General features: G+C 42.8%; 2 protein-coding genes across 2 annotated transcripts; one reads left to right on the forward strand and one right to left on the reverse strand.

The window, feature by feature from the left end:
* Nucleotides 1-8147: 8147 nt before the first annotated feature.
* On the reverse strand, nt 8148-31642 carry KCTD9 (potassium channel tetramerization domain containing 9). The gene is made up of 12 exons (XM_015427789.1): nt 31554-31642; nt 21875-21996; nt 20268-20311; nt 20078-20174; nt 17321-17379; nt 15993-16121; nt 14129-14196; nt 13927-14022; nt 12645-12794; nt 11744-11849; nt 10753-10886; nt 8148-8838 (listed from the first exon to the last, which is right to left on the reverse strand). Exons 1-12 carry the CDS (start codon nt 31599-31601, stop codon nt 8722-8724), a joined length of 1170 nt encoding a protein of 389 aa, XP_015283275.1. The 5' UTR covers nt 31602-31642; the 3' UTR covers nt 8148-8721.
* Nucleotides 31643-35758: 4116 nt separating this feature from the next.
* On the forward strand, nt 35759-49524 carry CDCA2 (cell division cycle associated 2). The gene is made up of 13 exons (XM_015427786.1): nt 35759-35914; nt 36860-36993; nt 39427-39538; nt 40040-40176; nt 41335-41425; nt 42757-42986; nt 44218-44296; nt 44443-44645; nt 45626-45692; nt 46383-46450; nt 46730-46870; nt 47503-47683; nt 48608-49524. The coding sequence occupies exons 1-13, from the start codon at nt 35827-35829 to the stop codon at nt 49522-49524; spliced, it is 2448 nt and encodes an 815-aa protein (XP_015283272.1). The 5' UTR covers nt 35759-35826.
* Nucleotides 49525-59539: the final 10015 nt, after the last annotated feature.

The following is a 59539-nucleotide window of genomic DNA, read 5'->3' on the forward strand; positions in this document are numbered from 1 at the left end:
CTTCTTCTCCTCCGTGGTGATGTCGTTCGCTTCGAGGTGGAACCCGAACCTCAGCAGGTAGGCGTCCCAGTCCTCGGTCGCTGGTTCGAATGCCTCGAACTTCGGGCTATTGGCCATAGCTGCGATTGCTGCCACCGGTGCTGGTGGTGCCTGTCGCTGCTCTGCCACGGCGAGCTGCTGCTCTTGGTTGTCCGTCGTTGGGTCGGGACCAGCGGGGCTGCCTACCCGCTCCTGGATCCCATCCTCATCGCCAATTGTTAAGTCCGTGCTTAACAAAGTAGTCAGAGAGTGATTCAGCAAAACTCAAGTTTATTCAGCTCGATAATCAACTTCTTCTGACACGGTACAACTCCTCATAGCCCGAACAGCTTGTCCATTTCAGCTGCTCGGTATTTAAACACTTTGGCTAATGTAGCCACACCTACTGTACATAAGACCAACCTATCAGGTTGTTCGCATGAACGACCAATCATAAGCGGTCCCGCTTACATACATTCAAATGTGATTGGCCACAATACTTTTCGGCGCGAATCCCTGCCGAAGCTTGAAGCTTTGCATGGCTTCTCTATGGGAGGATTCACATACCTCCTAATATATTCAGGGCAGCATCTGAATACATTACGGATAGATAGATAGATAGATAGATAGATAGATAGATAGATAGATAGATAGATAGATGTATATATACTGCTTCTCCAGAGACCTGTTCTAGGTGGCTTACAGCTAATAAAGCCTTTAAAACACATTATAGCATTAAAAATCCACAGGCTAAGGCCATCGAAACACAAACTGTCATTAAAAGAAATCAGGGCATCCTTCTCCAAGGATGGGTCATTTTTGCACTGAGCATTCTGTACTTTCCTAGCTGTTTGGGGGGGTAGCTTGTGTTCAAGAAGTCCAAATTCTTCCCACTGAAATTTAAAAGAACGTGGGAAACTGTTTCACCTCATTTTAGTTGACTAAAACATGCCCATTTTGTGCCTTTTTAATGCCTGTAATTTTTTAGCATTCAGGACTCCTCACATGTAAGTCACTTTCAGTAAAATTCGCTGCTAATGACACATTCATCCTGAAAGAGAAACCAGCATTGGTATCTCTGTTTTCTATAGAAGCTTTCTGAAAGCCAGATGGCTACAGACATGTATGGCAGCCGCAATTTTATCTTTCAGCTTAAACTTACCCATTCAAATCATCAAAGTCTGAATCAAGCCTGCAAATGCAAGAAATTATTTTTCACCCTTAGTTAGTTTTCTTTCATGCCTTCACTGTTGCTGGAGGGTCTGCAGCCTCCTCTTTTCTGTTGCTGTTTAGCAGGGTAGCACATTCTGTCATTTTAAGACTGCAATAGCAGCCCCTCAAGGTCTTTACCATCATTTCTTGAAAACATCTTATTTTCTCTTCTTGACTCCTTTTTGCTCTCTGAACTGAGCGTTTAGCCCAGTGAAGATTTCTACAGAACTCAAAACCTTGCTTGCTGTTTTGCAATATTTTGGTTGGATTTCTCCCACCATCACAGGGAGGGGCCGTGGCTCAGTGGTAGAGCAGATGGTCCAAGGTTCAATCCCCTGTCTTTCTAGTTAAAGGATCTGGCAGTAGGTGATATGAAAAACCCCTGCCCAAGCCGCTGGACCAAGGGTTGCCAGCCTCCAGGTGGGGCCTAGAGATCTCCCACTTTTACACCTGATCTCCAGCTAACACAGATCAGCTCCCCTGGGAAAAAATGGCTGCTTTGAATGGTGGACTCTATGGCATTGTACCATACTGAGGCCCCTCCCCAAACCCCGCCCTCTCTCAGATGCACCCCCAAAGTCTCCAGGTATTTTCCAACCCAGACCTGGCAACCCTAGGTCTGATTCCTTAAAAAGCAGCTTCATATATGCATGATGACATTTCATAACTTTGGGGGAATGGGGGAGAATTTGTCTGTTGATATTAACAGAGGCCTCCCAAAGTCTGCCTTCCCCAGGCAAAGCTCCCAAATCACCTGGAATTTTCCAAACTGGAGATGGCAACCTTAGACCAGTACCCAGCCAATCATAAGGAATGTTAAGCTTTCTTAAGAGGGGACAATAATTTCTGTCGATTACCCCTGTCCACTGCAGCCCTGAAATTTCATTCCTGGTGGTCCATAGACCCTCAGGAAAAGCTAGGGAGGTAGAGGAGAATCAGCCACTGGTGTGGGGTTGGGTTGCCAGATCCAGGTTGGGAAACTCCTGGAGATTTGGGGGTGGAGCCATCCTCCAAAGCATCTGTTATGTACTGACAGAACAATGAATCACCTCATTGAACGCCCATGTTAAGCTTCAAGCCAGCAGAGGATTCAGTAGTACTGAGAAACTATTGGTCGCTTCAAAACAGCGACCAATCACAGATGAACTGTTCCCCGAGCGGGAAGAACGCTGATTTGTCATTATCCCTGCAATCTAATTGGTTGTTATTGTATATAATGGGAGGGGCTATATTAGCCCGGTATGTTTAAATAGGAGCCTAGCTCCAATGTTGTTTGTTCTGGTTTTTCTACATGCGTTTAAGTGTTTGTTCGCTACTTCCAATAAAGCTGAAATCACTTGCTGAATCACTGTCCGAGTCTTCGTTAGCGCAATCTAACAGCATCTGTATTCTCTGTGGGGAGCTCATCTCTGTAGTCTGGAGATATAACTGTAATTCTGGGGGATCCCCGGGTCCCACTTGGAGGCTGGCATCCCTTAGGAACTGTGCAGTTGGATACAGGCCAGTGTACTTTAGGATGACATATATTTAGGACAGCATGCTTTCTTGAAAATGTGTTGCTAATTTGCTATAGTGGTTTTTTTTAAATATAGTGTATGTTTTAAACTGTTCTACCTTGTAAGCAGCCTTAAGCAATTTGGAGATGAGGAATAAAAACTGAATGAATATGGAGGCAATAGACTGAGAATGGCAAACATAATTGTAACATGGGGAAAGCCTAATGCTGTCCAAGGGCAAGGGAACCGAACCACCTTCCATTCACTTACTGCCAGCCTCTGGTTATGGCTTGGTTCAGACATATTGTGCACCCCCCCCCCCACTAATATGTCATATGTGAATTTATATCGTTCTCTTCCCATTTGTTAATTTCCCTTTTCCTGTTGTCTTCCTCCTTGATGGATGATGGTAATGTACTAAAGATTAAGACACTTTAAGGAGATTTAAGCAATTTTACCAAAGGTTAATGCTTTTTTTGTCTGGTGGAACATCCTTACAGGAAATCTTCTAACGAAAGACTCCCGCAGAGATGGCAAGAAATCTAGCTGTGAAAACAGTTTAGTGGCACAGTCCTTAGAAATGCTTGAGAAGCCTGGGTGATGTCCCAAGGCAGCTGAGATTACCTCAAATTAAGTACCACTGGGAATCCAGAGAGGCCTTGTCAAGGAAGCGGCAGGAGTGAGAAGTCTCAGAAGCACAAGCAGTGTGTATGTGTGGAGGCAACGTACTGTGGAGGGGTTAGAGCAGGGGTGGCCAAACTTGCTTAATGTAAGAGCCACATAGAATAAATGTCAGGTGTTTGAGAGCTGCAAGATATGAACAAATATTACACATGTTTTTAATTGAAAATATTCAAATTTGCTTTTTATTAATATTAAATGAGACTGGAAGGGAGGGAGAGAGAAAGAAAAGAAAGAAAGAAAGAAAGAAAGCAAATAGATGAAAGTGGGGGAGGAAGGAAGATCAAATGACTGTTGAAATTAGAAGAGGTGACTCTTAAACTCTGCAGCTGGCAGACTGGGGATAAAACCAGGCCTGCTGAAGGCAGTGCTTGCTGCTGGCACAACTTGAAGGAACAGGAAAGCTGTTTCAAATAATCTTGGGAGGACATTGGTAAGTCCCTCTTTGAGCAATGTTGGGGACTAGATCATTTCCCTTCCCAGTTCAGTTGCCAATCAGTCTTCTAATGTGTGTCTTTAAGAGCAGGCTGCTAAGCCAGCCATAAGAGTGATGATCCAAGCCACAGCACCTTCAGACAGAGGACTTGCAATCCTCCTCAGCATAGCAAGTAGAGTTGCCAACTGCGTGAAGGGGGAAATAATATCCTGCCCCTTTAATAGATTAATGTGAAGCAATGGGCAGCAGAAACTTGTGTTGGCAGGGAGGTAAATAACATCACCTAGTGAATAACATCCCATTAAGCTTCTATTAAAGGAAGAAGGCATTTCCCCCCCATTAATGTGACAACCCAAAGTCCTCCAGAGCATTACACTGGAATGGTCTGCTTTCCTCAATATTTGGATACTTGGTTTAGTCTTATGGGTGGATTCCCTGCTTAGTTACTTCTGTTTGTTAGCTATAAGTGTAAACTGCATTAGCTCCCTGCCCTGAAACCAGTTGCTCTTATTCCTGTATTTCCCCGTTAATAAGCAGACTTGTTTTAAGCACACCCATTTTTGATATATGAACCGGAGTGCTGGAAGCTGAGTAACCTAATCCTGATTTAGAAGGAAAAGGAACATTACAGATCAGCTATTCCCAATCCTTTCATGAAGGCCATTCCACAGATTTGGGGCCACAAGAAAGGCCAGAGTTGCCACAGGGCTCTCATCTGGTTGAGTTATATGCCCTTTTGTTCTTGCTTGATGTTTGTAGCAGGAACAGGAATCCAAACTGTGGTGGGCTTTTCTGTGTTGGCCTCTTAGCATGTAATTATACATTGCCAGGGAGTGGGATTTGTAAGTATATGGAATAGTGGTGCACCTAAGGACAGAGCATTTCGTGGTCAGTGCTAGGCCTCATCCCTGGTCCCCAACCATTGTCAGATATATGCATTTTAAGAGCTAGCGACTCTCATAAAGGCCCAGAATGGTGGAGTGGCAGTTCTTACAGATCTGCAGGGACAATACGAAGGAACTGTCCAGAGGATCAGAAGTGCCACAGATTCACATAAAGAGAGTCGGTTCTTTAAGCATCTGTTGCCCAGGTTGTGAAGGCCCTCAAAGGTAAGAACAAACAACTTAAATTGAAACCTGAAACAAATAGGCAACCAAACTAAATGCCTTAAGATAGGAGTCAAATGAAGAAAGCAGTTAACGACAAAGTGGCCACATTTTGGACTACTTGATGTTCCAGGTTCTCAAGGACAGCCCCATGTACCGTGGGCTACCATGGCATAGAACAGCTGAGTCTTAAGAGGAGAAGTTGCTTCTCAGCTGGATGCGGTTGGAAAGAAGTCCCCTTTGCTCTTGTGCTGACTTCGTCTTTCTGACAGTAAAGCAGAGACTTCCAAGCTAGCTTTTTAATCAAGTTGGTAAAAGACTCTCCCCAGCAATGGTGGGTCACATGGAACATCAGCCTTGCCAACTATATCATGTCTAGATTTCCTTTGAACAGCAATCCCCCCGGTCACAATGGTTTGCTACACAGAATGAAGGGCTGAGAAATGCAAACTCAATGCCACCCTGAGCCATGTGCATGTCACTTCTCTGTGCACTCATGCAAAAACATCATCCTGCTAGAATTTCTAAGAGGATGATACAGAATTGCTCCCAAACTCTATGGGGCGGTCTATGCCACTTCCACCTGCCCCAGCCTGTATGTCCCCTTAGCTAAGTGATCAAGCTCTTTGACATCACTACTGCTGGTGTTCTTTATCTCATTCAAAGGCAAGACTTCCAGGTAAACATTGGATTTTCTTTTTTATTATTACTGATGTGGTTGTATAACAGCGTGTGATCTGTCCTCTGACCAGGCCTACTGGGCCCATCCTCTCCTTTGAGCAAGTCGACAACGTTGTGATCACACAAGAGGGCATCACCCCAGCAAAACAGCTTCTTTACATATAAATAATACACACACACAGCTTAAGAAAATAGAATTCTCTGATACAATATGTAACTCCTATCTGCTACAAAAATAAGACAAAGAAAAATAGACATACTGGTTTCTTGAGATGCGGGAGCCCTTAGGCACGGCTGTAGAAGTACCCTGAACACCACAGCAACAGTAATGCAGCATCTTTTCTCCTTCCTCCCCTCCCTGTAACATAGTTGAAGTTGCAGTGTTTCAGTGCTCCTGCTGCAAGGATAAAGTGGAGTGCTTCGATTTTCAAGCGGGATTGCCTTGTATCACTGAACTAAATGCACATCTCTATCGGATTGGCGAACGGCACAGCATGACTTTCGGCAAGGAAATGGATGCCAACATTTTGCACATCGGAGTTTCTCATGAAATCACAAGCTCCCGATTTTGAGGAGGAAAACAGAACCCAACCCCACCTCCAGTGTAAGAGCTGAAACTAGAGAGTCACATCTTTGCAGACTATTTGCCGATAAGAGAGCAGTTCCAAATATGTCAAAATTCAGTGCAGCTTGATCAGGTGTGGATTTCTTAGCAGGATACGATCCACTTCCATGTAAAAGAACTGCAAAGATCTGGTCACACGCAAACAGTGTGGGGGGGGGGGGCTGGATTTGCTGCATCTTCCCAATGCGCGTGGTAAGATATGGGGGCACTTAAGATTCATCCCATTCATTTCATGCTGTCATCTTCACATAAAATAGCTGATCTGGCTAAAGTAGATGCAGCAGTTCTAGACTTATCATCCTCTAAGCCCAAGCTGGCATCCAACCAAGGTCAGTGATCACCCCCTTATTTGGAAGCATTCACGTCTTTATTTTAATGTGGATTTCTCTCAGAGTGGCGTGAGAGGCAGCAGTTGAGGTAATGGTTTTTGCCTGCACCCAGTTTTATTTGGTATCAAAACTTCCTACCTGTGCTTGTATTGATTGTACACACGGAAGGACACACAGAGGGGCGAGGAAAAGAAGTTTGGCGCTGGCACTACAGCAGGATTGTCACCTGGTGGGAAGAAGGGCTCAGCCCTCCTCTGGGTCTTAGCTGCCAAGCCCATTCAAACCACAGCTAGCCTAGTTATCCTAGGAGGAGGAGCAACTAACTCCCTTCCCCTTTTTGGCAACTCAGCAAGATATCTGCATAGATGATGGGCTGTGTCTTTGCTGCTTGCTGGTCTGCAGTAGAAAGCAGCAGGACAATGACAAGAATACATAGAGAAGCAGGACAGCGGCTTTTGGTGCCTTGTTCCAGAGGCTAATGAACAGTTCACATATCTAGACACCACATGAACATGTATTTTAGGGGTGGTCTATACAGGTGGCAGAATGTACTATACCACTTCAGGCTGCAGGCAAGAAATTGCATGATTTAAAGCTCCCTCACATAGTCCCCTGTAAGGAGAAACCTAAGCCAGAGCTTGGCTCCCTGTGTGCTGTTTTGTTTTTGTTTGTTTTTTTAATGTGCAGGGTATTTTTGCATGAGGAGTAAAATAGTGAAAAAGATGATAGCTCCATCCCTGTCTAAAGTGGTACAGCCTACTTTTCTACCCTTTATTCTTCTGCATCTGTCGGGCAGCTTGGATTTTAACTGGTGTAGGTGTGGGGTTTGGTCTCCTAGGTATGGGCATATGAAAAAGGAGATGGGGCAGGGGGGGTGTTTTTAAGCAGCAGCTGGACAAACACTTGTCAGGGATGCTCTAGGCTGATCCTGCATTGAGCAGGGGGTTGGACTAGATGGCCTGCATGGCCCCTTCCAACTCTTGAGATTCTATGTAAATAGTTGAAAAATGACTCTGGGCAAGAGGCCTTAATATCTTGCATTGGGGAAAAGTTAACTGCAGTATGCAGTTTCTTCTGCATTTTCTAAACTCATCCAGAGATCTTGTCCACTGGCCAAATTACCCAGCCCTTGCTCTCTAGCATTTTTTGCCAACACTCCCACTTAAGGACTGTGGGAGATGGCAGATCACTTAGTTTGCCTGAGTGGTGTCAAGCTGCACAAATAAAAGGTAGGAAGTAAAACAATCCTTGCCTGTAAGAAAGTGCGGAACAGATCCAGCCTGTTACAACTGTCAGGGCACAGCTAGCTCTAGTACAGGGTTATATGACCAGTTTCATGAGTGGAAGCATAGAAAGTGCCTGGCAGCAGTGTTCCCTCTAAGCTAACTTATTGTGAGCTAGCTCACAGTTTCATAGCGTCTGACTCACACATTTTTGTCTCAGCTCAGGAAGGATGGCTCCCGAGCAAACTAATTTATGCAGTAGCTAAACTGCTCACTCACAACTTTAATGCCAGCAGCTCACAAGACTCCACAGCTTAGAGGGAGCATTGCCTGGCAGGACGTTTGGAAGCCAGCAGCATGCCCGTTTCCACTGTGAAAAGGTGAAGTGCCCAGCTGTTGTTAAGGAGGCACAGCACATGTGTTCCACTGCCATCCTCACCCCACAAACACACCCGTGTCCTTTAATAGGCCAAAGTGAACAAAACAGTATGTAGATGTCTGCTGTGAACTTGAATTTTTGCTACTGTATAGGGGCTTACCCATCTCAAGAGGTCTGTACTGCCAATACAGGTTTAATAAATATAAATTGCATATATTGTGCTTTTATAAATTAAAAATCCCAAGACGCATTCAGAAGTGAGGTGATGCAGAGCTGCCGATGCACACCAAGTGCACAGCTACTGCACTGCTTTGGAAGCCAACCTGCTTTTGCAACTTCATCCGAGAAGGTTGCGGCAGCTCCTGTACCTACAGAAAGGGACGTGTCCACAGCTATGTGATCAGAGGCAGTTCCTGAGGCACTGCTGAGAAACTCAAGTTGCGTAGGAAAGGTCACTCACTCCTACTTTAAGGAGAAAAGGTGGAGAAAAAGAAGGAGGAAAGGCTGCAGCGATGTTCCCAGACGGCTTGGTAGCTTATCTGACGCTCTGAGACATGTGCAAAGGTGTCAGCATCTCTTCAAAGATGGCCCCTTTCACGTTGGAGCCTCTCAGGTTGGCTTCTTGTAGATCACAGCCCGACAGGTCACAGTTCTGAATGGCAGAAAGCAGCTGTTAGTTAAGCCTGACTCTCCCACCACATAAATGCCCTTGCTATCTGCTTCTGGCTTATAAATTAGAATACACGGGAGGGGGGTTATCTGCTAGGAACAGGTGGGATTCCTCAAAGTGACCAACACATCCCTTTCCTCATCACCCCCCAAATACTCATGCAGGACACTATAAATTTAAGAGCTCCAACAGATGGTCTTACGCTCATCTGATCCCCCCCCCCCCCCAGAATCTGACTTTAGCATTGAAGACAGTGACTGTGCTTGGTTCTTTTCTGCTTTCTTTACAAAACTGAAAGTTTCCCACAGAGTTGGGGAGTCCCCTCAAGCACACAGAAGCATACTGTGTCTCAGTGGGGGCCTCTCATTCTGCTTCCCTATCAATAAGCACTTGACCATGAAGAGGACTGAGCAGAACCTTTTTTGCATAAACTTTTAGTCGTTTTATAGGCCATAAAATTAGCAATTTGTTGCTAGCTCTGGCAGTAGAAAGTAAGACGGAAGAATTTTTTTTAGTAGATTGATTATATTAAGTTTTCATAACTTTGCCCATGAAGGTAGCCGTGCAGTAAAAATGCTGTTTTGGGATGCAAGGGATCTGTCAAAGCAAAAGTAGATACTAATATCTGTACAGGAGAGGAGGAGGAAAGGCCATAAAATTAGCAATTTGTTGCTAGCTCTGGCAGTAGAAAGTAAGACTGAAGAATTTTTTTTAGTAGATTGATTATGATTTAAGTTTTCATAACTTTGCCCATGAAGGTAGCCGTGCAGTAAAAATGCTGTTTTGGGATGCAAGGGATCTGTCAAAGCAAAAGTAGATACTAATATCTGTACAGGAGAGGAGGAGGAGGAATGTGTCTCATAACAGCTGCCATCTGCAGTTTTTATATGCAGCCATCAGGGCACCTTTTGAGCCAAAGGTTTTCACTCTATTCATCTAGCTTAGGAGTCCCCAAACCTTTTCACCCTGCAGCCACCTTTGACACTCTAACATAGGGTGTTGGGCACAAGCACAAAATGGCTGCCATGGGCGGTGAAACCAGCCACAAAACATCAGAGAGTGAGGTTATAACTCTAATAGTAGGTCTTCAGGATTTCAGGTAGAAACTATGTGATGGGATGCCTTTTAAAATTAATGGTGTTTTAAAATATTATCTTGCATGAACACAAAATAAGTGTACATATTGAGCTAGCTGAGGAACTCCTCAAGTGGCAGCCATCTGTCTTCATTTTGCAGGCATCTAATGCACTCTCTGAAAAGGAGAAAGTGCCTCTTCTCACTATCCCTTCACACGAATCCAGCCATTTTTAACCCACACTATAACTAGTAACAATGACAGCTAATGCTGTATGGCTGGTGAGAGCTCCTTGTACATGTGTACAGTGACAGAGAGATTCTGGCCAGATTCTGATAGGAACATAAATGATTTTTGAAAAGTGAGTAAAATTTTATGTGCTTTAAGCACCTTAACCATGCTGCCCAATAGTATTTACTCAGAATCAAGTCTCTCAGTATTTTTAGAGTGTCACTCTGCTGTATGGACAGGTAAAGTACTCTGCATAAAACCACTGTATGCATTATACCATCAAATCAAAAAATTCTCAAATTCCACCTAGCTTTGCTCACTTTTTAAAAACACTAGGCAGGTGCCAAGAAAGGTAACAGCAGGTGCCCCGTGTGCCTGATCTAGCCGATTAAGCCCTGCAGCCCCATCTGAAGACATCCAGAGTAGGCACTTCCAAACGTAGCTAACAAAGAGATGCAGCCAGAAGGGTCAGAGGCTGCCCTGAGAAGCAGCTGAAGAAAAGGCCAGCTGAAGTCTGCAAAAGCTTTCTAAACCCTATTCCGCCTTTTGTTTAAAGCCACCTGCTGATTGGAAGCGGACTTGCAACTCACCTCTAAGTCCGTTCCTGCCAGAGTTGCTCCTCTAAGGTTGCAGTTTTTTAACTTCGCGTTTTTCAAAGTTGCAACACGCAGGTTAATCCCAGTCATTTGGCTCCCTTCCATATCAACGCCTTTCAAGTTAGCACCTGCGGCAAGCGTAGAATTGAAGGTTCATTTTGGGAGACTGATCTGGGGGTTTTGTCTGCCTCAAGTAATGGGATCCCAGGAATACAAAGACAACCCCACACACACACACCTGCTTCAAAGGCAGAAAGAAAACTGGAGCTCTTTGGAAAGACAGCACTGTGTACTTGTAGATCTCTCCCACACACCGCCCTCACACCCACCCACCCAATGCACTCCTCACCTTTTGCATCCTAGGCCACTATCCCAGCTACCAATTTCCCAGTGAGAAAGGGAGACTATAGATAACAGAAATAAAATTCAAAGCTGCCTTTCCACCGGTGAGCTTGAGGCAGTCCCCCACCCCTGCTTATTTATCACCAGCCTAGGCCACTCCAATAGGAGCCACGCAACAAAAGAAATTTGCATAGCCTATCGAGCGAGCAGAGGCGTGACCTAACCAGGTCCTGGATGACTTCCTCCCACTGAAGGAGAATCTGAACCCAAATTTTCCCAGTCATACTCAAACCCAGCCACCATTTTCCTACAAAGCACAGATGCATGAATACAGATGAAACCACTGCCTAGATAAACTAATTAGCAATTGCGTATAATTCAGAAGATGCTTAGATGAGCCAGGGGTGATGCTTAATCATGGCAAAATGAGCCAGCAGTATTGGTTATATTTATTAAACCTATATACTTATGGAACAACTGTCTTCAACATTATGCTTAAGCATTTGGAAAGTCTGTACATTAAACTGTAAAGAACTCCTCCCCTTGGCTTTAGGTAACCATTCTTCCAAGATGTGTCTGAACTTTCTTTTCTCTGGGGTCTACAAAGAAATAGGTCTACAAAGAAATGGAATCTGGTCCTTACCTTCCAGGTTAGCTTTAAGGCCAGAGGGGTCTTCAAAATTGCATCCTTTTAATGATGCTCCCTCTGCATTAGAACAAAGCATCTTAACTCCTTGAAGGTTGGCACACTGCCGAAAACAGAGGAAATCAGAATCAAATTTTGTAGGGATGCAATGAATGCCAACAGGGCTACACGGGAAACAGTTAAACATGGACATACCCACTGGCGGCTCTTTTGCAGGGTGCAGCAGCTACTAAACACCTACTTTTGCATTATGGCATTTGCCTATCTTGAGGCAAAAGCAGGCAGGAATTTCCTGGTTTGTAGGTAACACATACCCACCTTCTTTAAATATGCATGTATCTCAGAAGTGATACAAACACAAAAGGTTTGTTCACTGAGGTGGTATAGCTCTGTGTGGCCTGTACAAAGAACCATTTGATCATGTGAGCCTCAGCTACAAAGAACTCCTTGCACTCAGACAACTAGCATGCTAGGGAAAGAGGATGTTTTTACTGGCATGATAGCTCAGACTAGCCCGATCCCATCAGATCTCGGAAGCTAAGCAGGGTCAGCCTTGGCTAGTATTTGGAAGGTTGACCCCCAAGGAATACCAGGGCTCGATACAGAGGCAGGCAATGGCAAACCACCTCTGAAATGTCTCTTGCCTTAAAAACAAGTCTAGCTCACCACCTAGTAGTGCATAATGCTAAAAGAGTGAGAACTTCTGGCTGCCAGACAACCTTCTGGCTATTCTACACACAATGGCATATGGCAACTATTATTATTATTACTACTGACACGACAGTTTCTGTGTGAAAAGCATGACATCATGCAGGCCTCCACATGAAGACAGAAGCAATGCAGTCAAGATGCAGGCTGATTATCTCGTGATAGTTAAGGACGACTCAAAATGACTCACATCGAGCACTGATCCGGATAGGTCTGCTCGTTCCAGATTAGCAAAGCACAGGTTAGCATGGGCTAGGTTGCACCGGCTCAAGTTGGCCATCTTGAAGTTTATGTATCTGAGGTCTAAACGCGAGAGATCTGCTCCGCTGAAATTTAATCCCTAAAAAAAAGGCGAGAGGAAACAATTAGCACAGAGGATCAGCGTAGCGGTCTGAAAACTCTGAAGTGCTTCATGCAAAGAGGCACAAAAATCCTTACATGGCCACCCGGATAGCATCTGGACAGCACCCCCCCCAACTGCGGATAAAGTCTGTCAATAATGGATTGAAGGGGGGGGTAGCTGAGAGAGACACTGCACACGTGTTTCAAAATAGTCAGTTACCAGAATTGAATCAGCTATGTCTAAATGCCACTGTTCTGAGCAACACAGTATAGCCATTTACATGCATTGCTCTATCTATAAAATCGGGTGGTATTGTTCCATTACTAGATCACTTTTAAAAAAAAGGGAATACTAACGATAGCCATAGGACTAGTTCCAGGTATTTTGCTGCCCCAAGCAAGGTACTGCCATAGGGCGGGGTAAAGAAGGGTGCGGGGCTTCACCACGTGACCGCCCCGCCCCCTAGAGGTTCTCTTCCGGAGCTCCGTACCTGAGAGCTCCCCCCCGACTAGAGCCCTGGGTACTGCCATCCTGGGTCCACACTACTGGCTTGGCCCAAACCAAAACCTGACTTTCTTAAGACCTGCCTGGCAGTACTATGAGCCTTGGAAGGGATACCAGTAGGAAGTCCAGCTCCTGCAGTGCTTTGGCACCCTCTTCATTGTGTCACCCCAGCAGTCGCTTGGGTATCTTTACTGGAGAACTGGCCCTGGGTAGCCATACCCCCAGAATGGCAGCTAAGGCTTGGTCTGTGCATGCAACAGAATGTGGTGAAAGAGCAGATGGGGGTGGGGTGGGGAGGATGCTGGGTTTTTTGCACGCTGTCTCAAATAAAACTTAAAACTTTGCAAGTCAAAAAGATGTTCTAGCCCAGCTTCCTCCCTGTTATGCTACATTTCTGTTTGTGGAGAGCCTCACACACGGAATCGTAAGTATGATCCACCAGGTGCAGTCAGAAATACAGTTCCGGTCTCTCCACAGGCATACGGCTAGCTTAAGAGAATGTCTACACAGATTTGATAGGAATAAGGTAGTAGAATTCTGAACTGGATCCCCTCAGACTGGAGGGATTGGGGGGTGGATAATTTTTGAATGCCCCTCAACTTGAAAAGCTGTTTTATTTTAATACCTGACAGCGAAGCTCAGATTTGGTTGAGGTCGCAAGTAGGAATCTGACAAATTCCTTTCGGGAGATTGGAGAATGATCTTCTGCTGGCTGTGAATTCTACAGAAGCAAAAATGAAGGGTTTTTACAGAAGCGGTAAGAAAAAACCCCAATGTCCTCCTTTGATCATGTGAAGAAATAAAACTGACACAAAAGTGTCCATTACCTTAATAGCTACTTCTAGATGTTCAATTAGTGAGTCGATCCCAAAGAATCGGGCTTCCTCCAGAACTCCTGGCAAAAGAGCAGAGAGACTTCGAGGACAAGAATAAAACCCTGCTGTTCCCGCTTGCTGGAATATCGAAAAGGAGAAGCCTTCTCATGTGTGCTCTGTGTCTTGCCATAGAGGCAGGATGCTCCAGAACAGCAGAAGCAGGCTGAAGGACTGTGTGATCCCCCCCACAGGGTTTGCTATTACATTACCCAGATTCAAATATAGGATTTAAAGCTGATTTTAAAAACTATGCTTAGTAGTCAACCGTGATAACCATTAACGCATTCAGACATCACTGTTAACCAACATGTGGATGAACCTGGCCTGCTGCTGGGCTCATGTATTTTGTTCCTCCCTTCTTGCACGGAGAATTGTAGGTATTTGGAACTAACTCTGGTTGCCAGTGATATATAAATGAAGGTACATTGGTTTAGTTCCCCCTCCCCAAGCCCTGATGAAACTCTAACAGAGAATCTTGATCCATTGGGAGGAAAACTTACTGGGTGATAGGCCTGTCACTCACTTTCAACCTAACCTACCTGTCAGAATTATTGAGCGGGTAAAAATAGAGGGGGGGAGAACAATGAATGCCACCCTGGACCCGTTGGAGACGGAGCAGATAGAGACTAAGCGGAGAATGTGCATTTGGGCATTACAGCAAACTACAGTTTAGACAAAAGGCTTTCCAAAGCAGGAACTCACTGTGCTCACGGGGTGGGGAAAGGTGAAGGAAACAAAGAACACAGAATTCTGGCAATAAACCAGGTTTGTACTAGTCACAGTAACTCCAGCCTACTATTAATTTTTTATTTATTTAAGATCTTGAGCAGGTCTGTTAAATACAGAAATTCCACCTGTTTCCATTTTATACCTGTCTGTATAACTTTTGCTTGGGAAGGTGAGTAAATTGTCCCCAGGTTGTTGTTGTTTTTTAACATTCCCATATGACCTGCATACTCCAATAAAAACAGTTGGTTGCACATGGCTTATATTGGAAATAATTTGGGATGGAGGAAAGGAGGTTTAACTCACAGCTGAAAGGCCCCACAAATCCCCCAGATTTTGGATTGGTCTTTTTCCAATGCAAAAACGACACACTTTTCCCATAAGGGAAGTGAAGAGTTGGATAAAAATTACAGTACAGGATACAAGCCTCCCCAATCAGCATTACACTCTGGGCCCTAATAAACGTCATACTAAGAAATCATTCCTGCCTCTTAACAAACTGAACAGTCATTAATACATCTGAGGCAAAATACTGGTGTGGGGATCCAGGACAAGCCCCCCTCCCCTTCCCCTGCCACCATTTTGTCAAAGCCCTCAGAGACCCCAGTGGAGAAGGGCAGCCCAGCTGTAAAGCAGGAAGGAAGCCTCCTCATGGATAAACTACTTATGAAGGCCTACACAATTTAGCTGGAAAACCGAGGCCAAAGATGAGGTGGGAGTTTGGTGGCTCTCTTTAGCTGGTGCGGGAACCACACAGGTCCAGGAGTCCAAAGAAGTGAATGCAGGGATCCTCCTCTGCTCTAGCTATCAAAGGGTTCCATGGTTTGCCCTGCTCCTTCTCACAACTGTATTTATTTTAATTCAGTGAAGGTTTCAACATAGGATTCACTGGTGCCAGATCCACAGATATACATTTCTCTCACTTATTCACTCATAAATACGGTCAAGCAAGACCAGCAATTCAGAATGCCCAAAACACTTAGCTGTACACAGGCAAGATCCATCAGCCTTGTTGGGCTTGTAATGGGGACATGAGCTTGGCTCCAGCATAGAACAGTGAGTTAAAGACCCTCCTTCCGATAATACATACCCAGCAAATTAATGCCGTCATTCACAATGAGCTGTCCGTGACGCAAATAGTTCAAAATTGGCTCGAAGTATTCAGGGCTACGGTCAATCAGGAAGGCCCCCCTGTGATCTCTTTTGTTCCCCCAGGCATCTGTTTTCAGGAGAAACGTCACAGAAAAAAATTCCATCCGTTAACAATTTCTTTCATAAATCAGATTCCTATTGCTGTAAGCCTTGCTATTTGAGAACTGTTCATTAAGGTACTGAACTCAAGGCATATAGCATTGCATCATGCGAAAGATTACAAAATAAAAAACAAACTCCTCGAAAAGTGAATAGTAAGACTATTTAAGAATACTCTGTCCATTGAGTAGAGAATCAAGAAGATTGGTAACACGATATGGACCTTCCATCTAGGAGACTGGGGTTCAAATTCTGGTTAAGTCTCAGACAACTCTCTCAGTCTCCTCTCAGTAAAATAGATTCCCCCCCCCCTTACAGAGATGGCCTAAAGAACGATGAAACAAAACTTTTTGCATCTTAGAATCAGCAACAGCCAGGAAAATTCAGATTTGGCAAATTTTATCTTGTACATAGATTCAGGTGGGGTAGCCGTGTTGGTCTGAAGCAGCAGAACAAACTTTGAATCCAGTGGCGCCTTTACGATGAACAAAGTTTTATTTAAGGTATGAGCTTTCATGTGTAAGCACACCTCTTCAGACACCTGAAGTATTAACTGGACTCAAACTTTATTAATCTTGTACAGTTTTACAAAGAAAGGGGGGGGGAAGAGATGGCTAAACATTCTTTCCTTGCTAAACAACACTGAAGACACAGGACCTCTGCTTCATACTGAATCTGGCAATCTTGCCATGAAGATGTTTACAGTTAGAATCTCCCCCTTCCACACAACCCCCCCCACCCCATCTCTCATGTTAAACCTAGACGACAATAAGTCAGTAGGCAAGAGCGATCAGGAAGTGGACTAAGCTTGCAGGGTTACAAGGATAAAACTGGAGGTGGTGAAACGATGTGTACACCATTCTGAGCTCCCTGGAGAATTGGCAGGCTGAAAACAAAACTAAGTAATTTGTTGAGAAGCAGCAGCAATATTGTTCTGTGAGCACGAGGAACAGAAACTTGTTCTTCAGAACTGGAAGCACAGATTGTCTCACCAGAGTTTGCTAAGTGTACCTCTCCCATCTGCTACAACTGCTGAACACCCGCTTGTGGGAATGGAGAGCCAATGATGTATATACCACCTTGACAAATGCCTTTCCTAGCTTTCGAGAAAAGTTTCCACCATAAGCACAAAAAAAGAAGAAGAGAAGAACTGAAACCCATACTGACCTTTGTCTTTAAACATACGAGCCAGCATGCTATCGGGTTCTTTGCTGACTAACGTGCTCCTAGGAAAGAAGAGCATGAGCATTAATGAGCCAGTTCAAGACTTTTGTCTTTAGATGATCATTTGGATTGGGAACAGCATTACTGATATGCTTGTTTTATTGGGCTCTTTTTGTAGCAGGTACTCATTTGCATATTAAGCGACACACCCCTAAGGTAGCCAATCCTCCAAGAGCTTACACAGTAGCTCCTGTAAGAAGAGCTCTGTAAGCTCTTGGAGGATTGGCTGAATTAGGGGTGTGTGGCCTAATATGCAAAGGAGTTCCTGCTACAAAAAGAGTCCTTCTTCTATATGCGTTATAGTTTTATTTGATACTTTTATTGCAAGCAGGCAAATTATTTTTTAAAGCCCCAAAAACAAATACAGGTGGGGGAGGGTTTGGAACTGTGTGCTTGTGCTGCGGAAGGAAGGCATCGCCTCCTAGAATCTTGATATTGATGTGTGACCATTGTATGGAAATGTTCACTGGAATTCTTTGTATGCTTGTGCCAGCTCTAATGCTATTCTTCAGTCTGTGCTAATTAGGGGTTGATGGAGAGCCAGCATGGTGCGATTGTTAGAATGTCAGACTAGAATCTGGGAGATTCCAGTTCAGGGGGATCCTGGGCCAGTCACATACCCTCAAGCCTAACCTACCTCACAGGATTGTTGTGAGGATAAAATGGAGGTGAACAATGCAAGCTGTCCCCAACAGGGAGAAAGGTGGAGTATACGTGAACTAAACAAACAGGGGCAGTCAACTGGCCGGCCAAATATGGTCAACTGACTGCCTATTAATTAATAACTATTTATCCTGTCAATTGCATAGTATCATGGAAGCATATCCAACCCAGAAGAATTGGCTTGCAGCGTACTGAGCATAACTGCCTTTAAAAGATGATATACTTTGGTTTCTTCCTTTAATTTTTTTGAAAGAATGTAGACTGATCTCAGCAGTTAGGAAACAGTCAAAGAGAAGAACTGCCTGGACCTGGAAACACTGTTAAAAGTTCTGATAATTCCTTCCTATTTTATATAAAAGTTAACTTTATCACTTCTACCATAAGAGTGATCTAATTTGTTTTTACAATTAGCATTAATATTAGGTAAAGGTAAAGGTTCCCTTGCTCGAAAGCCAGTCGAATCCGACTCTAGGGTTGCGGTGCTCATCTCCGTTTCAAAGCCGAAGAGCCAGCGCTGTCCGAAGACGTTTCCGTGGTTATGTGGCCGGCATGACTAAACACCAAGGCGCACAGAATGCTGTTACCTTCCCACCGAAGTGGTACCTATTTATCTACTTGCAATTTCTTGCTTTCGAACTGCTAGGTTGGCAGGAGCTGGAACTAGAGATGGGAGCTCACTCCATCATGCGGCACACTCGGGTCTCGAACTGCTGAACTACTGACCTTCCACAGCCTGCAGTTCAGCGTCTTAACCACTGGAGCCACCGCAGCTCCACAGCATTAATATTAGTCATTGGGTAAAGTATCTTTTTGGCTATGGTAACAAAGTTAATGCTTTTACAAATACTTCACCAGTATTCACCTGACCAACCATATATCTTGTGTCAAATAGGCTTGCCAAGCCCCCGCTGGGGGTGGGTAAATTCCCGCCCGGGAGGCCCGTCCCTGCCGCTGGCGGATCGGGCCCCCGGGGGGAACTTCACCCCCTGCCGGAGGGCGTCCCCAGCATGATGATGTCACCCGGAGGTGACATCATCACGCTCGCCACGTTGTGGGGGGGGGACACTCTGTGAATCGAGGGAAAACTATGGTTTTCCCTTGAGTCACGGTGCCCCACCCCCAATGTGGGTGACACGATGACGTCACTTCCGGTGACGTCATCGTGGCATGCACGGGGAGACTCCCGACTGAGCCAGGAATTCCCCCACTTTGCACGTAAGTCGACTTGGCAACCCTAGTGTCAAATGACCAACCACTGTAGTTGCTTGCCCGTGGGAGACATGAATATCCATCATGCTTGGCTAGAGCTTATAAGTTTAATGAATACAGACATGTTGGTAACTTTTTTTTCTTGCTAGCCCAGTATGGAATGACTCCAAGCTGAGCAGACATTGCTCAGAGTTTCATTTTAGTTTTCACTAGTTTCATCTTTAAATACAATCAAGCGCCACTTCTGCAGATGCTGGTCTGAGGGAAGGGCAAGCAGGGAAAGGCCGATGAACTCTTAATTTTGTAGGAAATTATATGAAAAGCAGCCCCTGGAAAAGAGGTGATTTCCAGAGGAAAACAACGGCCAGAGGGGACAGATTAAGCCCCCTCTCACCTGCCCTTCCTCCACTCATACTGGTAACCCGCAGGGGCAGTTTTTTGTTACGTACATACACTCACACACATGAAGAAAAGCTGTATTGAACTCTGTGTACCATCCAGCTTAGCTGCAGGTATGCAGTAAAGAAAACATTGTTTGATTCATAATATATACATTGGAATGAATGTAAAAGGTTTGTATGTTGAAGAGTTCCTGGAACAACTGGTTTCATACTGCATTCTGGATTGCCAGGTCAACATGTTAAGAATAAAGAGACATCCGTTATATCTTGCAGGTCTGAAAATACAGCCATCCCTTTAAAAGAACATGAGCCTACACATTTAATAAATAAGACTGCCATACTATCAGCGCACAAGGAGTTTTGTAAAATTAGTAGTTTGAATTCACCAAATGGGCAAACACTTTTGAACAAGGCGGTAGGTTCCTACCGAGTCGTTGTGAAGCATCGTCCTCCAACGTTGAGTGTTATCCAGTCTGAATGCGATCCTGTTAATGCTTCGGGAGGGTTTACATCTGTCTGGGGATCTACAGGCATGGAACGCACACAAACATTTCTAGTGCCTTTTGCAAACTGCTCATTTCTAAAGGCAAAGGGCAACTGAGCAAAACTACACTTACCAATAAATGGCTCCCCTTCACATACAAACAGAACATCATCATCCCTGGGGGAAAAGGCAGAAAGAGAAACAACTTTTTCCATGAACAAATTTGAGGTCCAGAACTGATTGTAGCTAATAACCAATTTAACATTTTAATTTATAAATGGGGGTCCTAAACTATTTTAGGAAGAGTCGGACTCAACTATGCGACTGAACAACAACAAACTATTTTAGATAATAAATGATTTAATTTTTGACTCCAAGCTTTTTTTTATTCTAACCTAGGCTCACAAAGAAAAAAAAGGTTCACTGGATCCGTGCAGAGATAAGAGATGGCTGGGCTCAACACACCCCATGCCACTTTCATTCGAACCTTGTGAGCTAAAGTTTCAAAACTCAGAACTTCAATTTATCCTCCCACTATTAACACAGGATTTTGAGGGATGTTGGTAAAAATAACCTCCAAGTCCTGTTAATGCAATAGAGTTCAGCATCAGTTTGTACTCTGAAAACTTCTTGTTTCAGCGAAAGCCTTCAAACATCACCCTCCATCAAATTAGGATCAATTCAAAATTTCACAAGCAAAGTCAATGCTCTGCTTCAGATTCATTGCACCCTCAAATGTTTCTGATGGAATCTGTAGGCGACGTCAAATATTGAACATGGTGGGGGAAAAAAGGATAAAAACCTTGGAAATAAACAAACAATAAATATTAGCAAGAGCTACTGGTGAGATGGACACAGTGGAAAATTAGACTACTAGTTCTCCCTCAACATACAACGGAATATAAATACTTTTGTTACCAATTCACAGTAGCTAAGTCATAGTCCAACAGTCAGGAACATGTCTTGAGGTTCTGCACCCCCTCCCTCTTCCCACTGTGCATGTGCCGATTTCTTCATCCACTTCCTGCTTCATGGTAACTGTACTTTATCTAATTGGGACATCATGGCAAACAACAGCAACTTAATGATTTCTGATACCAGCAGTTTGAAGAGAAATGTTTTTCATAGGAACCAAAATTTTCCTGATTTGGGTGGTGTGCAGGGCTGCCAAGTGGGGGCGGGGAAACCCCCGCTTTGGAGGCCCGATTTCCGTCGCGGCGGAATTGGGCCCTGGGAGGAACTCCATCCCCCAAAGCCACGTCGCTCACGTTGGGGGCGTGGCCCAGATCGTCAGGGGGAAACCATATGGGCCACGCCCCCAACGTGAGTAACGTTGCACGTCACTTCCGTTGATGTGCTGGCGGCGCGCGCACACGCGCATCAGGAACCAGCAGAGCCTCCCCCGCTGGTGAGTATAAAGGGACTTGGCAACCCTAGTGGTGTGGCAAAGCATGGTTACCATGGATATGGAAACGGAAGAGAGGATTGGCATGGGCAAGTGGACCATGGAGGGGAAGGAAACATTGAAAGATGCTGCAGGTTTACAATGGCCAAACCAGTTATCTCCACAACTACCCAATTCTCAATTCCAAGCTGGAGTGTATTGCTATCTGTCAGTACCACAAGTCTGACATAGCCCAATCCACAGTTCCATAGCCCCTTGTTACAAAGTGCTCTATGATCCCTTTTGCTCATACATTTGCTCATAATTAACAAATGCTCAGTTCCGGCTCATCTTACCTGATCAAAGCAATGTCATCAATAAGGCCTCCTTTCCCATTGTATACACTGGTTGCTTTTATCCCGAGCTTACTGCTAGCCACAGAGAGCAAGTCGGATAGCGTCCCATAAACAGCAACAACCTATATAAAAAAAGGCAAGTGTTTTAGCTCTTCTGGGATATTTGTTCCCTAATTTCTTTACAGCATTTTATAAGCTTCATAATTTACTCCATTTGTACCCCATGTTTCTTCCAAGACAGAATTCAGGCATGGGAATGGGCACGAACAGAGGAAATCAAAAAGGTTCTGTTTAAACAGCTTTTGTAGGTGTGCGCCCAGAAGTGAATGTATGCGTGGGGTGGGTGGGAGTAATGCTGACGGTCAGCTAGTGTACATGTTAGAGTACCCTACAGAACCCCATTCTTCTCCTGGCACACAGATTAAAAAAAATAATTTAACAATTACAAAATCTGAGGGGAAAAAGAAGGGGAAGTGAAGTGAAAGTTGTAAAATTTCATAGAAGCCGTAAGGGATGCTGGTAGAACCTAGGAGTTTCACAGAACTTTGGTTTAAAGGTTCTGCCCTAGGATATAGTTTTGCTGGGAGATTTGGATCTGAGGTTACAACAGCCGCTCAGATTCTAGTGTTATTTGAGAAAAAGAAAATTACCAAACCACTGAGATCCAACTTCTCCAGTTATTCCTGTATATGTGAAAGGCTGCTTGAACAACCCAATCCTATGCAAGTCCACTCAGAAGAAATTACATGTTCTCCTTCCTCTTCTGTTTCAGGTTTTTAATTACACTGATCAGGGACAAACAGTTCAACCCAACAGATGCTTACTCAGAAGCAACTTCCACAATCCAGTAAGAATCACTCCTCCATACGTTACCCAAGCACAGTATATTTTAGAGATTTTTTAAGGCTATAAAACAGTGATGTAGTAAGTCCCAGTGTTTCCAATGGTGTTTATTCCCATATAAGTGGCAACCTAAATTCCTTACAAGAACATAATGAAGAAAATAGTTAATCATAAATGGTATAAAAAGGGAAGGGGGAAAGTACAGCCTTTCTAAACATCAACATACCATGAAGACATAAAAATAAATGGTAAACAAATCCCAGAGCAGAAGTTTGAGTCCAGTGGCACCTTTAAGACCAATATAGTTTCATTCAGGGTATAAGCTTTCATGTGCAACCTTGCCTATAACATGTTGGTCTTAAAGGTGCCAATGGACTCAAACTTTGTTCTGCTGCTTGAGACTAACACGGCTACCCACCTAAATCTAAAATTCCACAGCAAACATTCAGGAAGATACCTTCTACCCCAAGATGGGACATTCTACAATTGCATTATGATTTATTAAGGGTTCCAACTTCTGGTTGTGGACACAGCTCCTTTCAAAACAAATCAAAGATCAAGATGATCCCACAACAGCAAAACATGTTGTGGAGTACATTACGGCATAAAGATGGGTGAAATGAGCTGACACCTGTTGGCCCATTATCATGCAATGACATACTCTTAAAACAATTTTGCTGCCATGGGATCACCTTGGGAGTATAAACGTTTTCAGAAAAAGGCATTTGGGCCTGCTGTTTGGGGACAGTCCCCAAAGTAACCAACCAATTAGTCAACGTGTTCTAATGGTCATTTAGAAGAAGCCAATGGATTCTAGCAGCCATTCCTTGCCATTTGTGTTGGTATGTCCTGACAGTGCGACTTCGGACAGTTTCTAGTCTATTTGTTGGCACAACTCCTCTGCAATTACTGAATCTTCCTTGTCTTTGGACCTTTATAGTTTTATTATGTATGAACAGTAGGAGTTACCACTAGTGATCTGTATATTACCGTCTTTAATACATGCTGCAATATATTAATATGGATTGGGGGGGGACTTGGTGTTCTTTCTCATCACAAAAGCAGACGCTGATGGAAAAAGAGCCAGACATCCTGGCAAACATTCAAAGAATGGTTCATTAAAACAGAGCCATTCTACAGGTTCTGTTTCCAATCAAGATCTCCCCCCAGTTAAAGCACTGGTTCACTACAGGCAGAGATTCATAAGTCAAAAGGGGTCCTTAGAGCCAGCAGTTTTCACAAAAGACAGGTGGCCCTACAGGTGTATGTTCTATGCTTGGGAAAAAATACATGAACAGGTGGCTACTCCCCCCCCCCCATACACAAACTATTATTCATGATTTCCACACTCGCTTCTAATCACAGCCCTAGAGGCTGAGACAAAAAAAACGCACACACTAAAATATAGAAAATATCATAATTTAATTATACATTCAGAAGTGCTAAAATATTGTTTTAAAACCACAGTCCCACGGTTCTGCATATAAGTACCTATTCCGAATATAAAGACAAATGTCCAATCATATAAATACAGATTAAAAGGTACAAATTATATCCATCTACAAGAATAAATACCAAATGCGTTTCGGGTAAAAAGCCTTCCTCAGCTATAAAACTCAAACTGAGCACTCCATAAATTTAACAAAAATATACATAAAACTAATCATATACAGAATGGACCTACAATGGAAGGGGTGGAGGAGAAAAAAAATTATCTAGATGCATGTTAAGCAAATTTTTAATTTTTTTTTTTTTAAAAAAAATATGGAACTGGGATAACTATCTTACACTGAGATGTTCATTCGTGGAATAAGTGGTGATATGCAACATGGGCAGTTCATAGAGATGTACAATATTTCATATGCCCATGGATCTAAAATACACATAAAGCTTATGACTAAACAACTGCAAATTAAAAAGTCTCCTAAATTTTTAGAAAAAAGGTATGTAGCTAACTGCAAAAAAACTAAACGGTGCACTATTTACCTTTTAAGGCCCAATCTGCAATGCTCAAAGCTCCAATGGAGTGCTCAGGTACAACTAGAAAATAAGAGCATCTGCTAAACCAAACCTCAGTCTACCATTTTCTATCCCATTCCCATAAACTTAGTAAAAAAAATGTGAAAATCATGCCAAATGTGACAGTATAACTTGCAAACTGGGCTGTGAGGAATCACAATGGAAGGTTTTTTTGTGTTTTTTTTTAATAATGGCAAAGTCTTCTTCCAGCACAAGTTTTTCTCTCTCTAGGATACTATAGGCTCTTATAGGATTGAACAGACCAATTTCCCCATATTCCATTCTGTTTTTCCTTAATGGACTCTCAGATGTTCACAATTTGGCCAGGGCTATAAGCATGCTAAGATCTCATGAAGCCCCCCCCCCCTAATTTAAAAGGCAATAGTTTTCTGCATACCAGAGGAGTCTCCCAAGTATGTCGAAACCCTGATGTTGCCTGGTCTACCAGAGCCTTTGTGACTGGCACTGTGAAGTTTGCTGTGGGAAGGAACATACAAGCAAGGGGCTGGGAAGAAACCTCAGGGGAGGGGCAATTTTGAAATGGCATTCCCTACCCTTCAATAACCTCTCCTTCAGGTTTCTCTATGTTCTCAGGGGTTTAAGTGCGGTAATTTATCCTCCCTCCACCATTCCCCTTTAGCCAGCTCCCAACTGAGTCCAAGAGTCAATCCTTGTAACCCTGCTAATTCCCCCCCCCCACTCATTAGTTAAATATTTACTGCATACCTGGGAAACTCTCCTTACCTGGGTGGGTGGGTGAATCTGGATTTGCTGCTTTTGGCATAACAGTAACCAGCCACTTTTGTTTTAGACATAGGGGCAGGCTGGGGACCTGTGATAGACCTCATCTGACTTTCCTCCACCTTTTGCTAAGAATCACAAGTTCCCAAAGCTAGCCCACACAGCTATACCTTAAGCTTCCAGAAGATGCTCAGGAGTGGATTTTGAGCCTGTAGCAGGAGGGAGATGCAAAGATCTGGAGCACAGGGAAAGTTTTCTCTTTCAAGCCCTCGCTCCCCTTGCTCTCAGTAGTGCACAGGTGGTATCCCGGGTGGATCTCAGAGAAGCCACATGAAGAAGCAGACCCTAAACACAGCATCAGTAGCTTAGGCCCAATATATCACTTCGTTTGTATTCCCTCAGCAACAGCCTCCATGGAGAAGGGGTTTTTCAGAGATCAATACAGACAACTTTCCATTTCCAGCGTTTGATTGAGTCATATCTACCAGTTTCAAAGACAGCTGTTTGAAACAACAATTTTCCTGTGTGCATGAATCAACTGTTCCATTCCTGGTCTCTCTTGGGGTTGTTGAAATTACAATGAATCCCATTCTGGAATTGCCAGCAATATAAAAATAGATATCAAGGGACCCTGAATTGTTTAGGAAATTCTGAAAGATCATCTGATCCTTTTAATGGCTATGTGACCCTTCAGAGCCCCCCATCGCCCAAAACTGAGTACATTTTAATCATGTTACAGAGAAAAGTTGAACTATGTTCCTAAAGGCAGACTGCTGCTTGTCTTTGTCAAATCCATGGTACATGAGGTTGTGTTGGGGGTAAAACACTTTTTTAAAATTATTTTTACAGAGTTGGGCGAACAGAAAAAGAACTGGCAAACCAAGTTCCCGTTCAAGCAGTAATTGATTGCCATATATGAAATAATTTTCCCCACACAAAGAACCTTGAATGCCAGGAGAATTATTGGTAAAACGTATGCCCACCAATAAACGTATTAGTCTAACAAGTCCCAAGACTACTTCTTGACCTTACTGCAAGAGAGTAACAGGGCTAACTATGTAGAAGGTTTATGCACTTTCTCCTATAGCCCCTGAAACATATACTTTTGACCTAAATTTTCTAATTTTTGCTTTATTGAACCTACTTTATGCCTTAAAGGCACTGCTTTACTATGTCTTGCTTGTTTGCCATGCTATTAAAAATGGACCACGTGGGTTGATCCCTTAGGGATTATTCTGCAACACAGAAGCCTCCATTTCTATACAAGAAATACAACAGGGATCAAATGCAACAATGTTTACCAAGAGCACAAAATGTATAACATATGTACTTTGCATTTCTTACACCAATCCTGTGAAACACACCAGCATTATTACCACCACATGATAGATGGGGAAGTTTCATGTGACTTTGAACTAAGAAGGGAAACAAACTTAACCCTGAAAACTAGGATCAAGAACCTGAAAAGGTAAGTCAAACTAAGAGTCAACAATGAATACTTAATGTATAAATAACATATATTTGTAAAGGATTAAAAAATATATATATGGGCCCAATCACACCTCATGTAAAAATTCCAAAGTCATGTATACCCAGGGGCCAATGGACTTGACCTGACACGCTTTGGCTTGTTAGGGCCTTCTTCAGAGGTCAAACACAATGAGGAACAAATTGTCTTATACCACAAAACAATACAATTATACAGCAAAGATACAAAGTGGACCAGACTGAAATCTTACAAAAATCCACATGAGTACCTAACCATGCACAGCTATACATGTCTTTGAACTGAGCTTTGGGAAGTCTGTGAGGCTCAAAATAGGCCCATAAGCATGCTGCAGTCATTAATTTACGTCAGCCACCGTGTCCAGGAAAGAACACTGCAGGGGTTGCATTTTAAGAAAGGGAAGGTGACTTTGTACCTGCACTGAAGTGAGAGTGGATCAAGGATTCACAACACCAAGTCATGCCTCCCTCTTCCATTATGCTTCCAAGCGCCACTGAAAGGGCAACCGTGCACACACAGCTGTCTCATACCATCAGAGCACTGGTCTGGTATGTCTCCTCTGAAAAGCAAAGATTCTCCAAGGTTTCAGGCAAGGGACACTTTCCTAGCCTTAACACACACACCCTTTCTTTTTAAACTGGAGGCATGAAGGCTCAAATCTGGGATTTTCTACATGCTGAGCACATGCACCACTGAGCCATAGGCTGTCTCTGAAAAGAAAGGCTCCCTTTAAAAACAGAAGTTCTGGCTGTCAAGGAGAAGCCAACTGAGTCTTAACTTCTGACTGCGTATACATACAGGAGAGGGGCTGTGTGCTCAGTGGAACTGCACATGCTTTTGCATAAACAACATCTCAGGTTCAATTGTTTATTTATTTATTCAACATATTCCACCCTCCCTGCAAGCAGGCTCAGGGTGGATTACACCAGCAATTCCACAACAACAATTAAAACAGGTATAACAAATAGTTAAAACAGTTTAAAAACAACAGTAAATTACAAATACAATGTTCTTTTACCAGTTAAAATAACCAGTTAAAGATCTGGTGTAGCAAAAACCATTTCTCCACCAGAGACCCAAGAAGCTACTGGCAGCCAAAGCAGATGATAGTGAACCATTTGGTCCAATGGTCTGACTCTTGCATCTTCATATGCCCTGAGCCTACGTAAGCGGGGAGGGAAGGGTATAAATTGGAAGATAAATAAATAAAATACAGGAGAAACAAAGCTTGGCCAAAGGTATGTTTGCATTGTCTGGTGCTTTGCTAGAAGCAGAAAGTGGCCTCAAGCAGTGCGAATGTGCAATTGTATGCATATTTACACAGAATAAAGCTGGATTCACTTCTATATAAGCTTCAATGAGACTTACCCCTAAATAAATCTGCATAAGATTGCAGCCAAAACTCAAAGACCAAGTTCCCACTCAATAATCCCCACAATCAACCCATGACTTATAGCATGCCTACAGCCATATTAGATACTATGAAAAATTGTTTTTTTATAAATATATATGGAGGGCACAGTGAGAGAGTGCAAGTGGGCACACACACATACACTTAAAATCTTAACATTAAACAAAAAAAAAATTAAACAAAGAAAAAATCAGGAGAGAAGAGAAAAATGCTGAATTAATTTGTATATTTCACCAACCTCCTCAACACAAGCTGGCTCCCAAGCCACATACCGTACTGCTCAGAACCAGAAGAACATAAGAAAACCCAATGTTGGATCAGGCCAATGGCCCTTCCAGTCCAACACTCTGTCACACAATGGCCAAAAATACCAGGTGTCATCAGGAGGTCCAGCAGTGGGGCCAGGACACTAGAAGCCCTCCCACTGTTGTCCCCCCAAGCACCAAGAATACAGAGCATCCCTTGCCCCAGACTGAGAGTTCCTATCTATACCTTGTGGCTAATAGCCACTGATGGATTTCTGCTCCATATGTTTATCTAACTCCCTCTTGAAGTTGCCATGCTTGTAGCCACCACCATCTCCAGTGGCAGTGAATTCCACATGTGAATCACTCTTTAGGTAAAGAAGTACTTCCTTTTATCTGTTCTAACCCGACTGCTCAGCAATTTCATTGAGTGCCCACAAGTTCTTGTATTGTGAGAAAGGGAGAAAAGTACTTTCTCTACCTGCTCTATCCCATGCATAATCTTATAAACCTCGATCATGTTACTTCTCAGCCATCATTTCTCCAAGCTAAAGAGCCCCAAGCGCTTTAACTTTTCTTCACAGGGAAAGTGGTCCAACCCTTTTATCATCCAATTGCCCTTTTTTGCACTTTTTCCAATGCTATCATAACATTTTTGAGGTGTGGTGACCAGAACTGTATTCCAAATGAGACTGCACCATTGATTTATACAGGGGCATTATGATACTGGCTGATTTGTTTTCAATTCCCTTCCTAATAATTCCCAGCATAGTATTGGTCTTCTTTTATTGCGGCTGCACACCGTCTCAACATTTTCAGTGAGTTATCTACTACAACTCCAAGATCTCTCTCTTGGTCAGTCTGCACCAGTTCGGACCCCATCAACATGTATTTATAGTTAGGGTTACTGTGGTATAAAGCCCTCAGTTTTATCTTGTTTTTATTTTTTTGTAACACTATGCTATGCCAGTAAAGGTTGATAATGATGATAGTTAGGATTTTTGGCTCTAATCTGCATCACTTTGCACTTGGCCACATTGAACCCCATTTGCCATGCTGATGTCCACTCGCCCATCCTTGACAGACCCCCTTTATCTCACACACCTTTAGACATTCCCTGCACAAGAACATCAATAGGGTGCTGCCACAGCTGTACTGAACTGGATTTGCCAGTGGGCTTTCAGGCACCAACGCAGTGGTGAATCCACTCCCTCCTGCTCTCTCAACTCACCATACACCTAAGATGTATGACATACACATCACTGGATTCTCTGATTGGAGTTAAATTGCCTTGTTGCATCAAACCAAAGGGCCATGGGATTCAGTATGTTATTCCAGCAGTGCCCAGCTAGGGGGAGGAAGGCAGTGTCCTTCCTCTTCTGTTAGTTTACAGCACCTGAGTCTTAGAAGTACATTCCTTCTGTGTAGGCAGGTTCCATTTAGCTATCAGAGATATGTTCACCATGAATTTGTCTAAAAGGAAGGCACCCCTGATGGACATGAGTGAGCTTTCCCCATCATGTTAGGTATTGTGTAGAAACTCCTAAGACTGTGATTAGTTGGGGAAAACCACACGTGTTTAATTTATTTCCTTACAACATTTCTGTCCCACCATCCTGCCCAATCTGAGCCACTAAGGAATGACAACAATTAAAACAGCAGCATAAAACACATTATAAAACCAATTAAAAATAGGGCTAAAATACATAACATAAAACCAGGGGAAGGAAGGATGGATCATGGAGGCAATGCCAGATGAAATAAAAAAGTCTTCACCTATTGGGGGAAAGACTGATATAAGGGGACAAACAAAAATCCCTGGGGGGTAGTTCTGTAATTTTAGTGGCATGATCAAGAAGGTTTAGAACATGGTAGTTATTTCTCCCATTTATTTTACTACTACTCATTTTTCAGTAGTTTAGTAGTCCATCAGTCTTATAACAAGCCTGTAAGGTAGGCTAGTACTATTATCCTCTTTCTGCAGATAGCCACAGTTCTTAGCTTTAGCCTGCATTTTCTTAAGAACACCCAGTGAGTCCATAGAGGAGGCATAAACTGACCAGCAGTCATCTCACCCCCTGCCGGTTCTGACACACAATCCCAAACTTTGGCATTCCAAGCCAATATTTTGGCTATTACATTTTTTTTATCCCACCCTTCCTCCAAGGAACCCAGGGTGGCATGCGTCGTTTCCCTCTACCCCATTTTATGTTCTCAACAACCCTATGAAGTAGGTTAGACTGAGAGAGAATGACTGCCTGAGATGACCACCTCAACTCTGAAATGTGCAACAATTGCTGTATCAACTGATTTCCCAGTGTGTGGATGAGAAAAGTAGCAGACACTGGAGGAGATCTCTACACAGGGAGCTCCACAAGTACCCAGAGAAAACTATGCCTTTGTAAATTAATACCCCTTCCCAAAGCCTAGTGAGGGCTGAATATCTTCCATGAAACAGAGAATACTAAGAACCAGCTAAGGGAAATGGTGGAAACATAATCAGCCTAAAACCCCCAAGAACATTATAGAAAGCTTGAAAGAGAAAATTGGGTGTGGGTCTATGTAGGGACTTTCAATTTGTTTCACTCCCTTAAGAGCCCTCAGCTTGTAAGACTGAAATACTAAACAGCATGCAATGATTAGAATAATAGACTAAAAAAACTGGGTTCAAATCCTCTCTCAGACCTGAAGTAAACTGGATGACCGCTGACCAAGCTTTCTCTTTCTTAGTTTTGCCTAACCCATGGGGTTGTTGCGAGGATAAAATGTAGGACGAGACAATCACATATACTACTGTACAAGACCTGGGAGCACCGATGGGATCTGGAAAAAGAGAGAGAAACGCCTATAGCTCTCATCCCTCTTGAGAAAGCTCTGAAGCTTCGCCCCCCGACCCAATTCCCACAAACTCACCTTCCCATTCCTGGGGCTTCCATTAACAAAGAGGGTGACTCTCCTCATGTCCCCCTCCTCAAAGTTATTGATGCTCTTGTGACTTCTTGCCAGCCTGGCTACAAACACGGAAGCCGGAGCTTTTTGATCACCGGCCAATCCCGGGCTGACTCTCCTCTTGCTTTCCTCCAATAGGAATCAAAGTAGAGGTGATGGACAGGTCTCCCCCGTCTTGAGACGACTTAACTGGGAGCTTTTGCTTCTCCGAGCAAGAAGAGGAGTGGCTTGAGAGGCAAGAGCCTATCGAGACGCGATTAAGAAAACGACGCTCGAACGGGACGGCTATAGTAACCCCGCCCTTCTTTTACCATAGATAAGGTTAATAGTTGGTTTTGATTGGTCGAGAGAGTGTCACGTGGCCTGACTGTAGTCTTTTCAAATCAAACACGCAAATATTATCCATCCGCCGTCCCGGAACTTGTTACTGGGGGAAGCTCTAGTCAGTACCGGTGTTGTGTAGGAGGCTCGGTCGGATTTATTACCAGTCGCCGGTAAAGTAGCCCTGATACTCGCGTCAGAAGAGAGCGAAAGGTATGTTGGGTGGAAAGGAGAGCGATGGTGGTAGCGGAGGGATATTGGGTTCTGGTTGCCATTTTGAATGGAGCGCGGGAGAAGGAAGCAAGTAAGTGGCGGCCGTTGCTGGGTAGTGGTTATGGCGAAGTAGTGTTGCTCCGTGTTTAGGAGTACAGACTGGTTTGCTGAGAGCGTGGTTTTCCTGTTCTTGACTTTCCACACGGGCAAGTCGTCGTTATTTTGCATCTGATTCTCAATATGACCTGAGACGTAGATAAATCTGCGGAGTAGGACGACGGCTAAAGAAGGCAAATCTTTCTTCAGAGTTGAGGGGGGACCCCAAGTTTTCGGGGAAAATCCGAACTTTTGAAAGCAAAACGGTGTTGTTGTTGTTGTTGTTTTAAAAAAGAATTTTCCAAAATGAAGAATGGTTGCCTGTCTGAGTGTAGGAGACGCGTGTCCCATCCCCATGGGCTCACCAATGCCCTGGAGCACCGGGTCGCCCACCCTCCTCGTGGGTACATTTTGGTGCATAAGGCTCATTGTCTCTGATATGAAGTCCGTTGATTATTCATAAGAGATTGTGGTACAACATCTGTGTTCTAATTCGTTTTGTAAAATTGCGGGTACTGTGGCTCAAGCCACAATGGTTGAAAAAGTTATAATATACTTTCTTAGACTTTATGGGTAATCAATTGGTTTTATACATAGTTTTTGTTGGATTGCATCTCACACTGTGTACCACCCTTTAATTTTTTCTTTATTTTTAACATTTTTACCCCGCCCTCCCCGCGAACGGGCTCAGGCACCATAGGGGGTGGTGGCTCAGGGCGGCCCTACCTGAGGCAGGCTGGGGAAGGGGCGAGGATTGGATCCTCCCCCTGAAGGTCTCGTGGGTCTCCAGCGTCTTATACCTGATTCCGAATGTTGCCCTAGATGCGGATTCTGGCACGTTATTAGGGTTGAGCTTGGTTTGTCTTGGGGGTGCCGTTGGACTCTAGCTTTATTCTCTTTGGTAGCTCTTGCATTTACGTGCTAATTTGCTGCCATTCATTGATCTTACCGGCCACCTTATCCAATTTCAGCTCTACTTATGCATCTTGGCTTTGAGTGGCCCTTCCTGACGGCTGCCCCCTACCCTCTCTTTTCCTGTAAATAGGGCTTGAGGAGTTTTTATTCCATTGTATTTGAAGAAGTGTGCGTGCCCATGAATGTTTATACTTTGAATAAGACTTTGTTGGCCTTAAAGGTGCCACTGGACTCAAACTTTGTTCTGCTGCTTCAGACCAACACTGGCAGTGTTTGTTTAGGGTGGGAGGGAGCCCGGGTCGCTACAGGTTCCCTTGCAGCCCAAACGCTGCCAGCATTCAACTGCTCTCAGTCTCTATGGAAGGGGGAGGTGGGTGCTGGTGGTGTTTGATGGTAGTCATTGTTGCAGAAAAGGACAGCACGGCAGGGTGCTGCTTTCTTTTTCCCCCTGCCCCCCCAGGGAGAGAAGCTGGTAAGCAGCTCCAGCCAGGCAGAGGCACTGCCCTTATTTCCATTATTCCCTATACCCACTTAGAAGGAAAGTTGTGTAAGGGGGGTAATTCTTTCCCTGTCCTTCCTTCCCCACCAGGTCCCAACCCCAAGGAAAGAAGGCAGGCAAGCGGAGGCAGTCCTGGGGATCCTATGACAGTGGCTTTCCTATGCCCTGCAACTTTCTCATGGGTCTCAGCTTGTTATAGGTAATTTGGAACGTGACTGTAGATGCTGATTGTTAAATCTGTAGATTAGGAATCATATCCAGTGAATCAATGTTTTCTACAAACCTGGGACAATGTCCAGATTTGCAAAAAAATCCAAACATCAAAAAGTTTAATTTTTTTTACTGTTTGTGTGTGTGTGGGGGGGGAGAGGATGTAGAGATGTCATGATGCTGTATCACAGATCTCAGCCACCAGTTGAAGGAAGACACCATTCCAGGGAGAGCCAGGATGAGGAGTCACTACTCATTGGTGAGGGAAGGAGGGTGACTATTCATTCTGCTACTTTGGCCATCTCTTCCTAAAAGAAGGCTCTTCAGGGACTACACAATGGTTCAGCAAGCACTGCTAGGAGACCCAGATGGTAGGCATTAAACACAATGCCCAAGTAAATCAGTTAAGGAAACACACAGAAAAAGTGCTCATTGAAAAATCAGTTGTTTCGTAATTATTAGGTAACCTGTCTTAATTTACTGCTCAATTAAATAAATATGGAATGGCAAACTGTGAACTTAAACTAACTATGGCTGCGGTCACACAGAACATTAGCCACGCTACAGAGACGGAAGATAGGCGGATTTTCTGGGCACGATCACACCACCACATCTGGGAAGCGTAGAGCTCCCGTGCCGAACCCGAGGCTTCCCGCCAAAGATGCGGGGTAAAAAACTAGTACCTCCGAGGTATTAGTTTCCGGGAACCGCAGGGCAAGGGCGGGCGCCTGATTGCGTTTCTGGTGGAATCCCGTGGCATCCAGCGCCCGCCCATGTCCCGTCGCGAACAGGTTTTTCCCCTCAAGTCTCCACAAGATGTGCACAAGCGCCTAACGGCGCATGCGCACAAAGAGGCCCCCTCCCAGTGCAGCCAGGCTTGCCGCCTCTGGAGGGTCGCTATGGCCACTGTCACGCAGGCGGTTAGAGTGGCTGTGACGAGGGGGCCCACCTCCTTCTCCATTGCCTATGCCTCGGAGCTCTGTTGGGGTCCGGAAGCGTCTGTTGCCCTCTCCGGTAAGCCCACCACCCGCCTTCGGATGTGCAGATACAATTGCTTGGTCATGCGTACGCACAAACTTCAGTTAAAAAAAAAAATCCCGTTTGCCACGGAAGCGGCGCCTAGCGATTGCTGGTGTGATCATGCCGCGCAGCTTCTTTGTCGTGCTGCAGGATGGTCGTGTGATCGGCACCTCCCCCCTAAACACGGGACCTCGACGGGATGTCTGATCGTGCAACTGCACGTTATTTTGCTCCGGAGCAAATAGCCACGCTCCCTCCCCCCCCCCCCCCCCTTTCCTCCCCCCGGGGGCGGGGGTTATATGCCTTGGAAATAAGATCATGGAAATTAGTAGTCTTCAGAAATTTACTTTCCTTCATATTTATATATATTTTATTTGTGGTCTAAAGAAGACCCAACTTTTGTAAAGATTTCTTTAATGCTTTGTAATGCCCATTAATTTTTTTATTTTATTTATTTGCATTTTTACCCCGCCCTTCCCGCGAATGGGCTAATAAGACTATCTTCCAGTTTTGAACAATACAAAGTTGTATTGTTCTTTGCTAATATTTTCACGTTTTCTCTCAAAAGCAGAGCAGCTACAGCTTTGCACCATCTTGGTGTAGACAATCAGGACTGCTGGTGACTGAGCTGATACTCTTCAAGAAATGATTAGTACTGCTGATGGATCAAAAGCAACAAAGACTTTCCCAATGGAAAACTTAAGTAATAAGAAGGTGCTTTCAGAATGCAACCAATACTTGGGACGTGGAGTCTGCTTCAACAGTGCAAAACAAAAAGACTGTCACTCTTCAAACCACTCATCAAACTTTGCAAAAGGAAATGTACCAACAAATGCATTTACATTCTCTATGACAATGAGCAGCTTGGGAAGCCCTCCTCCTGTAGATAAACCAAATTTGGGGGGAAATTCAAACTCTGTAACTTCTGATAAGGGTGAAGGAGAAAGAAAAACAAACACTGAAATGATCAGCCAGGCGACACCTATAGACTATTCTGTTCTGACAGCAGCTGATTTTGGAATTACACCAGAATCTTTTACAAAACATCAAGGTAAGAGCTGTGGATGTCAGAAATAGATTCATAAGGCGTCTTTTGTGCAGATGGCATTCTGCATAATTTATGTAGGAATTAACAGTAGCTGTGAATTGTTGAGTATTTGGGATATATTGAGCAGTAGTAACTTCTAAACTATGTAAACAAAACAATCCAGAACAGCACTGGAAGCCTTCAGCCAAAGAATAGGCTGGTTAGTTCAGACCTGTATGTCAAATTCAGTAGTCCATAACTTCTCTGCCCTCACTGACTCCTTAAAATTACTTGGTTATAATGTGGTAATGGTAAAAGTAAAAGCAGCCAGAATTCTCCCTTCCATATAACTCTTAAAGGCACAGAAGCCCCTCAGAATCTGGCATCCTGACCTTCCCAACCCCTTTTCTCCAGATATGTTTTGCACACCTGCCATTCACTTAAGTTCCCATAGCTCATTAGACTGCTCCTTTCCTTCAGTGATCCTCCCTTGTGTCCTTTCAGATCTCTGCCTTCTTGTACATCTTTCCTTCTGTCTCATACAGCTCCTTTCCACAGATCTTACAAACCAGCTGAACAATCTTTTACAGAAACTAGGCTGAGACCGTTTTGTAATTGACAGCTTTGGTATGCTTTCACTGCTGTTTAATTTTCTTCGAAATTGGTGTGAGAGGGATGGGTTTTGAATTAGCCTACTGTCTATATGAAACACACAATAGCTCACTGTGCATGGACTGCAAGCGTTTAAAAATTTCCCTTCACTTTTATCTAAGTTCTGGGGTTGTGCAGTTGTAACACATTGGTTGGGTGGTATGGTGTTTTCTTTCCTTTAGTGAAGGCAGACTTTCAAATATGAAACTGCTGCTGAAATGCAAAACAAGTGTATTAGCTTTGTTGCTTTATTACCAGGAGGTCTACCATTCTTTTCAGCTTCACTGAATGTTCACAATAGACTGTCTTTTCTTTCAGGGAGGGACAAAAGCATATTAAACAAATTAAGGCGGCAATCTACAATTGGAGTACGGGGTTCTCCGGAAAATAATGCTCTTATCAGATATATTGCTCACCGAAAAAGAATGAGGACTGAAGATTCTCCTTCACAGGTAAGAATATGATATCCCTGGGATGGGAATGGAGTGGCTTGCTTGAAGATGTTTGAAAATGGATGTTATTTGATTCTTGGTGAAGCCTAGCTTGAATGCTGAAAGGGTGTGAAGTATGTAATCCCCCTGGGCAAAAACACAGACTGCTGGCCTTTTTAAAGTATGAGATGGTATACAGCAATCTTTGAGACCATGAGCAAGGGTTTTCATGTTTTTGCTGATGAAAATCTGACTTTACCATTAGTCCTGCCCATTTCCCAAAAGTGATGTGAGAGATTGTCTGAAAAAGGTACCATATAAATTGTGTTACCAGTGGTGTTAGCAGAATGAAAGCTTATGTGGAGGCAGTCTCTTGCAAAAACTATGGCAAGAATGCAGCCTGTTACACCAATCCTCTATCCTGTGGAACTGCTATCAACAAAGTCTATGCCTTTTATTGACAATGGGCTTTATGGCAATTTTGCCATCACAGCAATGGTAACCCAAAGTCTGTTGCTTTGCTGTTTCCCTGTTTGTTATACTGAAGGACATAAGAGGGTGTACTTGGGGACCTTTAAAATAGAGTAATTAAAATTTAAAGTAACAGTACCATATCTTGATTGAAATACAGTGTGCTAAATTCAAACGGGGGTGGGTGGTGGGAAGGATAGGTAAAAAGGAAAACTGGGCTTAAAATTAGTTTTCCAGAACTGCTGTAAATTTGGCTTTTCCCATCCTACAACTGAATAACAAATTCTTACAGTCTGTGCCTTATTTATGTCTTCTATAAACCTAAAAAAAATGCTAATAAGACAATATATATACCAAGTTCTAGTACGCAATAGCATGATAATGGTAAAGCTAAACATTTGAAGTATAATGGAATGGGGGAAGTAGCAAGTTAGAGGGTATGGTAGAGTGCTTTAGAAATAACTTTTCCTTTGTATATGGTATAACTGGTATTGTATATGGTATTGGTTAGAGCAGGGGTCAAACTTAAGGACTGTGGGCTGGAAGTGGCCCGCCCATGGCTTCAATCAGGCAGTGGCTCTTTTCTTCCCCTCTCCTCCCTCTCCTGTCCTCCCTATTTGAAGCTTCCTCTTGTTTTTGCCTGCTTCGGCAGAAAGCTCTTCTGGGCTTGCAAAGTTACAAAGGAAATACAGAATGTATTTTTCCATTAAGGTCTCTGCACCCAGATAGACTACTCTGGGATTGTTTCCAGCAATATAAACAATGCTCTGGGACTGGAATGACAGGGTGCAGAGTGGAATGACAGCTCCTGGGAGCAGCAGCAGCATTCTGGAAATGGAATTCCACTCTGGGGGCCCTCATTCCAATACCAGAATGCTTCTGCTACTCCCAGTTACTGTCATTTCACTCTGGTGGCTGTCATTCAAGTCCCAGAGTAGTCTATCTGGGTCCAGAGACCTTAATAGGAAATCCATTCCACATTTTCTTTGCAACTTTGTCTGTGCTGCAATGTATTTCAGTGGAGTGGAGCTCAAGAAGTTTCATTCTCCAGTGTTTGTGTAGTTGAAGCTGTTGCTTGCTGGAGTTGTCTCCTTGCAAATACAGGGTTGATGTTTTGAGCCAGCTTGTCTGCTGAATGGACTTGAGAATGGGTGCCTGAGTGAGTACTCTAACCTGGGAACCCACAGCCAAAGGGGGACATTACACTGCAGAGTCACTGCCACTCTGAGTAGACCTGAGGGGGAGAGGAGAAGCTTGCCATGCCCAACCATTTTATGTTTCTAGGCTCAGAGCATTTTATATTGTTTATATTTTTAGTTTCTGCTGTGATCCTTGTGCTTTTTCTTGATGTTTTATTTTCAGAATTGCATTGCCAAACCCCACTATTCCCCCACCTTTCCATTTTATGCAGGTATCTTATGGGAGGGAGGTTTGGGAGATGTCAGTTAACAGATTGTTAAATAAACAAATATTGCAAGACTTTTAAGCATGTTTCACTTAAAATACAAAGTGAAAAATAATATCTTGTGTTTTATAAAGTTTATATCTCTGCTTCCTAGCACTACATTTTATGACACACATGGCCTGGCCCCACAAAGTCCCATTTATGTCAGATCCGGCCCTCATAACAAATGAGTTCAACACCCCTGGGTTAGAGTGCTGGATCTGGACTGGGGGGGGGACATAGGTTTGAACCCTTAGTCACCATGATGACCCTTATGAGAGTGGAAAAGTAGGGTGTAAATTTTGTAAAATAAGACGTGACTTGGTGAGTCACATTCACTCTACCTGACCCCTCTCATTTGGTTATTGTGAAAATGAAGTACGATAACCTCCCATGTATATTCCCTGAGCTCCTTGGAAGGTGTGAGGATTAATAATGTAACTATCAAACCAAGGCCGTTCTGCAACAAAATCTTTTGCTTTTATTAGGTTTGTAATGTTTGGTTCAGAAATCTCCTTATTATGCTTTTTTTTAAATAGGCCAGTCCTTTTCAACGAAATCTTTTATTGAAAGATAAAATAGCTGCCTTCCAGTCATCCTTTCAGGCATTTGAAGAAGCTGCGGAAGAAATGATCCATACACCCTACACCTGTAAGTAAGGAAATCTTAACCTAAAATATGTTTGGTGTTTGCCATTTACAAAATTTGCCATACTTGGAACTTAACAGTACAATCCTAAGAAGAGTTACCTTTTTAAGTCCGTTGAACTTAATGGGTTTAGAAAGGTTTAGTTCTGCTTAGGATTGTAACTTTTACTGAGTACCTGATTACAGTAGGATTTTTTGATATAGCTTATTGAGTACCTTGGTCATGGCTTTGCATGTTGCCTATCTTAATAATTTAGTGATATAAGGAAAGTTTGAAGCACTTGGCATGCCAGTATCCTGCTTTGCGAGTGGCAAGTCTACAGTTCAAGCCCTGGCCCCAGATGTCAGATAACTCCTGGGAAGAGTTTTCTTTGCCTAAGACTCTGGAAAGCCACAGTCAGTCTGATAGAAAATATTTAGTAAAATGGACAGATTACGTGACTTGTCATAAGGCAACTTCATGTGTTTATAGTAATGTACATGTTTTAAAATATCTTAAATGTAGCAAAGAAAGCTGGCAAAAGATCACATGAACAGTCGCAACTGGACCAAGTGGGACCATCAGAATATAAGGCAGTTGTTCTTGAGGAAAGTCTAAACTGTAAATCCACCAATGGAGAAAAGAATTCAGCTGATACTCAGGTACACGAGTACAGACAGTAGAATCTGTATTTTTTTCTAAGCATTTAAAAGCTTTTGTCAAGGATGTTCTTTCCCTTTCTAGTGTGCTCCTGAAGTTCCTTTGCAATAAAACAGCTACTTTGAGGTCACCCATTAAATGTCCTGGAAGGCTGAAGTGTTCTCCTGCAGGTTTCTCAGTCCTATGGTTCTTGATGTCAGATTTGTGTCCATTTATCCTTTGGCGTAGGGTTTTACTGCAGGCTGTGGAAGGTCAGTAGTTCAGCAGTTCGAGACCCGAGTGTGCCGCATGATGGAGTCAGTGAGCTCCCATCTCTAGTTCCAGCTCCTGCCAACCTAGCAGTTTGAAAGCAAGAAATTGCAAGTAGATAAATAGGTACCACTTTGGTGGGAAGGTAACAGCGTTCCGTGCGCCTTGGTGTTTAGTCATGCTGGCCACATGACCACGGAAACGTCTTCGGACAGCGCTGGCTCTTCGGCTTTGAAACGGAGATGAGCACCGCAACCCTAGAGTCGGATTCGGCTGGCTTTCGAGCAAGGGAACCTTTACCTTTTACCTGTCTAGAAAACCGAAGGGTGTTGTTGGCATTTAATGACATATACAATGTTAGAAGATGAGTGTGTGAATAATTAATGTTGTTAGGTCTAGTGATTGTGTTGTCTGAGTGTATGTGGCAGCAAAGTTGGCATCTGGGTTTATTGCAAGCTCTGGTACCGGTGTCCATGTTCAAATGAGATGTTGTAGTATTGTGGGTGAGGAGTTGTTTGAGATCGGAGGACTGTCTGTGCAAGAAAAGGTTTGGGGGTATGTTAGAGAGGACAAACCTCTTTCACTGCAGTGGGAACCACCTCCACTTTCCTATTATCTTGTAGAAACTAAAGAAGGACTTGTTTATTCTCAGGAGGAGGTCCAGCAGTTGTAGAGCAGATGGTGCTTTCCTTGGCTTCTTGTTCTTACATTCTTTCAGCCTTGAAAAGTACATCTAGTGGATTGTCTGATGCAATGGAAGATCCTCCATGGAAGTGTCACTTAACCAGCTCCCTGACCCATTTCCCCCACCCCCATGTGTTTCTATTCTGTTTCTGTTGTGTGGTCAGTATTTCAGTCATGTAAACTAAAATGTTACATCAAGTCTGAATAGTCTTAATTGCTACTCCTAGGAAATTCCAGTCCTGCACCCAAATACTGTAGAATCTCGATGTTTACTGTTGGAAGCTACTCCAGCTGCAGGCATCTCAAATACAGCACGTGGTAAGAATTAACTGCTACATTTTTACAGACTTATCTAAACAGCACTCCTCCTGGAAGTAATTTGTTACAAAAGCTGAATCTCACATAAATGTCACTTTGTTGGGCTGGGCCATTTGTGCCATAAAATGTAATGTGGGGTACCAGTGATATAAACTTTATAAAAGATATAAGCATACCCAATTAATGGTATCATTTTTTTTTACTCAAAATACAAGCATACTTAAAACATTAACACCCGTACAGTATTTCTTATACTTAACAGTCTTTGATAACTGACACGCCTCGCTCTGAATTATTGCATCAAAATCTGGAGTCAACATCTGTGCTGTGGCAATCTTGAGTGTGCTGTTTAGGTGTGTATCTGTAAGCTGAGACCATACCTCTGATTAATTGACACTTATTACAGAGAAGAACTGTTCACATACGTTGTCCCAAATAGAGACATAATTTTAGAAGCAAAAGCCTTAAGTTGGGGGTAATTTAGACCCCAAAACTGGTAAAATTTGCTAATGCCAACTTCAGAAAGCTTATCCTTCAGTACAGCATCATTCTGCTCCCCCACCTAACTGCGATTTTTGGTATCCTTTCATTGGTACATAGGGAGCGGTGTGAATGTCCCATTTTATTGACCGTACTGACTCAATATGTGTAATCTACCTTGAGTATGCCTCCCACCTTAGAGAAACTTCCTGTGTATCCCCCATCCCCACCACAAGTAATCCCCGGGGTCCTCTTCCCTTTCTGAAAATACACTTCCCCACTACACTAGATCAGCAGCTTTTTTCTCTGCAACCCTGTAAGCATTTTTGTGTGTGAAGCAGGGTTTCTTCCTCCCTGAGAGAGGTTCACCCCAAAATGTACACATATAATTTAAACTCTCCAAGGAACTGGAGCAGCTGCCCTCAACACTTGCTCAATCCACCACAAAAGTTATGAACCCTCCACAGATTCAGCAACTACCTGTCAATGACCAGAACTCCTCAGTCAGCCCTTTTCTCCCACCACTTAGCTCCTTCTAAGCCACCAGAAAGTACTGAATTGTGTCAGAATGAGAGCCATAGCATCTCTCCAAAATGAGCTATTGTGCTCATGTGCCGTTTTCATCAAGGCAGGGGACCACCAGTTATAAACAGTAGCATAAAAATTCCAGTGCTATGTGATCTTAGCTTCTTGGGCAACCCTACAAGAAAATGCTACCCCATTTCCCCTATACCTAAAAGTCACTGGATTGTTTTGGTACTGTATTTGTAAGAATTTGCCTGTATAGTACTAATAGGAGAAACAGAACTAAGTAAACACACCAACTTGCTGGCTAACTTTTTGTTCTAAAGGTATTCGATCTCAAAACACTAATGAAGAATTAAGTACCTGTACTATATCACAACAAAGCTGTAAGAAGGTCAGATTTGCAGAGAAACAGAGCCTGGAAATATTTGATGAAACCAAGCCACCTATTACCCCACTGCAGAAAGGACAGTTTCTGTCCACGTACCGTGATAGCTCCTGTCTTCGTTCTGTTCTGAAGAAAACACCAGTAGGGATGTTAGCTGAAGATATGAAGGTGAGTGTGCTTAGGTATGTAGCATTCTGCTTTCCAAATACCTATGGTAGTTAGCGAAAATGCTTCCGCTTCAGTTTAAGTTTAGAGTCCATTTGGCCGGCTCAGTCTCTGTACTGTACCAGTCACTTTCAGCAGTACTAATGGAATTTCCAGTCTCTTCCAGGCCTCAAGCACTAGAAATGTGCATTCAGTGACTGGAAAATTCTGCACTGATTGCCTTTTAAAATACAGATTAATATATTTTCTACAGATAATTATGTTCTCCCTTTTTTTGGTCAACGCTGAGCAGGATGCCCAATAGGAGCCATCTGGGGCAAGTTGGGCCCTGTTAATTCTTTGTGTTACATGCAAGGTCACTCATCTCATCCAGAGTCAGATCATGGATGATAAGTGATGTTCACCATTGACTCTGTACCTGTTGTTATCAGGCATGATTGCTCTCCATCCTGAACCCGTAGCTCAAAAGGGAAGGGGAGGGAGAGAAAACTGTGAACTTTGGGGCATGCCCTGTTAATCCGCCCCTATGTCCTTGCTGAATTCGCTTTCCATTGTCCCTTAAAAGCTCCATTGCCGGAACTTGTAATGCCCTTGACCAGTTCACATAATATCTCAAGGCACATTATCCACATAGCCTCCTGTGATCCCACAAATTATAAATATGGAGTGTTAACAGCAGCATTTTTTTCAGGATAAACCACAGACTTGTGAAATTATTGCTAGGCAGCAGTACGCTTTGAATGCATATGTGGTGGTGGCTGTTCTAGATTTCACGATCATCTGTGATAGTAATTGTGTGGTTTGAAGTATGGATGGGGGGCAGCTACATTTTTTCCTCCACTTTTCTATATTGTGACCTAGCTATGTGCTTAAAAAGAGTTCTGAGGACTGATTCTGTGTAGGGTATTTTGAAACTGGGCCTTTTCATAATTAAATTATTTACGTTGTTGAAGTTTGCGATTTTTAATGGCCAGAAATAGCTTTTACAATGAAATAACTGAGTATAATAGTACTATGTGGTCTGTTGTAGATTAACTTTTAGATCACAAGCCAAAGCTTTTATTCTGATCATTGGTGCATGAATCGATGCATATACTTCCCCATGTATACCCATCTGTTATCAGGTTTTACATAATCAGTTAGGAGTTACCTATTGGCTAGATCCAATAGGAAGAGACAATATATAAAAGCATTCTTAGAAATAATAATGATATTACTGCTTACTGTTTTATAGGGACATCTTGATTATACCAATACGAGAAAAGGAAGTGAAGAGCTGTCAGTCTTCCAAAGCCGTGATCCAGTGCAAACAGGTTCAAAATCCCCCTCCCAGCCCCCAACCAGAACTGTTTCTGAATACTGTCCTACTGAAGTTTCATTGACTCAAGTAGAAATGCCGAACATAAAATGGTCAAAGTCTTTGTCAACAGAACTTTAACATGCAAATAATATGTTACAGAAAGAAGTACCAGACCAATTGACAAAATGGAGGCACACAACAAAGAGGTAGATGTGAAAGTATTTGACGCATTTCAACCTGTAGATACACCAGTACATAGTGGAGAAGCATCATTCAGTCCATCTGCAACAAGAAATGACAGCTCTTTTAACACAACTCCCATCAAAACAACCTTGTCCCAACCAAATTTTGACAGTGATGATGTAAGTCATGTAGCTCCCAAAAATCTTCAAAGTAGTTCTGTACTGTTTTTGATGCTTGGAATCTTTCCCCTCCCCACTTTCTCTTTGATAAGCTTAGATAGCAAGTTCTGATGTGAGCAGCATTTTTTTCCATGCATGTATTCACTAGAAGTTCTGTTTTTTACATCTTGTGCCTTTTAATACCGGAATGCTTGCATGGTCTTCCTGAGTCGGGTTTAGCGCTGGCACAAGCACGGCTTGTGAAGCCTAACTGTGAGCTTTGCATGATAGTTTGAATTAACCAACCATGGGTTTTGATTGACGGGCAAAGCAGCAATCATGATATAAAAACAGGTTGCCAGCCATGGTTTGGTGTGAAATGGCCGAATTGGAGATGTGTGTACTGAGTAGGCAGAAAACAGACAAGCAGCTCTGGCTTCCAAAGTTGGTAAATTAGGTGCTCAGATTGTGACTTGGTTCTAAACAATGGTACTTGCAAGCTGTGGCTTGATGCCAACTGTTGTTTGGTGTGATGGTTGAACTGAACCACTGCCTCAGAATGTTGTGCAGTGTCAATAACTGCTGTATCTGCCTGTTCAGATTTTGAAACTGAATTGGTCAGGTATACTAAAGTTGTAGATCATTGTACTGGCCCATGTAAATTCCAGAATAAAAAACATGTAATGAGTTTTGTTAGGGCCAACCAAATAACACAAAACATTTCGCTGGCTTTTGAGCTCACCAAACCATATTTTACAAACATAAAAAGCATTTTTAAAAGAAGGAAATAAGCAGATTTTTAAAATAAAAAATGTTGAGACCTAAAGACCGAGGCTTGTGAGCATTTGATGTTAGATGCTGACAGGCTTGTGATTTTAATGCTATGGAGTTAGATTGCTGTACTTAGATTACAATACATTAGCCCTTCCCTCAGTATTTTGTACCATGTATATTTGTGTTTTGTTCAAACTGCGTGTTTGAATTTGCTGCTTTTATTACAGGGTCTTCAAGAGACATCAGAGGTAGTTTCCACCATTGAATCTGTTGTGAACTCAGGTGATATGGAAGGTAAAGGGGTGTGTTTTATTATCACAAGGTAGATACAGAGGTGGTGCATTCACACGTTACTTTGGGGAGGTAATAGCTGCTTCAGTATGCCTCAGACCCATGTTAGGTCAGTCGTATCAATACATGAGTGGATGGGCCAACGGAAACTGGTTACTTATGCCCATTTGGCTGGCAAGGGGCACAGTATGGTTTCTGTTTACAGATGTTCCAGTGTGATGTGGAGCAGAACCTTGCTGAAATGGTTTTCATGCCACAGTAGTAACTTATTAATTGGCTGTCGATGCTGTTTTCTGCCCAACATCAACTGTGAACAGCTCTTCTTTATGCTTTACGTATGTACTAAGTGTGGTTTATAATTTGTGAATCTAAATGCTAAACTGTAACTGCCATATAGTAGTAGTTCTGGCCTACCAAGGTAAATTCATGACGTTTACTAAATGCGTATTGCTGTAGGCATAGATTGAGGATCACATATTTTTCTTTCATTGCAAAGCAAGAATTGTCCTCCATATCTGCACTGAAGTATCGGCATGGATATTGGAATGTTTCTACCAAAAAAATGCAATCTTTTAGGTAAAGGCATTGTCAGAAGCCCATTGCATGTTATGCCGTGAACTAAACATATGCAAACATGTCTGGGATGCAGTATCAACATATGGATGTAATCTGAGTTTTTATTCTCTATTTTAGAAACAAAAGTAAGTTCTCCTGATCTCCATGCTGCATGCATTAGAGCCACTCGGTCCTCTGCTAGAAAGGTGAGTAAAATTGTCTTTCAGTGTTTACGTTATGGTCATAACTTACAATTAGTAATAAACGGAGACAGGAAATGTATTACTTTTTTAAAAACTAGTAAAAATTATAAGAAAACAGGGATTTTAATGTTCCCTTCTCTCAGTTCTAGCTGTGGGTAATGGCGCTTATAAACATATTTCCTTTTGTATATATTATGTACAATCGACACTAAAAAGTAATCTTTATAATGTAGTAGCCTGTAGACTTACTGCTTGACTTCTTTAATGGATGGTTCCTACTAGCAGGTCAACAAAGTAGAAGAAACGAGTGTCAGCCTTACAAGACAAATGCGAACCAAGAAGACTCGTACTACCAGTGAAGTCCCAAACCCTAGAAAATTCCAAAATGAAAACTCTGTAACAAAGTCTTCTAAAAAAACACCTGTACGTACATTTAAATTGCAGATGTGAGAGTTCTGTTCTGCCTGTGGGCTTTTTGTGCAATTTAATTTGCTTGGAATTAGTACTGGATTTGCAAAATATATTCAGAATATCAATCTTTTGAATGAAGGTTGTCTTGATTAGAGAATCCTGCTCAGACAGCTGTTCTTAAATTTGCCATTTGTTAGTATATTAAACTTGTGAAATGCAGTATTGGAAGGATATTAGGCTAATAGCTGGGTTAATTTCTTGATATTTGATCCTATATTTCTTTTAGTGTATCCTGTTATTTTGTGTGTGTGCTGTTCTCCAAATATCTTACTATATATTGAACATCTCTAAGAATATGAGAGGTGCCCTGCTGGATCAACCTAGTGATCTAGCACGTTCTGGTTCGCATAGCCTTCCAAGGCTACTGGTTGGCCACTAACAGAGTTTTAGAGGCCAGGTTGCTTTGTAGCACTAGTACAGAGGTTTAGTGCCTCCAGATGTGGTGGGTCCCTTCGTCACCATTAATGGGCCTATCCTTCATGAATCTGTCTAATCCCCTTGTAAAGCTGTCTATGCTAGTGGCCATCACTACATCCAGTGCCACTGAAATACACCCTTCTATGCTGTCTTCTGAATATCTGCAGGCTTCTAGGCGCAAAGCATTTGGAAAGAGGAAAAGGAAAAAAAAGACACAAAAAGTATTTCATGGGCATTATGAAACGGTGTCCAAGAAGCCTCTCTTGAGTCCAATTCCTGAGATGACAGAAGATATTTCCCTTATTTCATCTTATCAAAGCACACCAGAATCATCAGTTTCCATCTTAGGTATGTGTGTACCCATTGGTTGCTTTTCTGGTTTCTGATAAATTGTAAATCGCATGCTGGCCTAAGCAGTAATGTCCTTTTCCATCGCAAGGCTCTGAAGTTTAAAAATCTATGATGCTACAACAATACTTGCACAGTTTATTCCTAAAAATAATTACTCATGGACTTTGGAATTTGAATTCTGAGGTCTCTCTAGCAACCCTTAGCAGTCAGCAGCCTGCCCCAGGGCTGTGGCTGTCTAAGTCCTATACGATATCAAAGCAGCTAAGCCAGAAAACTGAAGAGAAGGCAGAGAAAATGGGAGGCCAAGGAGGTTTATGGAAGACCCAAACGACAACCCTTTATATTGACCTGTTCTTTGTTAAACTGGTTATACAAACTGTTATGCATCAAAACATTTTAAAATTAAGCTGCAGTGAGAAACTCTGAAAGTCCTGATGGCTTATTTCTGGCACATGATGACATAAAGCTGGTAGAATGTCAACTGTAATCCAATATAGTTAGGAGGGCCAAGATCATCTTGATCATCTTTGCTGCAAAATGTAAGAAATCCTCTGAAAAACTTGAAACAGTTGCATTGTTGAAATACCGGTCTTTGATTTCCAAATACAAGGGTTATTTCTTAGTAAAACATGGTTTGTTCTAATCATTTTTTTAGAACTCAAAACCACGATTCCTTTGGAAGAGCAGTCAAGCAAACCATGGTTTTGAGCTGTCTGTTTTGCCCATCCATCTTTAGGTGCAGTAGCCTCCAGAGGTGTTGCAGTGGCTGTAATTGTGATTTCTTAATTCAGACATTACACGAAATTATAGTTAAGGTCTTCTAATAATAAGCTTGTTGTGTATGAATTCAACCTATGACTTTACCTGGTACTCAACAGTTAAAACACAATCAAGTTCCTTCTCTAATTGCAACTTTCCTAGATCGTTCTTGTTCCAGCCTCGTACATGAAACACCCGAAGAGACAAATAGCATATTGCATAGTACAGAAGAGGGTGGTAACTACCTGCATTTCGACCTAAGTGCTGTGAAGGAAGATGCCTTACCTGACACGGACTCATGCTCATTCTTACAACTGCAAGATACTGTTCCAAACGACACACCAATCACATTTCCTTTGGAGCCACTTGATAACGATTCTCCTAAAGACTTAAAGAATGCCTTAAATGGACAAATGCTGAAAAGCGACTATTCAAGTGAGAGTGAGATGGAACTGTGTTTACAAAACCTGCAAAGAACTGGTGAAAAAAACAGTAAAGAAGCTTCACTTCCCATTGCAGATTCTGCAGTAGAGCAGCCAAGTGGAGGTGACATCTGCGTGAACGTTAAAAGATTTCCAAGGAGAAGCAGAAGAATCACCCGCTACCTCCCCAGTGTTGAGGATTTTCAAGCGGAAACACCTAGAAACGATCCCAGTGTTTCTAGAGGTAGTATAGAACTACCTTGTATGCCTCAGACAGTAAACGATTCTGGATTCTTAAATGAGGTACTGTATGCTATCGAGGAATCTTTCAGAAGCGTAACCAGTAGTACTCAAAAACGAGTGAGACGCAGCATGAGGCAGCTTAAAAATGCAGAAAGTGAAGGCCTTGCATGGATTTCAGTATCCACTAATGATTCTGTGGATCAGGCTCTGGTGAGTTCTGACTACAAAGCCAGGAGAAAGTCATGTGCCTTCTGTCATCCAGGATCAGAGATGCTGCATCCAGAGCAAGAAAACTTGGTCCATATTCTCACACCAATGATGGAGGATCAGAAAAGTGCTCGTGTTGGAGTTGAGCATTGCAGATCAAGGAAGAAAAGGAAGAGCATTTATTCTCAGGGTCAGGGAGAAAATTAAAATAGCATGTCATACATACAGAAGAGCAAGCCTTGGGTATAAAAGCGATCAAGTGTTACCAAGGATTCTAAACAGCTTTTGAAAAATTTTAATGATAAAAAATATTCATTTTATCTGTTCCTCGCCCCCATTCTCAAAGTGGCTGAATTTTTTCATAGCAGCTCCATTAACATGTCTGGAATTCCAGTAGCAGAAAAGATTAATGGATGTTAGCCAGAATTCATTTGTACATGCCAAATATCAATCAAAAGATTGCTGATTGAATAAATGCTGTGTAACTTCTTTTAAAATCTAACTACTTGTTTGTTTTTAAAATGTACTTATTTGGTATATCTGAACCTAGATGTTTCTCCTTGTAGCTTAGAGAAGTTTAAATATTATATACATTTAATGATCTGGAATTCTAAGTTCATTACATTTTGAAAAGTAGAATGAGGCTTTTTTGTGCTCAGTTGTCCAGACAGTTAATTCATGACCACTTCTGATAACTGCAGTAATTTACAAGAATGCTAAGTGAAAAGACTGTTCAGTTGAATTCCATGCTGTTATGGTGTCTTGACTTTTAAAAAGTCTCCTTGAGTATTTCTTTTACAGTTTTTTCTATCTTTCAAACTGTGTGTTCTACTTTTATAAGCAAATATGATTCGTCTGTTAGCAAAGTTTGAAATTTGACCATTTCAGGTTCTGATTATAAAACATTTTTCCCCCGGAGCTGTATCCAGGGTATATCAGAAGAGGGCAGTATGACATGACTTTTGTGAATATGAACACTTAGTTAAGATTTGCTTGACATTTTTGAAAACCACTGCATATCTGCATGTTTAGTTCTCAAGGCACACTATTGGAAGCTTGTGTGTTTGTGTGTATGTATGGCCTAAATCCAGCAAAATCAAACATTAAAGCAATGTCGTTTAGCCACATCTATACCTCTTCTGGGGAGCATAGGATTTAGTCTCACTGATTTCAGTAGGAATTAAAAGTCTTCAGCCTTAGAAACGCACAACACTATAGCCTACTAAATATGCTAATTTGTATATTGCTGGAAATAGAATTGAGGGAAACTGGTGGAAGATTAGGGAAGAAATAAATGTATCCTATAATGAATAGGATTTGTTATAATTGACAGCACTGCTCAGATAGCACTGTGCTTTGTGAATAACCATGGAATAAAGGTATGTTCCTTGTTCTTTGGTTCTCTCCCCTCCGCCCCCTCTCTCGCCACATATTGTGCATCTTTATTTCCTAGGAAGGAAATTGTTTATTTCTAGGTGTGGAATTTTATTGTTATACCGGGGAAATGCATCATATATGTAGAGTGGCATACCTTGTATATGCAATCTCAGTTCAACAAGGATTCACGTTTAGCTCTGTATTTGAAGATTGGTCATTGTGCTGTCAGGGCTTTTCAGCAAAACTAAATTTCTGCCAAAATATGTGTGTCTTGGTTCATCTGAGGCAATCTTACTGTGTAAGATGTACTGTTTTTGTTTTATGTAACTTATGTGAAAAAATAGCAGGCCGTATAAGCTCGTCTTTTCTTGATAGAAATTGGTTTCTGTGTCTGTAAAATTCAAATAGGAAGACACTTCTGACATTCTGTCTCATTTATGAAGTTGGTTAAATCTGAAGTAACATTTCCACTAGTGAAAATCTGTATTTATAATTCCATTGTGTTTGTAATAGACTGATAGCTCAGTCCTGGCCTTGCCTATAACTGTCGTGGTACAAGCTGTGGCAGTTACAGCAGTATCCTGTAAAAGTTAAGCAGGACACAGAGAACCTAACACATTTGCCTGTAAATACAAAGGGCATTGTTGGCTTCATGTGATTTAGTCAGCATGAGAGCTTCAGGGAGCACTTGGTGGATACAAAGGGCAGCAGCCTGTCCTAGACATGGAGGATTAAATTCAAGACTACTGATACTCTGGCCCAGGGAGTGGACTATGTGCTCAGTGCTGCAGCAGTGGAATGGGTATTTTCCCCCATACTACCAGCATAGAAAGTTCTGATTTCTCTCTCTTTATATAGCAAAATATAGGACTGGATTGTAAAATGTATAGCTGATTTTTAATAGGCTTCCACCTATAGGGGTCCTTCTCTCCAGAACAGCTGGAGAAGCCCTGTTTAAAGCACCCCTATGAAATGATCAATTGCTATAGCAGGACTTTCTCCAAAGCTTGTAGTCCCAGCAATTGCTTACCTTAAGAGGCTTGCAGATATCCTGTGCTACAAGTTTTAAAAGACAGTGTTGATGTATTTTCATTGCTCAAAAGCCGTCAGGCATTTCTTAAGAGCTCTGTCCTGATTTCCCCGGTTTAGAAGAGTTTTGAAGTGGCTCTTATGATATTTTAACTCTTGTATGTTAATGGAAGGTTGTTCTTATTCTAATATTGCTTTTGTAAGCCACCTTGACCATTTATATTGGTTCCCTGGGCTAAAAATAAAATACATTTCATCTTTTAAAATGGTTCAGCATTCCGGTTTATGTAAGCTGCTATGTGCAATATCTTAGCCCAATTTTCAGTTTTATGTGTCCCATTAACTTTCTTACTACTACCTTGTTTGGATGCAATCATCCAATTGCAGGGATAGAGAATTTAAATTTTACTCTGTGATGTAGTGGGTCTGAGTATTGATCAGAACCAGTTGCTTAGGCAGAAAAGAGTCAGATTAGCTATTACACAGCAGAGTGGAATGGGTGTTGTTAGGACCCACCCTTTCCTAACTCTGAGAATCATCCAAAATTTAGAAATAGGGAACAGCAGAGTTAAATCTAAACTTGGGGTTTGAAATGTAAATAGTGAACTGGTTCGTCGAGTTCTTACAGTGCAAGGGGTGTTTGGGACCATTGTGCTTGAGAGGGAAATTGGCAAGGGGCTGCACACTTCTGAATGATGTGTAAAGTCAAACACTTCATCCTGTGAGAACATGCCTCTATGAAACACTGCTCCTTTGAGAAATGGAGACAGATATACTTTGTGGCTTCTGCACAGTTCTGAGACCCAGGGGCTACTACGTAGCTGCTTTGGTTTAGGAGTCAGTGTTTTCCAGTGACCTGGCTCCCCGTTTTACCAAGCAGATTCTAGATTTACACTTCTAAAGAACAGCTAGCCTGAGGTGCTACTGGAACTCCTCTGTGTCTATGATGAAACCTATTTGAGGTCTCCTGTAGGGAGAGGCACTAGTACCCATAGATGTCAACTGTAAAAGCAGTGTGTAAATTTTTTTAAATCTTTAAAATGTTAAACATGTAGTCAAACCCCCCATGTAGTTGCAGGCTTTCTCCTAAGCCATACCTGGAGGCTATTCAACAGTCATAACACATTTATTTAATTGAGTAAATTTTCTATTTAAATTCAAGGGAGCTTGAATTCGAGGGGAGGAATAAGAAATTAAAAGTGAAAGAATTTAAAGTGGCAGATTAAAACCAAGTACAAGAGGACTATCCAGGATAACTGCCATGAAAACATACAACTAATTGTGTACCTGCACAAATGTTCTGTTTTAGGTTTGCAGAGAACTGAACTGCATAAATGTTTCCAAGGTAAAATACCTTCTCCAGCAGTCATGCCTTACCCACAAGACAGGCCTTGGATTTTGTCATCTTTGCCATTTGCCACCTGACTTGAGCACCAGGCCAGGTAGTTTTGTGACTATACAGTAGCCATAGTTGGGAGAAAATGTTGGGGCTTCCCCAGAGGAAACTAGGAATCAGGATCACCTGACAAACCTGATTTTTTTTTTGGGGGGGGGTTACTGGCTTTTATACAGAGTACAGGGAAGATAAGGCAGTGTCTCTGACCTGCATCTTCATTTAAACCATCAGTTGGTGGGGGTTATTTCACAAGTAGAGGCCACCAGCTGTACAAAAAAGTAACTCAGTGAACAGGCCTGAATTGTCTACAAGCGACCTCAGGTGCTAGCCGAACAATGAGATCTGTGATCACTGCACAGAATGACAGTATGAGCGGAACAGTAGGTGTTCAAGCAGGCCTATTCCACAGTTCGGTGATAACGTACCTGCTTTATGTGCAAGGGATTTCAAGTTCACTCCCCGACCAACATTTCTAGTTAAAATGATTTCAAGAAGCAGGATGTTTCCCTGATAGCATGAACAGCTATCAACACTTGCTCAGAGTAGACAATACTGGGATAACTGGTCCAGTGATCTGACTGTACGTGATAGTTCCACACATTTCAAAGGTACTAAACACAGTCCCTTAGATGCCAATAGCCTTTAGTACTATTTAGATATGCTCTGCTTCATAAACTAATTGCATAAATATAACTTAATATGTTGTCGAAGGCTTTCACGGCCGGAGTTCATTAGTTGCTGTAGATTTTCCGGGTTGTGTGGCCGTGGTTTTGGCATTGTAGAACCTTTCCTGAGGAGGTTCTTTTGTATGTGGATTGACTGTTGAAATTCTAATCTTATCTGTAGTGCTATTGTCAGATGCACAGGGAAGCCATTGAAATTCATAAACATAAGCACAATTTGAACAGGAAAGAAGAGAGTTTAAAAAGTAATAGGGCATGGTTTCCTGTCCTGAAAAACACAAAAGGCTCTACATCTGACAATAGCACTACAGATAAGATTAGAATTTCAACAGCCAGTCCACGTACAAAAGAACCTCCTCAGGAAACAAACCATATACAAAAGAACCTCCTCAGGAAAGCTTCTCCATTAGCATGTTCATAGCCTGGGGAACTCCTACAAGGTAATGACTCAGCCCTGCCCCACCTTCTGGAGTAGATATAAATTACCTGCCTACCATTTTCTTCTCACCTTGACACAGAGAATACTCCATCTTTCTGTGTTATACCTCTGAGGATGCCAGTCACAATTACTGGCGAAATGTCAGGTTCTACAAGGCCACGGCCACACAACCCGGAAAATCTACAGCAATTAATGTAACTTAAGTCTGAGAAACCCAGGGCAGAATACATAGTACTAGGCTCTGAATTAACATTTTGTTTGAATTTTTGTTTATTGATATGATTGAGACTGATCAAAAAACAAGACCTACATCTATACTCCCATGGTTATTCAAAGGTGACTTTTCCTCTGTGAGTTTAGCCTCTGAAGAATGCTCTGTGTGCATTGCTAGAGTTTTGGTTTTGTGGTTCGTGATATATGTTGCGTTCATGTCAGCCAGCGGAATTTCTGTAGGGGACCACTCGGAGAATACTATTTACAGGTAATCAGCCTCTGTTTCATCCACATGATTTAGGTACAGAGTAGCGATAGTTAAACTGAGCAGTATGTTTGACCCGGGGGGGGGGGGTGTTCTTTAGAAATGTTCGTGAAGCACAGAATCTTTGGATCTAACTAAATGTCAGCAGAAGGCACTGGCAGATGTGGATTATTCCCTATATTCCCTTCTGCTCAGTAGTCTTGTTCAACCTCTGGAAAAATTATTGCTGATGTTATGAGACCCATGTGATCAAAAAGCCGTGCTGGCCAGCAACTGCAGTGAGGAGGTGGGAGGGGCTGGTATCTGTTCTGCCATTGAAGAAGAAGAGGAGATTGGATTTATACCCTGCCCTTCACTTGGAGTCTCAGAGCAGCTAACAAACTCCTTTCCCTTCCCCTTCCCACAACAGATACCCTGTGAGATGGGTGAGGCTGAGAGAACTCTGACACAAACTGCTCTTTCAGGAACAGCTGTGCCAGAGCTTGTGACTGACCCAAGGTCACATCAGCCAGGTGCAAGTGGAGGAGTGGGGAATCAAACCCGGTTCTCCCAGATTAGAGTCCACACACTTAACCACTACACCAAACTGGCTCTTGTAGGTGTACTTGCAAGTTTTGAGACCCTATGAAGCAGGAAGGGACGTCCGGTCTTCGGTGCTTCAACAATGGCTGCGTCTCTGAGAGACGTGTGCCATGAATCGGGGATTAGGAGGGAGCGTGACTGCACGCTCCCCCATGAAGCCCATAGGCAAATGGGCTCCTAGCCAGGGGGCTTTGGAGAGCCCTACCTCCGGCCGTCAGCCAGTACAGGGGGGCTACTCTGCCCTGAAGGTCCTGCCCTGATTCCCAGAATTGGATTAGAAGCGACCACCGGATCAAGCGTTTGGAGGTTTAGCTATTTTCTCTGCCTGGTGTGATCCCAGGGGCCGTCTTAGAACTTGGTGGGTCGATTTAAGGACTGATGAGTGAGTTTTTCATTAAAATGAGACACCAAAGCCTAGAAGTGAAGTCCCCCTACTATAAACGGAGGGTGGGGGAGGGGACACCCTATCTTCCGATATTTTAAGCCAATGTGAAAGCATGATTGGAGGGACTGATCAAATTGTGGCGATGGACTGTAGCGGAGAGTTTTTCTGAAAGAGAGCTGAGCGTTTAAACTGACCTTAGAGACTTTGGCATTCTTTCTCGGCGAATGTAAACATCCCCAAAAGATGGCGATGAGAGGCAAGGAGGGAGGCGGGACCAATGCTTTCTTCAGGAAAGAGAACAGTGGAAAGCTAGGTCATATGACCTAATCATAGACTCTGTCTTTAAAGTGAATCGTCGGCCCTCTGGTGGCTAAAATGGAGCAGCGACCTGGATCTGTACTAAAAGCGGCTATATTTTTAAAGAGACAGTACTTGGTGCGCACTTTGATCATAGGGACTTATGAATGGTTGGAGACTCTTAAAGTTTAGTTCAGTTGTGGTTGGACTGGCAAACGGATCGAAAAGCGGGTTTTTTTGGGGGGGTAAAGGGCTCGTTACCCTAACTTCATAAGATCGGTTTGCTAAGAGAAAGGTTGGATTCTCCAATGATTGTGTTCTTAATGCAACAAAAGGAAGGTCTCTTTTTATTTAAGACGTCTAAGGAAGCGATGATGTCCCTGGAAAAAGGAACTTGGTTTATATAATGAATGGACAGATCCGAACTTATAAAAGCTAATTGGAGGAAGAAGAAGAAAAAGAAGATACAGCTAAGACGGGGGGAGCAAAGCGTATAAGGAGATGCCAATTTTTCTTAAGGGCTGTGTCCATGTGCGTTTTAGTTTTGGAATTACTTTCTGCCTAGTCTGATAAGTTGGTTTTGTCAACAGAAGTGATGATTGGCGGGCACTCTTCATATTTGAAAGTATATGAACAAGTGTAATAATTATGTTTTAAGCATTGTAAAACCTCCACACTTGGGTTTTTAGTTAGATTCGCTTTACTTTTTCCTTTAGATGTAGATTTTTTCCCTTTCCAATTTCTGTTGTAGTTTTATAAAAAAGCAAATTTAAAAAATCCCCTTTTGGGGGGGTCAAAAAAAAAAGCAGGAAGGATTCTTTTCTAATGCATGTCTTTGTAAATGTAGCCTTTTCTTTTGGTTTACTGATATAGGAAATGTATAAGAATGCCTTCTAAGGATGGCTGGAGATTATGCCCTTTTGGTGGGCTTCTGTTTCATTATATAGTCATTGTGAATGGTTTCTGCCACACATTCACTGCCGGATTGGTGATTTGGTTTCTCTTGCACTTTTAGTGCAAGTACAGTCTTGAATAAACCTTTGTTGGTCTTACAGGTGCCACTGGACTCTAAATTTGTTGTACTGCTTCCGACCAACACGGCTGACCAACTGGATCTAAGTACAGTCTTTGTTATGTACAGTATATGTCACAGATATGCATCATGATGATTTCCTGAATGACAAATCACATAGAAAATGCATTCATTTGATGGGGGGAAATCAGCCCAAGAAAATGGCATACAAATGTTGCATCTGCTTGTTCAAAATCTTGCCTTCACCCCTAAAAGAGATCAGAAGTAGCTTCCCCAGGATGTGCAGTAGCACAGCAGTACTCAGGGGCACGAGAGCCACGTGCAGTTTGACATGTCATCCTGTGGTTCTTCTCAACATTGTTCCTGTGGTGCGAGCTCTGTGTTCCAGGAAAGTGGGAAAGGCCCATTGCCCAGTATGGCTTGTGGCTGGCGGGTGTTTTGAAACAGCTGCCACTGGAGGGCAGGGTAAACTGTGAGCCTCCCTGAGCTGCAGGCCTTGGGCCAGTAATGGAAATAAAGGGCCCGTCTTCTCCAACAACCCACAGTCTCTGTACTTTGTGCCCCAGCACTCACACAGCTGTTGGGAGGGGAGCAAGCTGTCTGCAGAGATGGTAAAACCACCACCATACCAGATACCCAGGAAAAGAGCAAGCAGGCCCTAGTGAGATTGCTGGGGGCTCTGCTCCCCTTTCTCCACAGCCAGCTTGCTCTCCTCCAGTGCACCTTGGCAGTCTCACTCTCTAGCCTGAGTCAGTGTCTCATGCTGAGGAAAGAGCTGGAGGGCAGAGGGGGAAGCCTCACTCCGGACATAGGAGAGCTGGCAAAGGTCAAGCTGTGATGGGGAAAGACTACCCTGCCTGCACAGAGATACTCTGGTAATTAACAAGCTCAGTTGTGTATTCAATAGTAATACTTATATTCATGTAGGTATTTAGAGAAGCACTCAGAGTCTTCAATGGACATGGCTCTTTTGGTTGATGGTAATTGCAAATGTGGCTCACTGTGAGCCATAGAGGAAGTACCGCTGCATTCGCGTATAGAACAGGTAAAACAAGTACAACAATGTGAAATAAACCACTGAACACTTCAGCCCATGCCTAATTGCAACACAAGGGAAACCATACCAGCAGCAAGAGCATCTTCACTGGTGTCAGTCACCCAAGTCAACAGAGAACCTACTTAACTTTCTTTTAGGCACCAGGCTAAAACACATCTTTTTATCCACGGTTTTAATTTTGGTGTTTATCCTAACAGATTTTTAATCTGATTCTTTTTTATAGATATTTTTATGCTGCTTGTATTTTAGTACTATGGTTTTTAATTGTAAGCCAGCTCGAGCAGGGCTTTGACCAGACAGCATAGAAATACTCTAAATAAATAAAGCCCTCTGAAACAAAACTGTTCTTGCAATTCTTTTTAAAAACCTACAGTGAATATGTACAACAAATAAATCTCCCTCCCCAATGAAAGTGCTCAGATCTAAGCATCTCTCCCCACACCAGACTATTCCAGGTAGTCTGCAGAATTCTGTGGGGGTATTGGGGAGGGGGTGATATTTCCATGAAAGTTTGGCAAAGTTCATTTTGGCCAGCTGGCCCGTCCTCTTTGCAGGAACTGACACAAACTCAGAACAATCTGTCCAGCATGACGATGTTTTTGTAGCTGTCCGCTAGCTAGTCTCCATCTGCCAAAATAATTGCAGAAGTGTTAAAATTAGATAGGAAGTCTTTCTCCCCCAAAAAAACAAATGTGGAAATGGTATGTTTGTGCAACTGTTTCATTGCACTGATAAAATCGAAGTGGTGAAAATACGACCCTCTAATACATCAGCTGTCTTGTATGTTTTTAAAGGCAAGACATGCTCTTTTTTACTTAACCCAGTTTTTAAAAAAAAGCTGCCTGGTTTTCTAAATTTGCTGGTAGACTTGCATACCTGTGGCCAAAGGAGGTCTCACTGGTGGCGTACGTGGTTTTCCTACTTTTAAGGCTAGCTCTGGGTCAGAAACGTGGCATCTGTAAAGCAGTACTAAAAGGGTGTTGGTAGCCATGTTAATGGAAGGGCTGTGTAATGATTCCTTGTTTTAAGAGTGTGTGTGTCTCTTTAAATGTTTGGTTGGATTGCAGTGATAGCAGAGTAGAATGACTGAGGGAGACAAGTGTGGTGTGATTGGAGGTTGAGAGAGTGTGGCAGGAGTTTTTGAAAGGAATCTGTGTGTGTCTGCAAGTCAGTTATGAAAATCTGTTGAAAGTCAGCTAGTGAGTCTGTCAGAGAAAGAGGACAGAGTGTGTGTGTGTGAAAACTTGAAGTGTTCAGAAATATGTTGTTAAAAGTTTAAATGTGGAAGAGTTACGAGAAGGATCTGAGACATCCTAAGGTTTAAAAGAAAACTAAGCACAAAATACTGGAGCTGCGGTGGCTCAAGTGGTTAAGACGCTGAACTGCAGGCTGTGGAAGGTCAGTAGTTCAGCAGTTCGAGACCCGGGTGCCGCATGATGGAGTGAGCTCCCATCTCTAGTTCCAGC

The sequence above is a fragment of the Gekko japonicus genome, unplaced genomic scaffold, assembly GCF_001447785.1.
Source record: "Gekko japonicus isolate JY-2015 unplaced genomic scaffold, Gekko_japonicus_V1.1 scaffold498, whole genome shotgun sequence".
Lineage (NCBI taxonomy): Eukaryota > Metazoa > Chordata > Lepidosauria > Squamata > Gekkonidae > Gekko > Gekko japonicus.

What these genes read in the sequence shown, in the direction of transcription:
- KCTD9 (XM_015427789.1), bottom strand. Translation starts at nt 31,601, where the DNA reads ATGAGGAGAGTCACCCTCTTTGTTAATGGAAGCCCCAGGAATGGGAAG. An exon ending in TCGTATGTTTAAAGACAAAG is followed by an intron (nt 16,122 to 17,320) that starts GTCAGTATGGGT and finishes TCCTGAAAACAG; the next exon opens with ATGCCTGGGGGAACAAAAGA. An exon ending in CCTTAAAGCTAACCTGGAAG is followed by an intron (nt 10,887 to 11,743) that starts GTAAGGACCAGA and finishes CGCTTGCCGCAG; the next exon opens with GTGCTAACTTGAAAGGCGTT.
- CDCA2 (XM_015427786.1), top strand. Translation starts at nt 35,827, where the DNA reads ATGATCAGCCAGGCGACACCTATAGACTATTCTGTTCTGACAGCAGCT. An exon ending in TGTTAGCTGAAGATATGAAG is followed by an intron (nt 42,987 to 44,217) that starts GTGAGTGTGCTT and finishes ACTGTTTTATAG; the next exon opens with GGACATCTTGATTATACCAA. An exon ending in ATCATCAGTTTCCATCTTAG is followed by an intron (nt 47,684 to 48,607) that starts GTATGTGTGTAC and finishes CAACTTTCCTAG; the next exon opens with ATCGTTCTTGTTCCAGCCTC.